The 72,089-nt window shown below is 38.3% G+C and overlaps 4 protein-coding genes across 5 annotated transcripts in view; 2 read left to right on the top strand and 2 right to left on the bottom strand.

Annotated features, from left to right (window-relative positions):
* Positions 1–21,304: 21,304 nt before the first annotated feature.
* Positions 21,305–23,474, bottom strand: LOC121268595 (short-chain dehydrogenase reductase 2a). Of its 2 annotated transcripts, XM_041172919.1 has the most exons (3): positions 23,451–23,474; positions 22,369–22,502; positions 21,305–22,243 (listed from the first exon to the last, which is right to left on the bottom strand). In XM_041172919.1, the coding sequence occupies exons 2-3, from the start codon at positions 22,455–22,457 to the stop codon at positions 21,412–21,414; spliced, it is 921 nt and encodes a 306-aa protein (XP_041028853.1). In that variant the 5' UTR covers positions 22,458–22,502; positions 23,451–23,474; the 3' UTR covers positions 21,305–21,411. The 2 variants fall into 2 exon arrangements, with proteins under 2 accessions (XP_041028853.1, XP_041028852.1); XM_041172918.1 differs by lacking the exon at positions 23,451–23,474 and having other exon boundaries at positions 22,369–22,537.
* Positions 23,475–41,237: 17,763 nt separating this feature from the next.
* On the top strand, positions 41,238–55,883 carry LOC121267637 (protein SCAR2-like). Its single transcript, XM_041171595.1, is given in 10 exon segments — positions 41,238–41,693; positions 42,783–42,946; positions 49,978–50,101; positions 50,234–50,363; positions 51,205–51,266; positions 51,390–53,752; positions 53,755–55,019; positions 55,111–55,197; positions 55,313–55,417; positions 55,505–55,883. Coding segments are annotated over 10 exon segments (4,509 nt in total). The 5' UTR covers positions 41,238–41,538; the 3' UTR covers positions 55,559–55,883.
* Positions 55,884–67,964: 12,081 nt separating this feature from the next.
* On the top strand, positions 67,965–71,227 carry LOC121268052 (probable WRKY transcription factor 33). The gene is made up of 5 exons (XM_041172166.1): positions 67,965–68,337; positions 68,446–68,646; positions 69,507–70,135; positions 70,237–70,398; positions 70,556–71,227. Exons 1-5 carry the CDS (start codon positions 67,978–67,980, stop codon positions 71,007–71,009), a joined length of 1,806 nt encoding a protein of 601 aa, XP_041028100.1. The 5' UTR covers positions 67,965–67,977; the 3' UTR covers positions 71,010–71,227.
* A 335-nt stretch (positions 71,228–71,562) lies between these two features.
* Positions 71,563–72,089, bottom strand: part of LOC121268053 (CASP-like protein 4B1) — a 2,207-nt gene continuing 1,680 nt past the window's right edge. The window contains exon 3 of the mRNA XM_041172167.1: positions 71,563–71,988. Coding sequence (XP_041028101.1) covers positions 71,797–71,988 — 192 coding nt within the window. The 3' untranslated portion in view covers positions 71,563–71,796. The remainder of the gene's footprint in view (positions 71,989–72,089) is intronic.

The raw sequence follows: 72,089 nt of genomic DNA, 5'->3' as shown, positions 1-72,089 counted from the left end.
ACAAATTATTTTGACACACTACAAAAAAGTATCTTTCGTCAATGGAAAGAAGACGAGAAATAATAAATACTACAAAAAAATTACTTATTTATAGTCGGTTATGTTCTGTAAAAATGACTATTTTTTATTAAAATAATACGTCTATTTTTATCGTAAATAGTTATTCTCGTAACAAATAACCCTTCATAAATATTCGTTTTTCTTGTAATAAGAGATTTATAATTAACAGTTATTTAGTGGAAAAAGTGAGAAAGAAGTTCGTCATTTTGCAGAAATACACATCATATGGCTGCGGCTCAAAAGAGGCCAGGGTGGCTACGTTGACCGTTTGAAATGTCTGGTCTTTTTGGAAAGTAACAGATGGCCGGATCGGAGGGTGGGCACCACATCACTTTCAACGTGCGTGTATCTTCGATCGGCGCCTTCGGAATCCCCACTGTATTATATATACCTGTTGCCCCCATCGAACTCGATCGACTACTATATGTGAAAGAGACTAAATTTGAATTTTTCTTTTTAAAAAAATCAAAAAATTCTAATGTTAGCCTTTTTTATTTTCTATGACGACAAAAAAATTCTACATTGATCAAAGATTTTGTCATTTAATCAAACAAATGAATAATTGCAATAATAACGTACATTCATGAATTTATATATAATATGGTAGATGGGCATCAATATCTATAATGATTAATGAATCGGCGTATATATATATATATATATATATATATATATATATATATATTATTGTTATAGACCATATAATTAATATGATTAGTCCAATATTTAATTTCTCTAAACAAATACCAAGTTTGGATGCTTGGAAGTAAACCCGTTAGATGAAAGACGTGTGTCGTGCAATATGACACATAAGCTCTTCGATTCATATTTTAGGTTTCGTTTCATAATTAATTGGTTTTTTCAATCAATTTTTGGGCATGCTACACGTACAATCAGGGCACATCGGGTACGGAATCAAGTAAGATTTAATGAATCATGCGATTCATGACGATTTTGAATTGGACATTTCAATGTTAAAAAAAAATACGATTAAAAATCATTTTTGATGCAATTTAAGCATTTTATATCATGTATAAAAGAGTATAAAATATAAGTTCATTAACTAGTTTCAATAAAAATATGATATGAATCTAAATAATTTCAATAAATATGAAATTCATGTATTTAACCTCATTTGTCAATATTTTTTTGCCTTATATAAGAAAAAGATAAAAACCATTAAGTTATAAACACAACGTAATATTTTATGCACAACCATAAATTTAATATAAAATACTCTTTCATTTCCTTAATTTTTTGTTCAATTAAAAAAAATAAATAACTAAATGTCTTTTCTTTGAATTTTTATGTGATTCTTATTGAATACAATATTGATAGAAAAGTTAATATATGTTTAAATCTATCATATTTTTGTACAAGAAATTAAAGAAAAAAAAAAACTCAGTTATTAGCGACAACTTAAAAATAAACACAGTCTTGGATCGGTTCAAATCGGTCTGAATCAATCGATTGAAGTGATTTAGTGAATCATTCAAAATGTTCATGATTAAAAAGGGTCCTGTTTCTTACTGATTCAATTTGAATACGCCTTAATCGAATTTTGTTTTCAAGCCTTGATATTGAAGGAGCTTCGGTACGCGGTTTCTATATATGCGCATTTAAGAGCTTCTGTACAGTTGGATCCAACCAGGAGTCCCTCGCTCGTGTGTATGGATTTCGGACATTAATACTCGAGACCTGAGTATACATAAAGGCCACACGTACAACAGAATTATTGAGTATACAATGAACTGAAAGCTTATATATATGGATGAGTAGTTGTGGCCATGCGCTTTCATGCATGCATGCTTCTACGGATCATCAGTGCTGGATTTTTTAGTTTTCCTGTCTGGTAGAATGTGTGGAAGATCTCATAAATTATAAGATGTGCTCAGCTTGATTTTCATCCACTAAATCCATTCTATATCATTGAGAGGAATTCTCGGTAGGAGGTGGATCATTTTCAAGCTTAGATTCGCGTGGAAACTTTTTTGACTTCAAGATTCGATCATGAGCATATTACCTCTCACATGATCAGAGTACGTAGGGCATATATTATATATATGGCTGTCATAATTTATCCAAAACTTCTGAAATGAAAAAGAGATTTTAGACACCTGTTAAAATGGCGCACATTATATATAAAATGTAAGTAGTTGTTCATTTTAGACACACCTGTCAATAGTCTTTCTTTCGGCATTGTAGTTGCATGTTATGGTTATTAAGCTTTGACGCCTGGGCGTTGGTTTTTATACTATTTGTATTCCTTAGGTGTCGGGTTATAACTACGGTTTTCTTCTACTATAAGTGAAGATAATTTAATAAAATTTGAGGTACCATCGTATCTTTTTAAAAAAAAATATATATATATATATATATATCCATTTTGACTCACCTCAATTTTGATTTTTCCTAAAGAAATTAAGGATTGCCTGATCTCCTCCATTATTGAGCCGCACGAATTAAGGCTTTGCTGCCATGACCCCACTGTGCTGCCAAAATTGCATGGTGTTTGTGAGAGCGAGCTTCGAGAATTTTAGACTCTTAGGGCTGGGACCTGGGAACCGAAATTGGGGCCTGAGGGTAAGGTTTTTCAAGGACGGACAGCAAGAGCGAGAAAAATCCAAATTGGACTGAATGAATGTGTTTGGACGTTCAGTCTCTTTCTATAGGAAGGATGATCTTATCAATGAGATGGATGGGGTCAGGGAGTGACCCAATCAGTGTGTTAGGTGTTGAATGCATATATGCCAATCTATCTACTCGTACAAAGCCACAAAGGGTTGGGGCCATGGCCATTAGAGATTCTAGCTAGCTGGGACGATCCAAATTAAATACATTTGCGAGGATTCAAAGCCTTTGGTGGTTAGTCAAAGAGGACGAGCTCGTCACGTGCCTGTGTATACTCTTGCTAGCTAGCTACTGTTGTACCGCAAATGGCCGCAAAGACATTGACCATAGTTAAGCTCGCTAGCTCATCGATATTCCCATAGTATTCATCATACGAATAATATTAAACTGCACGCACGCTGGTTGGTGATGATAATGGCATGCATGGGACCGAATGATGAATGCCAAGTTGAATCATTTGCAAGTTTAATCATTAGGTCGCAATAAGGAAATTTGAATATATAGCCAGATATTTCTATCAGATATATTACAATTTTGAATAATTTTGCACAAGCATTTTATAATATTGAATCTTATCGTTTCTTGTGTTTGGATTAGAGTGTCAAATATTTGTATTTTGAAACTATATACCTTGTTAGTGCCTACAAATCGCACAACAGGTCGGAAGAGGAGAAAGAGTCATTTCCAGTCCGTTATGACAATTCGAGTATCAATCGATGTAGTGTGAAGCCTCCACAGTGGTCCAGTACGGTTGTACGGTCTATGTGCCTACATCCATGATAGTGAATAGGAAATAAATACAGAAAAAATAGAAAGACAGAGACACAAATTTACGTGATTCAGCATAATTCTTATGTCCACAGGGGTGTAGGGAGGCGATCAGAATCCACTATAATATGATTGTTTTAAAATTTCTCATGGTCTCTCATCCTCGCTATACAATGGAGATTATAGATCTAGTTTTTGAAGGAGACCCTGTTGTTGGTGCTCTAGTTGCGATGTTGAAGAAACGGAAGGAGAAGTTGAAGGCTTAAGGCCCCCTTAAAGTCATCTAGTCCCTTTCTTTTATCCTCTGCCCATCATTCCTTTATGTCACGTCACCTCTCATTTATGTTTTTACCTCTCTTTTTCTCTTAACACCCTAATACCATTTTATTTCCTCAGTCTATTGTCCCCTCCTTCTTTCTCTCTTTCTTCCCTTCAGATAAGGCTCCCCCACCATGGGTAGGGCTTGGAAATCCACTTTGGGCCTATGATATTTTATACCCTCCAATTTTCACGATTCTTATGGGAAATTTGCTCCAAAAGAAGGTCTTGAGAGTCTTTAAAGATAAAATATGCAACTGACATAGTCTAACTGTAGAGAAATAAATCCTGAGAGTGAGTCTCTGGTTATCCGTTTCACTTGCGTTAAGCGATGAAGATTTTCAAGCCTGAGAGACTAGGCGGGAGATGGGTTCTCAACCGCGATAAGTGCGAGCATTGAGCTCGTCTTGGCAAGATAAGCAGGAGGTTTGCTCGACCGCATTAAGTGCAAGCACGAAGCTTGTCTTTTATGCGCGCTAGAGAGATCAGATAGTTAAGTGACTTGCCCTCCTATTCGGGAGCTTGGGAGGCCAAGTAGTCCCTAACATTTCCCTCCAGACGACTCATTATGAAGGTGATGATAAGTCGGGCGGTCAAAAGGCTGGACCCACACTTTGCTGTGAGGCAGATCGGGGCTGCACTTAAGACTAGGCCCACCTATTGACCTCCAAAGGGAAGCTAAAGTGGTCGGGCAGTCCCTAGCTTTTCCCGACTGTTGACTCTCACAAGTAAGGTAACTAGGCTTTTGAGTTCATTTTGTCAAAAAATATTCATTCTTCCGATGTTTTTGTTTTCAATGGTGTTGGTAGATTTTTCCCTTCCGATGTGAATCGTGTTGATGTTTCCATTTTCTGTTAGTGTTAGAGTTTGTTTGTAGTAACTTACGCCAAGCAATTGTGGAGCTCTAAGGCCTTGTTATCTCACAAGCTCATTCCTGAAGGTAACATGCTGGCAGCGACTATGACATGAGTGTAAACACTCAATGTCTACTAGTGGAGATGTTGTCCCGAGAGTAATGCCGGCCAGTTGAAAGTCTGAACCCACGCTCTACCTTGAGAGGGGTCGCGACTTGTCTTCCTTTGGATGTGGTGCGTAACCATGCTAAGATAAGTTGGGTTAGTTAGCATAGACAATTCGATCTTCAAATGTGAAACGATCAAAACTTGAGCGGTCGGGAAGATAGGTAGTCAAGCGGCCTGAGGGCTGGACTCGTGCTTCGGTGTGGGGGAGATTGGGCATCCAGGAGGGCTGGACCGAGGGAGGTTGGGCAGTCTGAGGCTGGACCTGCCTATTGACTCTCCACGGAAAGGTAAATTCTTTGGGCAGCCAAGGGCTAGACCTATGCTCCTCCGTGAGATAGTTAGAGCAACCTGGAGACTAGACTCGCCCCATTGAGTCTCACTGGAGGTAAGATATCGGGTAGCCGAGAGGCTGGACAAGCTTGTTGACCCTCACGGGAACGGTAAGTAGTCGATGTTTGACCATGCTAGAAAAGACAAATCAGTTAGCATAAATAATCCCCAATCACAAATATGAAATTTACATACATGAATAGTCTCGCTAGAGTGTTCCGAAGGTTTCAGGCATGCCAGCGAGTCCTGTGGGCAGCCATGTTTCGACGATGACGAAGGTCCGGGGTGCCTGCTTGCATGTTAATTTATTTCGATGGAGACATATTAAGGTGTCCAAGAGGAGCTGTGTAGCCTGTGTCTCACGCCACAGGAATCAGTTAGGTTGGTAAAAATAAAATGCACACAAATTTTGAGGGAGACATACCAGGGTGATTTAGCTGTTGTAGCCAATTTTTGCTTGACTGAAACTACCCGTTATTAGTTATTGTTTTCTCTTTTTTTTTTTTTAACTGTTGATTGTTGGCTTGCCATGGAGGGTACCCATGACGAGTCAGGCTTCTTCACTGGGGCCCAAGGACTTGGGGTGGCCAAGCAACTCACTACAATCGAGGAACTTCGTGTTCAGGCGAGCACGTGGGTGAGGAGCTGTGTCCCTGCAATGGCTAAGGTCGAGTAGTTGTCTAAGCCGAGTTGGTGTTGCTGGTGGTGCATGGCATTGGCGAAGATGGTGTAGCTGGTGCTGCATGACATTGGCAGCTCGCTTGCACCTGGCCGAGATAGTGGCTGCCCACGTGGTGACGAGATACTCGCTTGCACATGGCTAAGAAGGTGGCTGCCCACATGCATGTGGCCGAGCAATTGCTGAGGAGTCGAGCAATTGAGTCCGTGAGACTAAACGGGATGGTTGTCCACTGCGTGCATGTGGCCAAGCAGTTGCTTAGGCCAGGATGTTGCCCACGACTGAGTGATGTCTCAGTAGTTTGTGGCCACGTGCATGGCTCTTAAACATGTGGCCTTGGGTGCACTTTACGTGCATGGGATGTGTGGTCGTGGGCCACCGCGTCCCCGTCGAAGTGGTCAGCACCACTTCTGAGCTAGCAGAAGGCTTTGGCGGTCCTTGTGGTGATCGTCGGTTGCCATAGTGGGCTCACAGCTGCTCACCGTAAGCTATTGGGTGTATTTCGCATGCACAGAATGTGTGGTCACGCGCCACCACATGCCCACTATTGTGGTCGGGGACCACACAGGAGGAGATAGATGATGCCAGCAGGCCATATGGTGGCCACCGGTGCTCTCATATGCATGGTGAGGTGCACACATAGTGCCCATGTGCACTGTTCATGGCCACCGCAGATGGGTGCTATCACGGAGGAGCCAAAAACTACCAGCGAGTTAACCTGGCTTGCAGCGGGACGCCGCAAGCCTCTGGGTGCATGGCAACATGCAACTGTGGTGCTCTGTGCGCAACATGCACTATGGGACGTGTTAAGTGCACAATGTTATGCCTGACACGTGCAAGTGCACAATGCCAATGACTCGGGAGGTGCATGTGCATGCGCTAAGTGCATTTAAGTGCCTTGTACTCACCCATTCACTCGCCCTTTTTTTTTTTTTTTGTAATAGTGATGTTCATAAAAAGATGTTCATAAAAATAAAATTGAAAGGTCGGGAATACGTATCTGGAAAAATTTCATCTGCTAGTTCAATGATTCTATAGCGTGCCAATGTAGTGTGGAGCCCCTGCAATGCTCCAGTGCGGCTGTACAGTATATATGCGTACATCCATAGCAATGAAAAAGGAAATAAATGCAAGAAAAATAGAAAGGCAGAGACACAGATTTACGTAGTTCGACATAATTCTTATGTCCACAGGGGTGTGGGGAGGGGATCAGAATCCACTGTGATATGATTGTTTTAAAATCTCTCATGGTCTCTCATCCTCACAGTATAATGGGGATAGATCTATTTTCTGAAGGAGACCCTGTCGTTGGTGCTCTGGTCGTGAGGTTGAAAAAGCTGAAGGACAAGTTGAAGTCTCGAAGCCTTTTAAAGTCATCTAGTCCCTTTCTTTTATCGTTTGCTTCTCTTTCCTTTATGTCACATCACATCTTCTTTATGTCCCCTCCCCTATTTTTCTCTATATATCCTAAAACTTTTTTACTTCCTCAGTCTTTTATCCCCTCCTTTCCTCTCTCTTTCTTCCCTTCAGATAAGGCCAAGCCCCCACCTTTGGTTAGGCTTGGAAAGCCACTTTGGGCCAATAATATTTCATCCATTCCATATATAATAACTATTCAACTTATAATTACATATTCGAGTATATGTCAAGGTAAAATAAAAATAAAATTGTACACGAGAGCACAAATTAAAAAGAGAATAATTAATATGTTGCAATGCCCCGTCGTATCATTCTATTAATGGCACAAAAAATTGTGGGTGAAAATAAAGAAAATATGTTAGAAGATATTTTTAACTGTTTAATTTTAAGATCCAAGTTTTTGAATGATAGGTTCAAAATTTATGCTTTTAACTATATTTCTATATTCAACTGATCTGGGACATTTATTTCAGATAAGCGATCAAAAAATATTATATATATACTATAAGAAAATTGCTTATTTGTTGTGAGTTATTTCTATCAAAATGATTATTTTCTACCAAAATGAGTTCATTCAACTCACGAATAGTTTTGAGTTGAAGGGTCTCCTAATGCTCGCTGAGGAGTTTTTTTCTTTCTTTGGCAAGGTGGGTCTTCTGATGTCTGTCAAGAAGGATTTTTGTTTTGTCGCTGGTTATCACAGTCTCATTTTCATGTAGACAAGTCAGAGGAGATCATAGCACAATGGGGCAATCTTCAAACCAACAGAAGATGAAAAACTCCAGATAAAGGCAGTCAACCATGGTGAAGAAATGGTCATGACACTTGGAAAAAATTTTCTGGTTAGTATGTTGATAGCAAAGAAGGTAGTGAACAAATAAGTGGTCAGATCAACAATGTTGAGTATTTGGAAACTAAAAGGATGGGTGCACTTTCAAGAGGTTGGTGCCAATTTATTTTTATTTGAATTCTAGAATGAGAATGATCTTATATGAGTTAAGAGAGGCAGACCATGGTCTTTTGATCGTAACCTACTCTATTTGAATATGTTTGATGGCTTTTTATCCCCCAGAGATTTACCTTTTAGTAGAGAAACGTTATGGGTTCAACTCCATAATTTGCCATTATGTGGGATGACTACGTGAATTGGTGTTTAGGTTGGTAACAAGATAGGCGTAATGGAGGAAGTTGATGTGGATGAAGATGGGGTTGGTTAGGATCATTTTCTTATAATCAAAGTTGATATTGTTATAACTAGACCTTTTATGAGAGGAACTATACTAAATTTTCAACAAATTCAAGGTGTCTGAAGGCTGCTTCTAATATGTCCTTACATTCGGCCAGTCAAAATCAACATGGTGCTTGGCTTTGAGTATCAACCTCTAAGTTCTCTAGTGTTGGTGCTAGAAAGGATAGTAAAGGGAAGAAGGTGCATAGAGACTCAAACTCTGCTGAATCGAATGGAGAATATGATGACATGGCAGGTGATAGTCTTAAAGTTGGTAAGGCTTCTTCCATTATAGATGAAGAGGTTGATTTATCGGAACCTTCCTGGGGAAAAGCTACAAATCAGGATTCCATGTCTTTTCCTTATAAGGAACATTGGTCTAGTCAAACTTTTGCTAAGAAAACCGCTGCCAAAAACATAGCGCAATCTCAGGATGCTAATGAGGTGAATCTGGGCATGAATCCCCATGGTATTATTCAGTCCCAAGGGGAATCTTATCCCTTAACCAATATTCCCCCCAACTGTCATGTGTTGAATTGTGCTAATCTCAAGACCATTAACTACATTGTTGATATGTGTGAAAGGCCTCAGAAAGCACCATCTGTTGAATCACAGGAAGGAGTGTCTAAGGGTTTGCTTACTAAATCTAATAGATGGAAGAGCAAAGCTAGAGCTAAAGGAGATGCTAACCATGGTACTGACAACAATCGAACCCTATCAAGGAAAAGGATGAACTCAGTATCCCTAAGGGATGACTCAATGATGGATTGAGTTGAAAGCCCCAATCATAAGAAAGGAAAGTCTTCTATTTCCTCAGGAAATGATCTTGAAAGTTTAGTGGCGGAGGCTGGTTCCCAACCTCTCCAAGATCAATGAATCTCCTAAGTTGGAATTACCAAAAGCTTGGAAACCCTCAAACAGTTAGAGTCTAAAGTCTTTTGACTAAGTACAAGTCTCCCAATATTGTTTTCCTTATGAAAACGAAGTGCAATAAAAAGAAAATAGAGCGCATAAAGTTGAAACTAAAGCTTGATTACTGCCTTGCAGTAGAGAGTATTAGTTGTAGTGGTGGTTTGGCTCTCATGTGGAAGGAGACATTGACAGTTAAGATCGTTAGCTACTCTAGATGGCATATCAGTGCAAGGATCTCTAAGGTGAATTATGGAAATTCTTGGATGTTCACTAGGTTCTATGGCCATCTAGATACCTCTAAAAGGGCTTGCAGTTGGGAGTTGCTAAAGCCAAAAAGAGATATCCCTTGGTTATGTGTAGGTGATTTTAATGAAATCAATTGTCAAAGTGAGAAATGTGGTGTTGTTTCGAGATCCTACAAACAAATGGAGGTCTTCAAAGATGCCTTAAAGTTCAGTGATCTGAGTGATATCCAAACTAGGGGTATAAGCTTCATTTGGTCTAATAATAGAACAGATGAAAGGTTTACTAAGAAAAGACTTGACAAGGCTGTTGCAAACCCTAAATGGCACCAACTTTTCAGTAGTTCCATCTGTTCAGTGTTACCAACTATCAAATCAGATCACAACCCACTCCATTTAGTGATTTCTAAATGTTCTGGCTCTCATATTAGTAACAGTAACAATAACAGTAATAGTAGTAGAAGAAACCCATTGTTCAGATGGGAAGTTGCTTGGCAGCTCCATGAAGGATGCTCTCATACTATTAAGGAGGCATGGAGAATGGGATCCAATGGAGACTCTTGTTGCTCAAAAATCATTGCAAAGTTGCTCTGATGCAAACAAGCTTTGAAGAAATGGAAGCTCTCTTCTTTTAGGAATAAGCATGGTTCTATCAAAAGAAAAATGAAGGTTCTTGCTGATTTACATGCCTCAGGAATAGGAGAGAACTATAGGCCTATACAATATATCCAAAAGGAAGGGAAGAATTTTCTTGAAGAGGAAGAACTTTCGTTGAAGCAGAGGGCAAAAGCAGAGTTGGTTGCATCAAGGGGACAAGAACACTAAGTACTATTGATTGGAGCCACCTTCACATGTTATTTTTCTTACCTATTCTCTCATACTAATCCATCTGATTTCTCTAGTCGTGTTTCAAGATTGAAAGCTTGTGTGATAGCAGAAATAAATTCTAAGATCCTTTGTGAGTTTACAGTAATGGAAGTCAAAGATGCAGTCTTTCAAATGACCCCTCTTAGCTCTCCTAGCCCTAATGGCTTCCCTGTCTATTTTTATTAAAAAAATTGGTCGATCATTGGAGATGATATTTGTCATTTTGTGCTGAAATTTCTAAAACATGGTGGGTCTCCACAAGATATAAATGACACATTCATCATTCTGATCCCAAAGATTAAGCAGCCTAAGAGGGTTACTAATTACAGATCCCTCAATCTGTGTAATGTGATATACAAGATTGTATATAAGGTCCTTGCTAATAGACTGAAAAAAATCATTCCAGAGATCATCTCTCCAAATCGAAGTGCACTTGTGCCAGGACGTTTGATTACTGATAATCTTTTAGCAGCATATGAAACTCTTCACTCAATAAATTCTAGAATGCATGGCAAGTCAAGTTTCATGGCTCTTAAGCTCGACATAAGTAAAGCCTATGATCGTGTGGACTGGAATTTTCTTGAAGAAGTCATGCATAGGTTGGGGTTTGACAAAAGATGGATTTCACTTATGATGAGTTGCATTAAATCAGTATCTTATTCTATATTGATCAATGGAGAACCACATGCTACATTCACTCCTACTAGAGGTCTTAGACAAAGGGATCTACTCTCTCCATATCTCTTTATTCTGTGTTTAGAAGTTTTGACTTCACTTTTTAATCATGCAAAAGCTATGGCGAGCATCTCAGGTGTGCCTATTGGGAATAATTATTTATTCCTCAATCACTTATTCTTTGATGATGATAGCCTACTATTATGTAGGGCTAATTCTCTTGAACGGAGTCGTTCCCTTTATTTATTGGAGATTTCTGAAAAGGCCTTTAGGCAAATGCTGAACAAAGATAAAAACCTCCACATTTTTTAGTGGAAATACTCCAAAGGTTCAAAACAACATTTTACAGAATGATGGCATGAAGTCCTCTGGTTCTTTTAAGAAGTATTTGGGTCTTCCTACAGCCATTGGTAGAGCTAAAGCTACTGCTTTTCATTCTCTTTTGGACAGAATTTGGAATCAAACTACCAATTGGAAGACTAAAATGTTGTCAAATGCAGGTAAGGATATTCCCTTAAGGGCTATTCTCCAAGCTATTCCCACTTATACTATGAGAATATTCTTGCTCCCGCATATCATAGCACAGAAGTTGAATAGAATGATGAAGTTTTGGTGGGGTTATAATGATGACCATTCTAAGATTCAATGGGTGAGTTGGGACTAGATGGGTCTTTCTAAAGAATTTGATGGTTTAGGCTTTAAGGACTTTAAAAGTTTCAATTTAGCAATGCTCTCAAAACAATGTTGGTGAATCCTAAATCACCTATATTCACTACCTACAAGAATTTTTAAAGAGAAGTACTTTCCTCAGTGTGATTTCGTGAATGCAAGGTTAAGCCCTAGACCTTCATATGTGTGGAGAAGTATCATGGCAGGTAGAAACTTGTTGGAAGATGGTTTATATTGGAGAATTGGAAATGGAAACATTGTGAGGATTTGAAAAGACAAGTGGCTACCAATTCCTTTCAATCATAGCATTCACTCTTCAATCTCAAAACTTGGAAATGATGCTAAGGTGGCACTTCTAATAGATTTTGACTTAAGATAGTGAGAAGAAAAGTTGTTAATTCAGACCTTCACACCTCAGGAAGTTAATCAGATTCTCAAAGTTCCTATCAGTTCAGGAGGAAGAGATGACAAGCTAGTATGGTTCTATTCCAAGCATGACCAATTTATAGTAATAAGTGCTTACCATCTTCATAGAGAGCTTGCTATTCGACTTAGTGCAGGTACTTCTAAAAGGAGAAGCAAAGTCTATATGGAAATTGAATGTTCCCAACTCTGTTAAAATCTTCATATGGAAAGCATGTAAAGATACCATTCCCACTTTTTCGAATTTGTGTAAAAGAAAGGTTATGGAAGATGACAGATGTCCATTTTGTAAAACTTATTAAAAAATAGTGGGGCATGCTCTATGGAATTGTGTGGCTTCACAGGATGTTTGGAGTATAGGATGTATAAGAATCCAAAAGATGTCTTTTCAAAACCATGGATTTGAAGGGATATGGATTGAGTTAGTCCAAAAGCTAGAAAATGAGGAATTAGAAGCAGCTGCTGTGATCACCAGGTTGATATAAATGAGGAGGAATTCTTTTATTCCTGGTAAACAATTTCATCCTCCTAACTACTTGATCCATAAAGCAAATGAGGACATTCTTATGTTTCAAACTGCTCAAGAGAAGAAATCCTCAACAAGAAGTTCTACTACTTAGAATTTTGTTTGGTTGAAACCTCCTACAGAATGTTTTAAAGTAAATTGGGATGCAACTATTGATAAGCTTAGAGACAGGGTTGGTATAGGAGTAATTGTAATGGATTTCAAGGGCCATGTCATAGGGTCTTGTCGTGATTCTAGAGCCTTTTATGTAGATTCTTGTATGGCTGAATCTATTACCGTGCAGCTGGCAACGAAATCCTATATGCAGATGGGGATCAGAAGATTTATTCTTGAAGGAGATTCTCTTCAAGTGGTAAATTATCTAAAAAAGGATTTGCATGACTAGAGTCCAACTGGCTATCTTCTGGAAGACACCAAATTGTTGCTTAATTCTTTTGCTCAATGGACCATTAATCACACATGGAGAAAAGCCAATGCAACAACCCATTTTCTTGCCAAAGATGATCTTAGTCACCGTGAGGCATTAATAGATGCTGAAGTTGTTCCTAATTGTATCCATTCTATTGTTTAATAGGAATTTTTGTAATTTCTGTTTGAGCTAAAAAACATTTTTCTTTTGAAAAAAAACTCATAAATAGTCTTCTTAATTGTAAATAACTCGTCACAAATACTCTTTTTTTTTTAATGATATATATCTAATAAGGTATTTGTAAGACCACTTTCCCTAATAAAGTCTTTTTAAAAAAAAAAAACTTGGGGAAACGATGTGTCACTAAACTCAACTTAAAATTTTTCTTCATAACAAAGCGCCGAATACGAAAGATTCAATAAATAAATAAGTCAATTTTTATTAAATACTTAAAATCTAAAAGAGAGTCTACAGAAGCACTTATTTAAAGTCAATAAAGTCTCATGTGCTTATCAAAACAACTTATTAAACTTTAAATCATAAAACTGAGCATGACATAAACTGTCTAGGCCTTTGCCTAGCCTCCCTAGATCAAGTCTTGTCTAGCAGTGTCATCCTCTTAAAGATCATAACCTGGGGTGGTTAAATATAAAAATATATAAAAATGAGTTGAATATTCAATAAGTAACACCTCATACAGTAAACATAATAAATATAAGATTTCTTGAAAAATATGCTTACTCCTAAATACATACATAACTAAAAAGAATATGAACCTGATCTGTACATGAAATGCATTAACTTGTCTTTCACTTATCATAGGCCGATATCCATTGTTGACCCTCGTAAGTTAGGGTTAGCGAATCTAAGTAGATTTTGATTCCACGTATGGTCACAGTTTCTGGAATCCATACATAAGGAAGATACACTAAGTGCACTACCAGCATGTGCAACCTGGCAATGCAATATGCCCATAACATATGGTACCATCTTCATATCATAACATAGGCCGTTACGTATCTTATGATTCATACTTCTTCATAATCATACTTGCATACATGTCATATCATAGATTTAAAATGAAATCACATTTTTTCACAAAATGTTATAATACATATTTCCTCACATAAAATCATGATTTTTCACAAATCTTTCTATGCATAACTTCTTTCATAAAATCATGAATTTTCATAAATATTTTAATACATAAATCTTCACTTAAATCATAGATTTTCATAATATATTTTATGCGTGTTTTGCAACTAACACGAAACTTATGCATAAAATCATGATATTTACAAATTAATCATGACTTTGATACGTAAAAAGGGGCTTCCAATAGAGGGTGTACATATATAATACTTTTATGAAAACATGTCTTTTACCGTTCATATGTATAAGAGTATGATCATGCTACTTACCTCGCAACGTTAATCCAATATTCTGGCATGAAATCGATCACGTGAACTAAAATGAGAGAGAAAACATGAGGGATGTTGTGAGACGAATGAGGTAGTCGGCTATTGGCATGGTGAACGTGGGACACGCACGATGCTGGACTGAGTATCTTGGTTTGGTCCCTGCACTTACAGGATTTTATGGTTCTTTCCCAAATAACACAAGGAAGAGAGATATTTATAGAGAGATTTGGGAGAGGATGCCGACGAGTTCAAGTTTGAGTTAGACTCGGTCATGATCATTTAAGAAGAGAGTTTGAATCTAAAAATATGATCTAGTAGTTCATTCAATTCATTCAATGTAGAATTAGCAGTGACTAAGACTGGGTAGGGAACTTCAATTAGTGATAATTTTATATTGAAATAAATTTGTAATGGCCGATCATTAAATTCTAAAATGAGTCTAACTCGTTCAACCTCAATAATTTATTGCCTGCCTGTGAGCTTATCCACTATGGCCCATTAAATATAATTTAGCCCCAATAAAAATTATCAATATTCTGACTTTAGACTTATTGGGCTGAATCGTTACAGTATTTAACTACGTATATTAAATACTAATGATGTGGTTCTCTCCCCCTTTATTGGAGTGATCTGCCCCCACCAACGTAATATTGTGGTCAATAGATGATCTCCCAATGGAGATCGGGGATGTTAAACGTCGTGTTCAAATGAATTAAATTTTTCATAGTTAAGTTAGATTTATTTAATAAAATATTGACTTGAATATTGAGTATCTTTAGTATGTGAAATTTTCTCTAACTTTTAAGAAATCTTGAAAATAAATTTGAAATGTGTTTTATATTTGTTTTATTGAGTGGGTGGGTAGGATGAAAGATCATTTGGATAGAATATTAATGTTAGATGTGCTTTTGTACTATGTTTTCTGAAAGTAACTAGAATATTTGAAAATATGTTTGTATCAAATTTGTTGTGATGTACTGTTTTGGTTTTGAGTTTTCTGTCCGAAACATCAATGCAAATGATAAGATTAAAAACAAAAAATAGAGAAATGACTTTTTTACCCATAAAAATTAAGTATATATCATGTTTGTTCTAAAAGAGGCCATATTACCCAATGAGTCAAATGAGAAAAACATATATTATGTTATCCATTCTATTTTATATTTAAATGCTAATAGCATATCAATATGAAGAAAAAAGTACAAGCTGGGGGTGGGAATGAGTCCCGATTACAAATAATAGTCAAGATTACAACATATATATTGCCGAAATGATCATCCCCACCTAGGGTTTTCTAAACTGAGGCCCAAAGAAAAATAAATTGGAAAGAACATGCACACGATCGATTGATAAGTGTGTGTGCGCGCACATGCACACGATCGATTGAAAAGAGAATGCACCCCACAGACTAATGGTGCTGGAAAAGCTAATTCAACAAAACTAGTTCTTCGCTCAAGCAGGTGTCAAGTGCACATCAAACAAACAACCAATCGAACATTGGCTCGAGCGAACACTAGGGTTAGTGATTCACTCGAGCTCAACATTACACACACATCGAGTGAACAATCTGTCTGATGTTTGCTTGAACCCATTCTCGAGTGCACCTCAAGCAAACTCACGGGTTGAGCTTCGTTCGAGCAACAATCAAGCAAACTTTTTGTCTGTGTCTTTTCTGCTCACAAACCATGCACTACATACAACCCAACTATTTGGCAACGATGCCAATAGAATCAATGCTCTAATCTCATCATCAAACTCAATCTCGACTGACGACAATTGATTTGTGATAGTATTGAATTTGTTCAAGTGTTGGGTAATAGAAGTACCTTATGACATCTTCAAATTGAACAGCTTCTTCATCAGATGCACCTTTTTATTCTCAAACAGCTTTTCATACATACCAGGCAAAACTGCCATGAGATCTGTCATGGTTCTCTCCTTGATAACGTTGTGCGCCACTGATTTGGATAGGGTCAACTAAATAACCCCAAGAAGCTGTCGATCCAATAGATTTCATTTAGCATCATCCATGCTCTCCGAGTTCTATCCCAAGAGAGGAAGGTGGAGCTACTTTCCATAGAGATCATCCTTGATTAGCATCCTCCAATTACCAAAATTTATGTCATCGAACTTCTTGATTCCAACATTCACGTCTACTCTGAATATCATTTAGCCCCAAATCCCAAGAACCTTGGAGTTCTGATACCAGATATTGTGGTAAAGCACTACAGCAATCATATCGAGATAGACAATGAAATAAATGTAAAAACACAGGAATTAAGCACATACACACGACACACCGTATTAAACATGATTCGCCAATGTGCCTACATCCATAAAGCTGCAAGAGATTTTATTTCAGAGAAAATTACAATCACACAGTGAGTTACAAGAGCACCACTCTACTCACACAATCTCAACTCTCTATTTCTCTAAAGCTTTTTCTCTCTCACATACTCAAGAGAACAAAAAATTATATATATATATATTATATATATACAGTGCTGGAAAACCTAATACGAAAAAATTGGGGTTTTCGCTGGAGCGGGTGTAGAGCGCATATCGAGCAAACAGACAATCGAATATTGACTCAAGTGGCCTGTCAAGGGCCACTCTAGCAAATACTAGGGTTAGTGCTTCGCTGGAGCCCAACATCACGCACATATCGAGTGAACAATCTATCAAATGTTTGCTCGAGTCTACTATCGAGCGCACCTCGAGCAAACTCACAAGTTGGGTTTCACTCGAACGACAATCTAGCAAACTTTTTGTCTGTACCCTTTCTGCTCACAAATCAGACTCTACATACACGAGACCGTTAAATTAACTTAACAACACAAATAAACAACTGCACCAATGGTACTACAGCCGGAGAGATCTGCAGGCTCTTAGGAAGGGGAAGCCAATAATTTTTTACAATTTACGTCATCATGATAATAATTATTATTGAACCGATCCGATTACGTTCAACCTCTAAATCTTTCTCGATTGAAACAGAGGTATAAAATGAAAATATGATCTAGCAGTGGTAGGTTGAAATTTAGTATTAATCTAGTGACTACGTACCCAACGAACTTTGCTGGACAGTATCCACGATCGATGATCTTGATACGAGTATCTTCTACATTAGTTTCAAAAGACCCATGCCTAGTTGTTCCAACTAAGTTGCAACAGGCCAGCTCATAATATTTTGCAATAGATAACAGCTTTATTGGTACGTTTTCTGTGCAGGGTTTTCCGTGTACAAGATTCATCAGTATCATTAATATTACATCCAATCATATTATATATATATATATATATATATATATATATCTTCTAGTCAACTTGAAATTATTTATGTACAATCAAGATTTAAATACCCTTAGGTTCGAAACACCCAAAGACATGCATTAATTAATTTGTTTAGGACTACAACATATCTTTAGAGAAATATTGTCGATGAGCCCCTATTCACTAGGTGTGGAAAAAAAGAGGCATGAGATCTTTGGTAATCTGGCATATTGCAATACTATAAAAGATACTTGCATGTCTTGCACGTGGCTACTTGCCCTAATTTCGTGCAACTCGATGCTTGGCCACATGACTGTTCCGACGTGGTGAAGGATTACTATTGGGTATGCCGGTTTGGATCTTTGGTGTCTTCCACTTAATTGGTATGTATGGGAGCCAACTGTACGTTACCATTGGTTCAGTACTTTAATTTATTAATTGGATATATTCAAATTTAATCAACCATGCAGTTGGGCATTGGAAGAAGACAGACAAGAACAACTCATGCATCATGCTACGATAATATTTCAACATTGACAGCTTCCAAATCCAAAAGGGGTACTCGATGTTGTTGAATTCCATACTTTGATATATCGAGCTGTCCATAAGACCTTTCAATATATATATATATATATATATATATGTAATTATATTAAGTCTGTACAGTAGTACCGCACGACAGTAGAGAGACAGATCGAGGGAGTGAGCTAGAGATCTTTTGCTTTTTCTTTTTCTTTTTTTTTTTCTTGTAGATTTCAGCCTTAGAAGATACAAGAACTCTTATATATGAATTCTGATCTATAAACTCTGAGTCACGTGAATTCGGCCAGGCCGCAGGAAGCTAGAGATCATCATCTTCGGAAGGTTGGCCTTTATATATAATAAGTTAGAATATATTATATAGTACTTGATCTGCTATTTTGAATACTACAATAATAATAGCCAATTATGAATTGTAAACATTAAACAAGGACTACTTGTATCTCTCTCGCTAGCTCCAGTTAATTGGGAGAGATTGTTTTATTGTAACAGAAGAAATGCACTCAAATTTATTAATCCTAGTGGGAATAAATATACCGATCAAATGTGTAATTAATTAAAATTTTGCATGGCAGAGTAAAAAATTACAGCAGGGAATAGTAACAGTGTAACACCGAAAATTTCTTCATCTTTAGAGACGGTTTGAATACAGAAATAAGATAAAATTATTTTATCTCATCTTATTTAATTTTAATTAATAATTTTATTATTATTTATAAATAATCTCAAACATATTTTATTTCATTTTACGGTTCAAACGGGCTGTTATTGGAGTACCAACAGTATTACTACCTTACCGCCCTTTTCAAAAGGAGATGGGGACACTAGTTGATTTCATTTGATTTAGCTCTGGAAAGTTTTGAACAAGTCGGCGAGTTTTTTCAAACAAGATCTCGGTAGATGGATCTGAACCAACCAACTTGTCGGGCAAAATGATATTGGTCGAAGAGACGTTAAAGGTTTTCTCAAACTAGGTCTTGGACTTGGAACTATGTACGTCCTATCTATGTCTTTTCAAACCAGAAGATAGCTCGCAGAGGTCTTTGTTCATGTATGCGTTTCCTGACTATCTCAACCAACTTTTTAACCCTGGCTTTAATTGAGTTGCTGAGTACTGTCGATTGGATACGTTTGGATGATAAAATTTATTTTAATTTATCTGAATTTATTATTATAATTTTTTAAAATTATAAAATAATATTATTATTAAAAAATAATATTTTATCATTTTAATTTAATTCAATTCAGTTCAATATTTAAATATAATCATGAATCTCGTTTAGATTTAAAAATGAGTTAAGATGAGTTGTGAATAATAGCGAGATAAGTTATAAATAATAATAAAATTTTTAAATTAAAATTAATGAATAATAATAAATAATAATGAAATGAATTGAGATGAATTATAAATTTAAACTGAAAATTTAGATGCATGGTTCAACGAGGTCAACAATAACTAAAGCCCATTATTTAGAGGTCAAGACATTGTGGGACCATGACAGCTTTCATTTATACACCCTTTCGTAACCAAAGTATTCTCCTTCTTCCTCGGAATAATTCATATTCAAATAGGAAAAATGGTGCTGCTAGTTGTCGCGTCTAAAGCCTAAAGCTTACTGTTTAAGCAATTAATTTAAAGGACGACTATTATGCCGTCTCATATTGACAGTTAAACATACTATTTAGTGTAAAGTTTTTTTTTTATTTTTTTAATATATTTAAATGTTTTTAAAAAATAAAAAAAATACTAATACAGTTAAAATCACTTTTTTAATTATTAAGTAAAAAAAAATTTAACTAAGATCAAATGAAGTGAGCAAAATAAAGAGGCAAACTAGCTTTTTCCATTAATTAAAGACCATCCACTTGAGAAGGTTGGTTACGAATCAATACTTAATAATATTAAAAAATGGTCAAGGTCTTTCAGATCAATTATTAATTTCTCAAGAACAATATTGAATCGAAACTCTTTATCCCATGTATCAAAAAATAAATAAATAAATAAATAATATTCTCACATTTTTATATAAAATATAATAAATAATATAAGAAATGTTTTATCTTATTCTATTTCATCATTATAATTTTTTTAAAATTTTTTAAATAAAACTTAATAAATAATTCAACTTTATCATATCTCAAAACAATAATAATTATATAAAAAAAATAATATTTTATTAAACTTTTATTTCAACTCATCTCATTTTAACTCACTATCTAAACGGTACCTAAATGAGCAATGTTAGATATCTAAAAATTTTAGAGACTGCAAGTCACACGAACTTTCTTTAAAAAAAATAATTTTTTTTATGTGAATCTCAAATTTATCTAATTTTTCTAAAATGAATGCGCAATATTTACAAACTTAAAAAATTACAAATGTCATTTCCCATATTAAATACCAATAACAACGCATTAACTATATTTATTTCGGATTATTGTTCAAATGGTCGGCAATTAATCCCGTCCGAGTCGGATATATATTATATAGGACAATGAAACTTAATTTGAGAATTTAATATCTTTTTTGTTGGTAGGACTTTGTTGGTAAGCCAAAATTGAACTTGGAAATTTGATTTGGACCTCAGCCAACCAGAAAAGGAGAAAGGCTCCCCGGAAACCATAGCTTCACGGATTTAATTTCAACCGTACAAAATAGATAAGCAGCCTTTTTGTCCTTAAGCTGACAATAAAATATCTTTATGAATAGTATGAACAGTACTGATTGCTAATTAAAAGGTTTTAAACTCGTAGAACTTCCACCTATACGTACGCGGCAGATATATAACACAAGAATATTTCGTATGTAATGAAGATTTTTTACACTAGAAATTAAAGCAAGAAAGAAAGAGATCAACTTAATTATAACATTAATCTAGAAACAGTACGCCATTTTGGTGTCTTGATTCTCAATATAAAGCTGGTAGAAATTAATTTACATCCGGCCTCCTAGAAAAATGGATCCAACTTCTGCTTTTTCTTGACAAAATTAAGATTGGTTACAGGTTCACACAATTTCTGGAGGTGGTAATGCCACCATCTACAACAAGGTTATGGCCACTAACATATTTGGATTCATCGCTAGCAAGGTAAAGAGCAGCCTCAGCTATGTCTTTAGCCCTTAGGGTTGGACCTTTCAAGTTGGCAAGTCCTCTTACAAAATCCTCCATTTTTTCAACTTCTTCCTCGCGAGGCTTCCCAAAATCCATAAAATCCTCTTCCTCATCACTACTAGTACTTTTCCATGCATTGATTAGCATGGGTGTGGCCACCCCAAATGGAGAGATACAGTTAATCCTAATCCCGTAGCGCCCCATTTCACACGCTGTGTTCTTCGTAAGCCCAACAATGGCGTGCTTTGAAGCCGTGTAAGCATGCGGTCCCAGCCCTCCCATAACTCCGGCGACACTGGCCGTCGAAATGATGCACCCAACTCGTCTGGGAATCATCACGCGAGCCGCATGCTTGATTCCTAGCGCTACCCCTCTCACATTGACACGCATGACACGATCAAATTCATCGATGTCAAAGTCTACGATGCTCTTATGGGCCTTGGATTGGTTTCCAAGAACGCCGGCATTGTTGAAAAGGATGTCAAGCTGTCCGCAGCGGGAAATGGTCGACTCAATCAAGTTCTGAATGTCTTCTTCCAAGCTAACATCACAGTGAAAATAGGTTACTGAAGGAGCTAAGGAATCGGCGAGCGCATTTCCAAGGGTATCCTCGACGTCGGCGACGACCACCTTGGCACCATGTCTGGCAAAAAGCCTCACCGTTGCTTCCCCAATGCCTCTAGCACCACCAGTGACAATGGCAATCTTTCCCTCCAACCTATACCAACATAACAAAAGAAATACTTTATTAGTTGGTTTCGTATTCGTTGTTTTCACCAACAATTCAGCTTTGTGAGATATATATCACGTATATATAGAATCGAGTTGTGAGAGAGGAAGTACCTTTTATGAGAGAGAGGAGGAGGAGTGTTTTCCCTTCCTAAAGCATGAATCCCCTGAAGGGGTTTGTCAGGCATCACTTGGGCAGTCATACTCAATCACAATAAGAAATTTGAGAGAGAGAGAGAGAGAGAGAGGGTAACGAAGAGTGTGGCTGGTGTGGCGTTGAATGAGATTGGAAGGGCTTTTATAGGCAGTAGTTGGTTTGCTAGTAGCCTGATAAACGAATTAGGTGAGTGGGGTTCCTCGAGTTGACTGTGTTTCGAGGTACCTTCCTCGAAGAGTCCCTCAGTCCTAGCTATTCATGCCTTGTCAGCTTGTATTTGTATAAGTTCACCATTCAGCGGAAATGAAATCTTTTATAAAACTTTTTTGTTTGTATCGTGAAGAAAATTCAAAACCCAGTTAATTCCTACCAATCCCGTATTTCTTATAATTTCATATATATTGCTTAAGATTCCGTCCACAAAATGTTAAGTGAATCTGGATTTCTCCTTAGGACATACTTTTTTATGGAATTCTCTGGTTTGGAGATAATTATATCAAATCAAGAATTTAATTTAATATTATCTTAATTTAATTTTCATAATCATGATTAAGATATTTATTTAATCTTATCTCAATGTAATTTTCTTATAAATAGAATATTATATACCTTTTATTCAATAACAATCGAGAATAAAACAAATATAAATGTCTTTTCTCTCTCTTTCCCTCTTCTATATCTCAATTTTTATTATATTTTTTATTTTCTATCCTCTACATATATAGACATGATTACATAAACAAACGAGTTTTTTTCTGTATAATTGTGGGATTAATAATTCAGTACACAAATTGAGCCGAAAGGAGAGATAAAAAATGGGTGGCTTAATCGCATATCGGGGTTGTATGTATGTGTTTCTATATATATATATATATATATATATATATATATATATATATATAATTGCCATCATCTTGCCTTAGAGTAAACATTCAATGTGACATGCATTAATTCAAGCTAGGCTGCATTCCACCATAGATTATAAAACAAAACGACACCTTCATTATTTCGAGCAATGATTCTTCAGTGCTGCCATCGTAGAGAGCGAGAGAGAGAGAGACAGTTATTATATAAGATTATTTTCGATTTTAATTAAAATAAAATTAACTGTATGGCGTGAAGCACGTGACGAGCTTATTCAGAGAGCCGTTTTAAGTTTTTAACGCATTTCATCTCGTATATATCATTTAGACTGAGTTTAGATGTTGAAATTGAGTTAAGTTGAAAGATAAAAATTGAATAAAATATTATTAAAATATTATTTTTTAATATTATTATTATTTTAAAATTTGAAAAAGTTAAATTATTTATTATATTTTATGTATGAATTTGAAAAAATTGTAATGATGAGATAAAATGAGTTGAGATAAATTTAAAATCCAAACTCACTTTTATCATTATAATTTTTTCAAACTCTTACATAAAATACAATAAACAATTTAATTTTTTCAAATCTTAAAATAAAAATAATTTTTTAATAATTTTTTATTTTCATCTCAACTCCTTATCCCCACCTCCACTTAAATATTCTAATAATCAGGGCTGTAGGTATATATCTGAAATATCTTTGGCCCCAAAATAAAAAATAAAAAAATAAAAAAAACGCCGTACTTAGCTAGCTAGCTACTAGTTTGACTTGATCCTTAGGCATTTGAATTGAATATACGGCTGTCGAGGTGTTCAAATGAAGAAAAGGCATCCGGTTTATGACCAAATCTGTCAGCTTGTTTCTAGGCTGAAGATCCAAATCTTTTACCTTAATTATTATATATATATAATGAACTCAATTCAAAATTGTTAACTCGATCCATTTTGATACTTCATCATCATATATTAATGTTTAATATCGTCAAGTAGTACGTACGTACATTAATGCTCTTCCGTTTTATTTGTGTCCAGCATGTATATAATATAAATTACAAATTTATAAGTCATCATTGTTAATTATTAGGGTGATCATAAGTAACTTGGTTTGTATGATTGGATTCGTTTGATTATACAGATGAGATGAAAATTAAATAAAATATTATTAAAATATAATTTTTTAATTAAATTGAATTATATTTTATATTTTATTTAAGAGTTTGAAAAGGTTGTAAATGTCAATATATAGTTTGAGTTTAGCTTAATTAATTTGTTGATCTTCTCAAAAATACCGTAGATTTATCTTTGACGAGTACTTTAATTTTGGGCCAGAACTTAAGAAAGTTGTTTTGGCTGAAAACTTGACTATATATTTGCAATATATCACGTAATGTTTGGCACAAATAATACTTTCTTTGCGACCTTGAACTTCACAATTAATTAATTACTTGTGATGCAATAACTTTTACCTTTGTGCAACAAGAGATGATCTAAAATAGTAGCAAAACTTTTTTAGTAACCAAAAACTAGACTACTTGCAGTAGCTAACTCGTCGCAAATACTTCAAATGGGTTGTATTGACTTGATTTGTGCTGTCATCTAATTAAGATTAACCAAAAAATACACTATTTACAACGTTGCTTAAAATGATAAAGTTCTTGCAACTAATTATATTGATATGAATTTTGCTACGTACAACCGGCGTGTGCAACCTTTATGTAACCGGCTAATACAGTTGAGTTTCACTTTCTCCCTTTCTTCCTCCCTCTTTCTCTCCCCTTTCATTTTTCTGTTTGTCGATGAAAAACTTAGGAACTTGATTTAGTGCTTCTCTCTTACAAGATGGACTCCAAGTCTTTGCGCTTCATCAACCACCAGTCGTTCTTCTCTACGGAGTGTTCTAGTGACCTCAACTCTCTCAAACAGTTCTTTCAAACAACTCTTTGACCTCGACCTCAGACAAAACCCATTTTGGAAAGAAGACCATCTGAGAAAGAAAACGTTCAAGCCCATTTGCACTGCAGAGTGTCCAATACAATTATATGCAGAAAATTATTTTCTCCTCTACACTTCTGGCTGTTAAGAAAATTTGAGTATCTCAGAAACTAAAACAGGCACCACCAACGCTATCTTCCCAACATCCTCATCAGCTTGCATTATCTATTTTATCCGAGTGGCAAGAAATCGAGTATTGAGCTTCTTCCTCATGTTGTTAGATCTTAGACATAACGCAAAAACTTTCAAACAAGAATCGAGATTTTTAACACAAAATCGTTGCTACTATCATCAGGATCATCATGATGACAGATAAGATCCACGAAAACACATCTCAAATCTGAAAGTTTGTAGATTTTACCCCAAAAATAGAGTTTTTGTTTCAACGGCATCACTTCATACGAGCTCAAATTTGAGCAAACAACACTTAATTAAATGATGGATTGTGAAGTGGCATTCATGGGAATGGGAATAGAGTTTTTTTTTTTTTTTTAAAAGGAAAAGAAGGAAGAGGTGGAGAGGGTATAATCAAATGAAACGGTGAGTTTCTTATCCACATTGGCGTCAATTCCCAAAGGTTCCCCAAGGCAGTTACACATATCATTTTTCTATTGATCATATTCATTAGAAATTTCAATTATAATTTTCACTAATATATCAGCTTTTTCATCGTTACATGTGTACATCTCTCTCCTCTTTCTGAATTACAATTAATATTGCAATCGAACGATCGTATATAGTTTACTCATGAGTCATGGCTAAGTACTCGATGCATGGCTTGAAAATACTATTTATGATATTTACCACATTTTAGGAGAGAGACAATCTAAGGATAGTAATATGTGCACAGATAACATGAAGATTTGTGCAAATTGTAAAGATCAATGTACGCAATTATAAGTCAAATCATTGCTATCAATGCAAGGCTCCTCGATCGATCGATCACTTTCTTTATTAAGCAAATTAATGATGGATTGTGAAATCAATTAAGGGACCAAAAGAAGAAGCATGAAACTGATCGTGATCTGTAAAATAACTGAAAAAAACCAATACGGGAAAATGTTGTAGGCAACAAATAGAACAAGACAGGATGCCTTGGCCCATTTTGTTGTTCTAGTGACAACCCGTTTTAAAGTACAAATTCTCTTTTTATTTAATATTTACATCTTTGAGACCAAAAGGTGGCCGCAGGGGAGAGGAACATAATTTTATTCTGATTTTCTTCAAGAAAATTAAACCATCGATCGAGCATAAGAATTTCCAATCTCTTTTCGGTGCTGATTTTCCAATCTCATTTGTTGTCGAGGAATCGTTTTGCAGAAACAAAGACCCAGAAACGAGCGGATATGGGAAAACTAGGATGCAAATGTAAAATGGGCCCAACAGCCCGAGTGCCTAAAAACACAAGTACTAAGCTGTACATAGCACAAGCTTGCAAAGCAAGGTGGGGGATTTTTAATTTGGAGCGGCTCGATCCCTAAATTCTCCAAGCTCTCTCTGTCTCCTGCCTCGTGTAAATGTGATCCGGACCTAACCCACATGCTATTGGGCCAAGTCCTTATAAGCATTAGGCTCTTTGAAGACCTTGCCTGCTTTTGAGTTTTTGAGTTTTAATGAGGACACCTCAAAAGTCTTGAACAATTCCTTCGCCATGCAGTGCTTTGGCAAATTGAGTCACACTGGGATGAGCAGCCGGCATGCATGCAAGCACAGGCGCAAAGGCCAAAGGAAGAAAGCGTGGCTTTCAGAAAAGAAAATATTCGAAACAAGTACAAAGAGACGGCCAAAGAAGAGGAATTCGAACCGCAGTGAGCGGAAAGTTGCTTCGTACCTCACTTTTCGTAATCATCGATATATAATTGTGCAGAAGCTCTCTTTCGAATATCCGTCCATCGTACGTACTGTTTCGTTACTCTTTTTGCTGATTAGAATCCCCCACCAATAATGAGCTATTTATTGCTAGACAATAGCACGACCACAACGATACGTTTGGACTTTGAGGTGAATTTAAATGATCAATTATAATATTTTGTGAGTTTTATTGAGATAGATTTAATTTTTTTATATTGAGATGAGTTTAAATTTTTAGGTTAGAATATATAGAGTAGATTGAGATGAGTTTAAATTTTTTTTATAAAAAATTAAAAATATAGTGTGTTCCATCAATGATTGATTTGAGATAAATTGAGATGAGTTAATCGTAATGTTGGCCGCTTTGGCTTATTTTAGTTACCTCATCAAATCTCTAAGGTCTTGGTTGTTTTCAACAATCATCTTAATTCATCTATCTTATTTCATCTAATTATTATAAATTTGTTTTTTAAATAAAATATAATAAACAATTCATTTTTTTCAAATTCTTAAACAAAAATAATATTCTAACAATATTTTATTTAACTTTCAACTTTCATTTCAATTCCTCTCATCTCAACTTACTATTCAAACCAATTTTAATAGTTATAAATACCCAATAAAATATGAGGGGAAAAAATCATTAAATATATTGTATATAACCTCTATTTAAAAATCATTAAAATCATTAAATAGAGGTAGGGTACTCTGACTCCGACATTGTCGGTGCTCAGCCCTACTCATTTATACCCAACTCAATTCATTAACTTGACTCAATTAAAGCTTGTCCATACATCGGTAAATGTGTATGTATGTACGTACATATGTATGTATATATATAAGTTAATAATATAAGCAAAGTGACTTTTATAATTAAATATATAGTGCATAACCTAGTCACTTATACCTACATGCTGAATATACTCCATAGTTATATATTATTTACTTAAGTACATAAGTTATTAAATTATAGTAACTAATAATTTGTATGATAGTTAGTTGGTAAGATATAATAGTTTTAAATATTAGTACGTAAAAACCATATAAGAAATGATGAAATATATTATTATTTATAATTTTTTATAATTTTCTAATTTGATAAAGGTTTATTTGCTAGTTGTAAAAATTTTATTTTTTCATTTTTTCTAATTTTTTAATTACTAAATCTTATCCAAAAAATAAACAACTCAAGTTTAGTCGACTCAGCTTTAGTTTATTTTTGGATTGAGCTTGTCAATCCAAAGACTGGCTTGACTTGATTACAAACCTATTAGTAGAGTTATGTTAAGGATATAGAATTTTGTGTACACTTGAACATACTCATAAACAATGAAATCACCGTTTATATTTTAATTGTATACGAAACTTTATGTTTTATCATTTCCTTAATTAGTATCACAAGACACAAACTTTATATTTTTGTTTGGAAACTTTGGCACAATGGTCTTCCCATTAATGATTGTTAACGTCATGTTTCGCACGCTTTTGGGTCGAGTTCCAACAACTCAATTCTTCAGATTTTCACCTGCACATTTAAGAAAACATAAAGAATGGGGGGCCTTGGTGGTGGCCAGGGAGTCTCCGATGTCAAAGTCAGTATCCTTTCCACTATTCATTTGTTAGAATCCTTTAATGCGGCATAACTTCTGGGCGGCGTCATTAATGCGGTGTGGAGTCCAAGCAGTGATGTCATTAATGCAGCGTGGCTTTCTAACTCACTTTATCATGCGGGCATCGTTTCCCGTTAAACCTTTCCATGCCTGCTGTCAGGACGTCGAAGATTCTCTATATTTCCCACCTGCCTGCCTATGCAGGTTCCATAGGGCATAGTGTCACTAGGAATGTGTCAGGGCGGCGAGTTATATCTGCTCCTACCATCCGCTTTCTCTGTGCAAGGATTACTTCGGGAGTGGGTTTTGCTCGTGGGTCGAGTACTCTACAGAGGCCTACTGACTCCTTTAGAGGAGGGTCGTAGGTCTCGATTGAGCTTCGTCAGGCTCTCTAACTTACTTCAACAGTGACCCCTCGTGAGCTTACTTTAAAGGCCGATAGGGGAAAAAAAACTCCCTTACAGTTACCCCGTCAATTCTTATCAGACTAGTTTGATGGGAATTCCTTTTTGCCTTGATCTTCACACTATATACTTCCCTGCTGTTTATGTTGTTGAGATCCTCTTCCCTAGAAATGGGTGGTTATTACTCTCACGGCTCTTCTACTTGTAAGGTTCCTGCTCAAGATTATGCCCGTATGGCTTTTTCGTTATTTCAATGATGTCTAGCGACAATTCTCCTCCCGATTTTATTGGCACATTTTCTAACGGTTGGATTTTGTATTTGATCACGTCCTTCCAATCATCTCAACATTGATGGTGTCAAGAGCTTCCTTCTCTCCACGTCGCATTGCATAGTACATGTTGTGGGATGCATCTACGTCTTGCCAGCTCTGTTAGGCATGTGCATTCCCACGACTTTGGGATGTTAATTCTCGCTACCATTTATTTAAATTTCCCATCTTGTCTTTGGGGCCTTCTTTTACGTTTGTATCCTTCATATCCTAGCAACTTAGACTCCTCAAACTTGTTTCGAGGTGCCATTTAGTTTTCCACGTCGCATCGTGTCACACATTTCACGGAATTCGAACCCCTTCGTATCCCCCATTCTGTCACGTGGGTACAGAAGGGCAACCGTCACTTCCCCTTTATATAAACATGGCTCTACCCTCTTTTTTCCACCTTTTTCACATCCTCGTCTCTTCCTTTTCTAGCATTTTCATTCCCTTTGCTCGACTCATCTTCCTTTTTGTTGCATTTCTCAACTTCAATCTTATGGCTCCCAAGAAGACTGTTCAACCTAAGATTCCAAGGGACTTAGACCAACCCGAGGTTCGCACTGTGGAGCAATTTTACTTTGGACATAATTGGCGTTCAAACGTCACCCCCCGAGTTCTTATCGTCACTAGCTTCCACCTTTCATGTCCTAGATAAGGTGGTTTTTGTGGTCTCTGGGCCTCATAAGGGGGCTGTTGAAGATGAGGGTTATGCTTCGAAGGCTACCCACTTCCCCAACATGTAAAGTTATCCTTCCCTCACCCTGTTCGTGACCTTCTAGATCGTCTCACATTTGCCCCCTCTCAACTCTACCCAAATGCCTAGAGGATCTTAATGTGTTGTTGCATCCTCTGGCGGCGAGCTTTGTCAAAGTCAGATCCGAAGCACGCTGACCTTATTGGTCACGAGTTTCTCTTGACTCATAACCTTATAAAGCATGAAGAGAATATTTACAGTTTTAAAGCGATGCACACCCTTGTTTCTTTGGAACCTCACTATCGCAAAGTTAAGGATTGGACCCCCAAGTTTTTCTTCATGTCTAGCCGTGGGTAGAAATTTCTAGTCGGGTAAGTGAATCGCTACGAGTTCCCCCTTTGGGCCATATGGGGGTGTCCCTGACGACAAAGCGGTATGACCAAAGGCTTCTCCTGAGGAGCTACGTCGTATTACTCTAGTTAGAAAATGGGTACAGAAACACTTGGTCGATGCCCTCTCAAAGGCTCTACTTGGGGAGGAAAACATAAGTGTCTTCTTGCCTCCAGTTGGCAACACCGTTTTCGATGACCGCACCATTCCCATGTAGCTCAAAGCCACTCCGGCTTGGAAGAGTTCTGCAAGGCCTCTTCCTGTAAGCAATGGGAGAAAGTTCACACGGAGGTTACTAGGGCCGACATCAGCCTAGTTTCCCCTCCTCGATTTCCTTTAAGGCAGTCCTCAGAGCTAATTGAAGTACGTCGTCCTCCGCCATTTGTGCCTCCCCCACAGCCAACCCCATATATTCATCAATCGAATCCACCAAAGAGCCAAGGAGGAAAAAGCCTGCCGTCCTGGAGGCACCGGCTGCCCCCCTTCCACAGCCGTCCTAAATGTGCCAGTCGCACCGATGTGCCCACGTAGGTTTTCCCTTGGGGTAAATATGCTATCAACGCATATCTATGGGGCACTTTTGGAACCAGCTCCTCTTCAGTGAAAACTGGTGAAGCCTTCTCCTGAGGTGAACGTGGAGAGGGTCCCTTTTTCTCTATCTATAGCACAGTCTGCCATCGAGGGTCAAATCTTCGAGGGTCCTGCTGAGGATTGTACAGGGGGTTCCGCTCCTGCCAACCCTACCATTGAGATTCCAGTGGGCCCGACCGAGGAGCCTATCAGGAGAACCTCTCGAAAAGAAGGGGTGGATCCAAAGTTGGTCATGGTTCTTAACCTTGTTATGGAGAAGACGATCGCTGCTCTCTCTCCCGTGCTTGTCATAGGGTCGCCAGTTGTGGAAATTGAGGTGGTTGTCAAGGCGAGGAGCGCTGGAGATAGTCCACGGAGCTCCAGTGAGAGAGGGGGCCTCAAAGTCTTGGCGAAGAACTTCCTTCTGCAGCTGAGGGCAACCTTCTCTCCCAACCCTCCATCATCCCTGCCAAAAGGGTCATGGGTGTTGTTGGAGATGTGGGGGCAACTACTCGGCCATCCCTCAAAGAGAGCCCCGTGGAGGTCAATCCTCTCTCAGCCATATCACAAGGGGGAGCTCGAGTAGAGTCTCTCGAAAGGGTGACTGAATCCTTGACGAGCTTCTTCTTTGAGGTCTCTCGCATTGGTTTGTTCTTTTTTATTGTTTTATTACTTAGGATTCCTATGCTGACTATTCCCACTTTTGTTTTTGTTGCCAACAGGGTGCATCTTGGCTGGCCACCTTTGTTGTGGACGGCCAGGAAGCTATTGAAGAAGAGAACCAGGTCCTCAGCTCGCTGTCGCGCCAAGCCCTACAATGTGGTCAGGGGGGAGAGGAAGGAGAAAGAGCAGCTGGAAGTGGAGCTAGTGAAAGCCCAACTTGCTCACAAAAAGAGCTAGGTGCAAGTCAAGTAGCTCCGTCATCGGCGGAAGACATTAAAAGCCAAGCTTGTCAAGGCAGCAGGCCGAGTTGGCTCATAATGAAGTCCTTAATGCGTCGGCGACGAGGAGCTCAACCAAGGGAACAATTGATAAACTGACTGCGAAGGTGGCGGCTCTTGAGGAATCATTGAGCCAGTTGCAATGGGAGAATGCTGACTTGAGGGTTAGTCAAGATTCTGAGGCCCAACGGCTTGAGTAGTTGGACAAAGACTGCTAGTCCCGTTCTGCAGCTTTGGAAGGATGGGAAGACTCATTTGTAGTCGCCCAAGCTGCGCCAGCTAAGAGAAGAGGAGGGCCGAATAAAGGGAGCTCAAAAGAGGCTAGACTCCAAAATGGTGGTCATTGAAGATCTGTGAAAAGACATGTCTCAAGTTCAGGAGGTTGTTCCCCGCTTAGCAGGGCAGTTGAGGTCAATTGTGTTCTTCCACGATAGGCTTGGTCGTATGGATACATTGAAAGCCTCAATAGGATGTGGGACCACATCTTGGAGAACCCTCAGGTAGACTCAGGAGCCCTAGAGGCACACTTAAGAGCCCTTAACCCCCGTGACCTCCCTCCAGACCCAGACATGCTTGAGCATGGCTACACCTTGGGCAGCGTTGTGGTTCCTAACGCCTTCTCTTCTGATTCTAAAGTTCTTGAACCAAATCCTAATGCACCTGCGCTAGTCCCCAATGCTCCCGAGCAAAATCCTGATGCTCATGTATCTTAGTTTTTGTTCATGTTGCTCTATTTGTAAAGTTAGACACATTATTTCCTTTTCTTGTAAAGAAATCTAACCAAGTATCTTTGGATGTCCTTGCGGCTATTTGCTAGTGCTTTGTATGCATTTAACTTATTAATAAAATTTTCTTTCTTTTTCTTTTGCCATTTGCTCTGTTTTTTCCTTAGTATCAATTTTCCTCTGCTTTTTCTTTTGTTCGCTTGGAGGGCTTGATGCGAGGGATAAGTCAAATCCAGGAGGTCGAAATACTTGGCTCCTCTGCCTCCTTCGCTGGCGTTGTAGACCGAGGCAAATCCATGGGAACACAATGCTTGGCTCTCCCGACCTTTTCGTCAGCCTCGTAGACTGACAAATGTACAAAGACATAGTGATGCCTGGAATCACGGCTACCTAGAAGATTTGGATAGAGTAAGGGATCACGTGCTCCTAAAGCTTGGGGCCTCGATAGGGAGGGAGCTTATGCCAAGCTCACTCTCGGATGACCCTGCCAGTGACAACCCTGCCAACTGAACATTCCCCTTCTTATATCGACTCATTTCTTAGGTCGTGAAGAGAGAGGTCGGGATACCTTAGGCTAAGCTCTCCCTCCTCTAGGGCTCCCGGGGGGCATTAGCCGCCACGTAGTTGAAAGGTAGTGTCGCTCTGGCCTCTCATTTGGTGGAGGAGTTCGACGAGGATCCTGAGGCGTTATTTGTCTGACATTCCGTCTTTGGAGATGGCGTTATGTCGGATAGTCGAAGGACCATACCCGCTCTCCACTAGGGGAGGGATTGGGATGCCTTAGGTCAGGCCCACCCCTTTTGTCCCTCCGAGGAGGTAGTTTGCTAGATGGCTAAGAAGATGGTACCTCTGGACAAAATAAATAAGTTAGTATAATTCATCCTCGATCTATGAGTGCAAAATTTGTAAACCTAGGTTATTTTGTCGTTGACGTGAGGCATTAGTTGCTCGGCGTTCCATTTGGTGGAGAAGTCCAAGGTGTCGCTCGCTTGGTGTTCCATTGTTGGAGATGGCATTGTGTCGGGTAGTAGCCCGCTCTTCGTCGAGGGAGGGGTCGGGATGCCTTAGGTCAAGCCCGCCCCCTTTGGTCTCCCAAGGAGGTAATTTTTTGGACGGTTGAGAAGTTAGTCTGCTCTTCGCTGTGTGGGGGTGAGGTAAGTTGTCGGGCAGTTTGTGAATGGACCCGCTCCCACCCGTTGATATCACAGGGAAGATAAGTGTTGGGTCAGGTCGGCATTGATCCCACTGTCCATCGTGGTGGAGGACTGGATAAATTATTGGTCAGTCGAGGGGCTAGACCCGCTCTCTGTCACAAGAGAGACGAGATGGCCTTAAAGTGTATCTCGCCCTCTACCTACCCATCCTTTAGCCCTCATGGGGAGGCAAGTAGTGGACAGTTTGGGACTGCACCCGTTTCCGCTTGTTGACACTCCAAGAAAGGTAAGTGTTAGATCAGGTTGGTGTTAATCCCATTCTTCGTCATAGCGAAGGTCGGGATAAGTTGTCGGGCAGCCAACGAGCTAGACCCGCTCTCTGTTGCAAGAGGCATGAGATGGCCTTAAGGCACATCTCGGCCTCTACCTCCTGCGGGAAGGTAAGTTACCAGGCAATTTGGGACTGGACCCGCTCTCACCTGTTGAGAGCATGAGGAAGGTAAATGTCAGGCAGCTAAGGGCTAGCCTGCTCTCCCCCGTGAAAAGGATAAAGCAGCCTTTGGGGTGACTCATTCCCTTGGTGCCTCGCGGGGAGGTAAGTGTCGAACGACTAAGTAGTCAATTCGCTCTTCACCGTGATGGGGGTAAGGTAAGTTGTTCGGGGAGCTTGTAGCCAGACCCATTCTTCCCGCGAGGGAGGTTAGGCTGCCTGCCCATCCTTTAGCCCTTATGGAGAGGTAACGAGTTGAGCAGTTTGGGACTAAACCTGCTCCCGCCCATTAACACCATAGGGAATGTAAGTGTTGGATCAAGCTGGTGCTGATCTCACTCTTCGTCGTAGCGAAGGTTGGGATAAGTTATCGGGCAGCCGAGGGGCTAGACCCACTCTCCATCGCAGAAGGGACGAGATGGCCTGAAGGCGCATCTCGCCCTCTACCTCCTGTAGGGAGGTAAGTTACCAGACAGTTTGGGACTAGACCCGCTCCCGCCTATTGACACTCACGAGGACGGTAAATGTCTGGCTGCCCAGGGTTGGCTTGCTCTTCACCGCGAGAAGGATAAAGTAGCCTTAAGCGAACTCATCCCTTCGGTACCTCACGGGGAGGTAAGTGTCGTCGATGAAGATTCTGTTGATGGAAATACGTCGATGGAGATTACGTTGATGGAGTAAGGAGTCAAGATAGGCGAGACACATTTTATCCCTGAAAAAACCATATTCTCATTAATGGAATTTACTCTATCGACATGGAAATATAATTATAAGTCATTAGGCTCTATCACAGTAAAACTCCTGCAGACGCTCAGCACCCTGTGGGCATGGACCATGTGCACCCCATTGCCCCTCAGTTTCAATTCTTGCGCATAACACTCCTGCACTAGGACCTGTTCTCCTCGGATTTCTCCCACCCCTTAAGAGGTTGGTAACTTCATCCTTAAGTGATAAGATGATGTTACCACCCTTAGGTTGTTGAGGGTGGGTCTGCTGATTATGGCGTCGTATGATGAAGGAGCCTTCACGGCCAAGAAGTAGACCATGACAAAGGCCGTCGAGGGAAGCTGCCTGCCAAGACGTACAATGTGATGGTTCCAACCGACTGAACCATGTCTCTGGAAAAACCTTTCAGTGGCATGGGGGCAGGTTGGAGGCGGGAGGCATCTATCCCCATCTGTGTAAAGGCTTCCTAAAACAGGATGTGTGATGAGCTGCCGTTGTCGATAAGGATCCTCCTAGTGGTGAAGTTGGTGACTAGCATAGTCATAACTAGGGCATCACCATGTGGGTAGAGAGCCCCCTCTTCCTTGTCTTCTCCAAAGGAAATGATGGGGGCTAGGTCATTTCTTCTGTACTTGGTGGGGCGGCACTTTGCTGAATACACTTCTTGGTATCTCGCTCGCCTGGCGTGCACCTTTCGCCTAGATGAGGTTGCACCCCTGTCGGTGCGATTTTGCTGGGGTCCCTGTGCAACCACCCTTTTGTCTCGAGCTCCCTTCTGTCATTGGCCTTCTGACTCTCTCTGCACTTCTTTCCCACGATCTCTACCTCTACTCCCACTCTGGCCTCCAGGTGGGAGGGTACCACAGCCTCGACCGCCCAGCCTGTTCCCTTCCTTTTTTCAAGGAAAGGCAATCTTCGGTGTTATAACTAGGAGACTGGTGGTAGGTGCAATAAAGGTGGCTGATGCCCTTGTAATCGTCTTCTTGGGCAAGTTGGTGATCATCTTTCTAAATGGCAAGCGTCGATCGGTCAAATCGAAGCCCTAGGCCCTTTGTAGGGGCTTCTTCTCTCCTATTGTCACACGACCCTTTATCCAGCTTCTCGCAGGCATTGCCCTTGGTTGGCACCTTCCATTTCTTCTCTGTCTGTTCCAGTTCTTTCCTCTTCGGCTCAATCAAGGACTGAAGTGTGTCCTCAGCATTGATATAGTTGTTAGCTTGATCCATGAATTCTTGTAGCATGGTGGGAGTTCTCCTCACCAATTATGCCATGAATTGGGATTGGGGCCACACTCCTCTCAAGAGTGCTGCCAAAGTTATCTTCTCGTCCTGGTCGTCTATAGTCATTCGTTCTTTGTTGAACCTGGATAGGTATGCCTTCAGGCTCTCTTCTTCTCCCTACTTGATGGTGAGGAGGTACGCCATGGGGCATTCCCTTCTCTGGCTCGCCATAAATTGTGCAAGGAACAAGTGGGCCAGCCCCTTAAAGCCTTCTATGGACCCAGGTGCCAAAGACCCAAACTATACTCTCGTCGACCCCCTCAAGGTCAGCAGGAAAGCCTTGCAGACCATTTCTCCCGAAAAATCATACAAAGTCATGTGGGCTCTTAAGGTTTCTAGGTGTTCGAGGGGATTTCTAGTCCCATCGTACATATCCATGAGACGTACTCGGAACTTTGATAGTAGGGACACGGCCATCACCTCCTCGTTGTAGGGTAGGCCTGTACTAGTGAGCAATTGGTCTACTGATGACGATGTGCCCATCTTTCTCGCCATCTCTTTGTACTTCCCTTTGAGGTTACGCAGCTCGTCCTGCATGTTTTTTTTTCTTCCTTTGCGTCACCTCCTTCTCCTACATTCCTAGATCCCACGTGCTAGCTATTGCTGGGTTTTGCTTCATTTTTTGGATCGTTGGTGGCTACTTTGAGCGTCTTGTTCTCATTTTGAAGGGTCTCTACCTCGGTAGTTAGTTTTCCCACCAGTTGTTTCATTGCGTCAAGCCTTGCTTCCATGTTTGTCGACGTCACTTCTTCTTGTCCCCGTGTTTTCTGAGAACGGGTTGTCGCAGGTATAAGAAGGACACGTGAAGTCTATAGAGATCTCACAAACGGCGCCATTGTTAACATTTTGTCTCACACGCCTTTGGGCCGGGTTTCAGCAACTCAGGTTTTCAGGTTTTCACCTGCACACTTAAGTAAACACGAAGAATAGGGGGCCTTGGTAGTGGCCGGGGAGTCTCCGATGCCAAAGTCAGTATCCTTTCTACTAATAATTTGTTAGAATCCTTTAATGCAGCGTGGCTTCTAGGACGGCATCATTAATGCGACATGGAATCCAGACAGTGATGCCATTAATACGGCATGGCTTCCTGACTCACTTTATCCTGTGAGTGTTCTCCGTTAAGCCTCTTCATGCCTGCTATCAAGAGATCGAGAATTCTCCATATTTCCCGCCTACCTGTCTGTGCAGGTTCTAGAGAGTAGAGTACCACCGGGATGGTGTCAGGGCGGCAAGTCTCATCTACCCCTACCGTCTGCTTTCTCTGTGCATGAATTACTTCGGGGGTGGGTTTTGCTCGTGGACTAAATACTCTGTAGAGACTTAGTGACTCCTTTGGAGGAAGGTCGTAAGTCTCAATTGGGCTTGGCCAGACTCTCTGACTTATTTCCCCAGTAACCCCTCGTGGGCTTGCTTTAAGGGTCGATAGGAGGAAAACCCTTACAATGACAATATTCGGAATTGTGGTATCTCTATTGCTTCTAAATGCAACTGTTGTGCCGTTAGTTTTTTCGAAAGCTGTTTCTCATTTATTTTCTGACTACTCTCATAGTGAGATTGTTTGGTGCTACTTTTATAATATTTTTTGCTACATTCCCACTTCTTTTACTAACTGAAAAAGTATAGTCACAGGTGATATATGGGAGATTTGGTTTGCTAGGAATAAAGTATTCGGAAGGAGATGAGTAAAATAATAAAAATAAATAAATAATGAACCATAGGTTCCTTGACTCAGTCAAGAAAGAAATTACCGAATGCGATTTGTTTTTATTCAACAAGTAGATCGATTGGTTATCAACCAAGAAAAAGAATGTCAATTACATGTTTTGGTTTAGAAAGAGTGTGGGTAATCTTTATCATGGCACTCAATGCAGTTGGTGTATGGGGGGCACACACCAACAGAACGAGCTAGCCGGCTCCATAACTACATCAATCACCAACAAAATTACCAAAGATACATTGACTTTGCTTAGCCGTAAGAGAAGGTACATTATAGTGTAAGATGGTGCTTAAATCTCAATGTCCACTATGCAGAGTGATGCGTATAATGTAATGCACTTCTTGCATTAGCTGCTCATACGCTCTCCACATGGTTGTTGTTGTTGGCCTTGATGTTAACTTTGGGAAGTGAAGAACTATTTCGATTGTTGAAATAATTAAGTACCCCCACCAACCAATCAACCAAAGCTTTAAAGCTAAGTAAGTTTACATCATTATATCCAACGCTCTTATAGTCGTAGCTAGGCTTATATGTGTGTGTCATCAACCCCATGGTTACTTCTTTTTAAGATTAAATTTTAAAATAGTATATACAATTTTTTTTTAAAGAATAATACTACTAGGCCATCTGAAGTTTACCACTCAAGCCCACTTGATGTAGCACTATCACGTAGTTTATTATAAAAAGTAAAAGAATGTAAATACAAAAGGAGCAGAGGAAACCTAGAGTTTCAGCTTTTTCTCTTTTTATATTTTTGAACGCTCTTTTGGTTTAAATATATTTGCTTTATTTTTTTTAATAAACCACTTGACATTACATAGTGGTGCCACGTAAAAAAAAATTCATATCAACTATAAGTTTCATATGGTCTAGTAACACTATTCTTGCTCGTTTGGATAATGAGTTGATCTTAACTTATATCATCTCATTTCATATAATCATTATAATTTTTTTAAATTTTCAAACAAAATATAATAAATAATTTAATTTTTTCAAATTCTAAAATAAAAATAATATTAAAAAACTATATTTCAACAATATTTTATTCAAGAAAAATTCTACTCATCATTCTCACACACCATACTTTTTTCTTCTCTTATTAATAAGCAAAAAAATTTAATTACTTTAATAAGAATAAAATTTAAAAAAATTTAAAAATTAAAAATAAGTGTGATATGTGGTGTCACTAGTGTGTGTAAATGATGAGTAGCAAAACTCTTTATTCTATTTTCAATTCTCGTATCAATTCAACTGAACTCAACTGTTTAATTTGAGTTATCTCTATATTTTGATTTTGAAATTTTCAGTTTTCTTATGCTTTAGTTTTAATAATTTACTTCTTTTGTTAGTACACTATTAAAGATTCGTTTAGATTTCATGATACGTAAGTATCAATAAAGCAAAAGAATCACGTGAAATCGCAAATTTAGAAAAAAAAAACTGTAATAATGAATATTAGTACATGTCAATGAAATGTAGAATTTTATATTATAGCATACAGAATTTAAAATCTGTAATCCGTGACATGCATGTGAACAAATCATGTCTTGATTTGAAATTTGGACATGATTTTCATTTTTTTTTTCAGTTTATAATAGTTCCAACAGTTGACTTGCCTAACAGGGTGGTCTCAACAGGAACAAATCCCTCCAATTGAATAGAGACAAGTATTAGTGCACGAACTATTATTTATTTATATTTCATAAAAGTATTATCAGCCTATGTCACGGGATACAATTTTTAAGACAGGTTTCAAACACACACAAAAATATTAATCATATAATAATTAAAAGCACGAGTTTATAAATTTGGACCGTCAGTTCTGTTTAGATATAGAAATAATTTTATTTTATTTTATTTTATTATTATAATTTTTTTTAAATTTTTATAAAAAAATATAATAAATAATTTAATTTTTTTAAATATTAAAATAATAATAATATTTTATTTAAAATTATTACACCCCACTAACTATTCAAATGAAATCTTAGAGACGTTCCATCATTAAAACCTCCTGTGATTGTTTGTCAATGATATTGACAAGCATCCTCGGAAAGCAGCCAACATATTCCTTGGAAAATCAAGGAGCAGTTAAACAAAAGGCATTTACCAGAAAGCAAGACAGGACAACTAAAAGGAAAGAACTTCTCCTCTACTTCACTAACTACCACTCTACCAAACCATGTTTTTCCTCTCATTAAAATCTAAATGTTTTGCAAGAACCGATTAAAGGTAAGAACCTTTGGATGTTCCTACTCTAGTAGCAAGAAAGAACACAAAAAATCAGGTATATCGTAATTGAAATAAGTCAGCTAATTAATGTGATTTCATATGATTCATTAAATTTATTTTTTTATTAAATAATTTATATTCTGACGTATTATATCAAATTATATCAATTTATAAATTTATTTATATAAAATATTTTTTATAATTAAAGCATTTTTCACCAAATATCAAGTTCTTTTTCTTAAAATTGGTCATCTTCGTTCTTGTGTTTAAATTATAAGGTTGATTTTGTAGAAAGAAAGATATCGTCGTAGATTTTATAATTGTTAATACAGTTATTAAAAAATCTCTTTCAGAATCTATTACAATCTCTTTCATTAAAAAATATTTTTTTAATCACGAAATAAAAATAAATAAAAAATATTAGTCTTCTCATTGGAGCTCCCGATGGGAATTTTTTTTTATTTTATAATTAAAAAATTATTTTTTAATAATGTTATGAATTTTTTTTATTTTTTAAAAATATTTAAAAATGTTAAAAAATCTATATAAAACATAAAAAATAAAAAAAAAAAAAAAAAAAAAAACACATAAAAGAGCCTAGCGGGAGATAGTGGATCTACTAGAAATGGTGATGTCTTGGCAGCAATAGATATAGACCGCGTTTAAATAGTAAAATAAGATAACGTGATTTTAAATAATAAAATATTATTGTAATATTAATTTTTAATATTATTATTATTTTAAAATTTAAAAAAATTAAATTATTTATTATATTTTATATAAAAATTTTAAAAATTTATAACAATAAGGTGATAAATACCTCTTCTACCTCCAAAACGTACTCCCGTTACCGAAAATGGAGTCGAACATAAAGATGGGTATGATGACGAGCACTAGAAAAGGACATTTTCCGGATGAACAGTAGTTTCCATTTTAAAAAAACCTGTTAAATTCATTCAGTAATATTAAAGACTCTATATCTCTCTCTCTCTCTCTCTCTACATTCTGATCACCGTATATTCTTCATTCGTTAGTTGTTCATTCACTCATTATTCCCAAAACCAAAAGAAAATCTGCTCCTGTTCTAAGCAGCTCTCGAGCTGGGAAATGCGTTTAACTTAAGAATTAGGGTTTTGAATTTGCGGACTTGGGATAAGAAGAAGACGAGTAATGCCGTTGTTGAAGTACCAGATAAGGGACAAGTATAGCTTGGCGGATCCGGAGCTCTACAAAGCTGCCAATAGAGATGATCCCGAGGCTCTCTTGGAAGGCGTGGCCATGGCTGGACTCGTCGGTGTCTTGCGCCAGCTCGGCGACCTTGCAGAGTCAGTCCCCTATCTCCTTTTTAGTTATTTTGCTTCTTCTTTTTCTGTTGTGTGTAGTTTTCTATTTGGGTGGTTTGGGCAGTGAATTGCGGTGGTGATAAGAAATGCTGAGCCACTGGGGTTTGAACTTGGGGTTTCTCAACGTTTTCCTGTGTTGATGATTCGACTACGGGTCGAATTGCGGCGGGTTTTATATGGAACCTGTCTTTTTATTAGATTATATGACCGGATTGACCCCATGGAAATGGAGTGGGCTTTGAAGATTGCTTTTTGTGCTGAATTTGGGAAGCTTGTTTGGAACTTGACTCTGAGACTTGGTGACCTTTGATTTTTAATTTAATTTACGTTGATATTGGCATCGCTTTGTGATTTTTTTTTTCTTTATTTTTATAGTTTGTTATTCTTTATTAGGATTGAGTTCAAAATTTTGGAGTTAACCAGAATGGCAAATGACCCGGCTGAGGCTGAGATCGATATTCTTAAGATAGCTTTTGAGTTATTAATCAGGCATTTGAGTTAGATGACGAATTGGGAAACTTAATTGCAAGAAAAGCTCAATCGAGACTGAAACCTATGGACCATGAAGATGGACGGATTACTTTTGAATGCTTCTAGATTTTTCTGTTAAAAATATTATTTCTTATTTTATAAAAGAGAAATTGAGCTTATAGTCTGTCGTTTATGGTCTAGTGGTGGTTTTGGGACTTCGGGCATAATTTTTAGGATAGTGTGTCGAAGAATTGATGTCTTGTTTGATCTTCATTCTTTTTGTTTTTTAGTTTTTTTTTTTCCGACTTTTGTTGAAATTTTGTCATTGGCATGAGCTGACTCTGGGTTATTTAGCTTGTTGAGTGAAGAAGTTCTAATATTGGGCTTGAGGTGAGCGCACAATTAGAGCCCTGCATATGCTCCAAGCTTGGCATACAAGGTCATTAATGCTGCTAGGGTGACAAAAAGATTACTATCATTTGTCCTGTGTACTCACCGCTCGATCTCACTTGACTGTATTTTGATTTGCTTCCACATATCATTTGAAGTTCTCACATAATAGCTGCATATAATAATATACTTTTCTGTCATTTTTAAAAGGTTTGCTGCTGAGATTTTCCATGACTTGCATGAAGAAGTAATGACAACTGCTGCAAGAGGTCATGATCTTATGGTTCGTGTTCAACAGCTTGAGGCAGAAGTTCCTTCAATTGAGAAGGCATTTCTGTCCCAAACAAGTGATTCATTCTTCTTTTCAAATGCAGGTTAGATTACTTGCCAAGTACGTTTGTTGCCCTGTTAAACTTGAATGAAATTTGAGTGTACTTTGATAGGTTAGTAAGCATATGAAATTTAGTTAAACCTTATTTCTTGCCCTTACTGTGATGTTGTAACTGTTACCGTATTGCAGCAAACTAATGGTAAAAACTTTTTTTGCATTTTAAAATTTTCTTTTGAAGCCAATTATTAAGTTCTGGAATTTCTTTTGCTGTGATTTCCCCACTATACAAATAAAAAAATAGCATGGCATGTATAAATGAATTAAATTTTAAAAAAAATGTAATCTAGTTCTAAGAGTTTTTTTTTTAAAAAAAAAGAACATTTTTTTTCTAAATGTATCGAAAGAAAAAATAATGGGCCATCAAAAGAATTCCATTTCTATTTTTTTCTAAATGTATCAATAGAAAAAAAATTGGGCATAAAAAACGTTCTATTTCTGGAAAAATAAAAGAACTCTAAAAAAAGAAACCAAATTTTATCTTTTGGATTGAAAAAAATAGAAATATGTGAATTGAGTGAAACTAACGAAGAAGAAAAAAAGTCAATAATCCATAATCAACTTAACAATCGAATATATTTGGTACTTAAAACATGCTTCTTATAGGAATAATGTACCAGTTATATTCACCTCTGTTTCTTAAATATAAAAAATGGTAGTTTTAATGTTCTGTACTATGCTTTACGGGATTTTGAATAAGCGGCACTGTAATGGTTTTTGAAATGCATTGCTTCAGTCCTAGAATTTCGGTGTCTGCTTCTGGTCCCTTGGGTTGCTGAACTGCAGTTATTTCTGTTCTGCCTCCTGAATTCTCTTCTACATGGCCAATTTTCTTCCTGAGATACCCTCACTAGTTAGCAAAGAGAAGACTTTTATAATTATCTTTTTGCCGGAGAATATTAATTTGGTTTCTTATGTATGGGGTTAAGCATGCAGGAGATTGTCCCCATGATGAATCAGGGGATCTTAGTAAGTTTGATTGAGTGATGGCATTGACTCTGGCAAGTGAAGATGCTAGAAGATTTTAGTTTGATCCTTATGCATGCATGCAGAGGCATCATGATTTCACATTATTAACATGTGAAATTATTTAGTGATAGAAAAGGGATATTATCCTGGTACACAAAATATATGGATCCGCTCAACAAACAAAAGGGAAAAGAGGTAAAAAGTTCTGGAAATTAGAATTAGAAAATGGAACACGATAATGAGCCTTTGTCCAATTATACAAGGTGTTAAGAACAAAAAAAGAGTTTAATTCATTCCCACTCCACAAAGCTCCACTGGTTTCTTTTCTTCCATAGACACCATAATATGCCCAAAGGGACCTTCTTACACAAAAGAAATAAAATAATGTGGCTAAGTTACCTTTCCAACATGTCAAGAGTCCCACCACCCGAGAAGGCATCACCTAATTGATCCCCAAGAGATCGAAGATCGTGCTCCATGGGATGCTTGCAATCTTGCAATGTAAAAGAAGATGATCCATTGTTTCCTCACATGTCATGCACATGCTATCAAAGTGTATGAATTGGCCGAATTATCTGGCCTTGAGATTTCTGTTTTATTATATAAACTATACAAAGAATTCTATACATGAAAGGAAATAAGTATATGCTAATTCTATCCCTATACTATCTGTCAAATATTATGCTAATTGTATAGAAGAGTAAATCAAGGAAATAAATATGGACAGCTAAGGAAAGAAATATGGACAGCAAACCTGTCCATTGACAGCCCCCCTCAAATTGATGCGGGTTGATCAACAAGCATCAATTTGCTACTTAGGAAGCAATGTCAGTGGCAAGTGAGAGCCTTGGTGAAGATATCAGCAATTTGTAGGTCAGTGGAAATATGTGGAAGCGTGATAACACGAGCTTCAAAGTCTTCACGGATAGAGTGACAGTCGACTTCAATATGCTTTGTGCGCTCATGATAGACAGGATTGACCATGATTTGAATAGCACTTGTATTATCAGCGTGTAAAGGTGTAGGATCGATCTCAAAGAAGTCTAACTCAGCAAGCAAACCTCGAAGCCAAATAATTTCAGAACAAGCAAGAAACATTGTCCGGTACTCAGATTCTATAGATGACTTAGAAACTCTATCTTGCTTCTTACTCTTCCAGGAGATCAACGCATCGCCTAAGGAAAACCAGCCCAACTAGTTATGGAGTGACGTGTATCAGCACAACCAGCCCAATTAGCATCGCTATACAGTAAGGCAAGGAGAATTTCCTGCAGGAAAGAATAAGCCATGGGCAGAAGTGCCCTGAACATAGCGTATGATCCTACGAACAACAGCCAAATGAAGATGACGAGGAGTCTGAAAAAACTGGCTGACTTGTTGTACAACAAAAGAAATGTCCGATCTAGTAATGGTGAGATAGACAAGGCTACCCACCAACTTCCGATATAAACTGGGATCAGCAAGTAAGTCACCCTTCTTTTTGCGAAACTTGACATTTAATTCCATGGGAGTATCAACAAAGGTAGCCACCTGTAGGCCACTTGTAACCACCAAGTCACTAGCATACTTATGTTGATTGAGTGAAATACCAGAGGGACTATGATGCACCTCAAGACCAAGAAAATATGTTAAGAGACCCAAGATCTTTCATATGAAATGACTCTGAGAGATGAGTCTTGAGCTGGACAAGAAAAGCAAAATCGGAACCAATAATCACAATATCATCAACATAAACCAAAAGATCAACAATACCCATGTCTGATTTCTGAAGAAACAATGAAGTGTCATACTTGCTTTGCTTGAATGAAAATTGTAATAAAGTGATCTAAATTTATCAAACCAGCCCTCGGAGCCTGTTCGAGACCATAAAGAGAACGACGAAGTTTACACATATGTGAAGTCGGAGAGGGAAACAATCCCAGGGGTGGCTTCATATAAATACACTCTTTAAGATCTCCGTGAAGAAAAACATTCTTGGCATCCATATGATGTAGTGGCCAATCATTGAAAGCTGTAAGAGCTAGAATTGTACGAACAGTAGTCATCTTAGCCATAAGAACAAAGGTCTCTTCATAATTGACACCATATTCCTGATTATTCCCAAGTGCAACAAGCCAAGCTTTGTAACGATCCAAACTTCCATCAGATCAAACTTTGACCGAGTAAACCCATTTGCAACCCAGAGGAACAATGGTGGGAGGACAAGGCTCAATGTCTCAAGTGTGATTGGCCTCTAGAGCGGCAATTTCTTCTTGCATAGCTTGTCGTCAACAGTCATGCTTGGCAGCTTGTAAGTAGGATGTGGGAATATCAAAACTGGACAATGCAGCAGTAAAAGCTGAAATAGAATTGCCAGAACTGGAAGAAGGAAGCCCATACCTATCCGGGGGTATTGACACTCGAGGAGAGCGACGTACCAAAGGCGCTGGAGGTATTGTAACTAACTAAATCTGGAGCGTGGTAGAATCAGATATCGGGGGAGCTACCGGAAGAGGCTATGGGCGAGGATTTCTTGTATACACCATACCTAGTTTAAAGCGAAAGCTGACAGAAGGAGAATCCGAGAACTGCTGCTCAAAGGAGGGGAGGACCATAGTAGAAGAGGAGGACAAAAAAGAGACAACAAAAAAATGTTGATTTTCAAAGAAAATAACATTCCGAGAAATACATGTATGATGTAACGTAGGATCATAGCAAACAAAGCCCTTTTGACACACATTATATCCCAAAAACGCACGTCAAACAGCTTGAGCAAATAATTTACGTCGCTCATGAGGAGGTAAGTGAACAAAGCATATACAACCAAAGGTACGGAGATTATCGTAACCAGGCTGCTTAGCAAACAAGTGAAAATAGGGAGACTTCATGTGTAGAACTTGGGAAGGTAAAAGATTAATCAAGTGAGTAGCAGTTTTCGTAGCCTCGACCCAGAACATGAATGGAACAGAGGATTCTAACAAGAGAATACGTACCACATCCAGAAGATAGCGATTTTTGCATTCGGCTACTTCATTTTGTTGTGGAGTAGTTGGACATGAACATTGATGAATAATACCTTTAAAAACCAAGAAGTTCTAAAACTCATTAGACAAATATTCACCATTGGAATCGGTGTTTAATGTTTTGATAGAAGTATAAAATTGATTTTCAATATGTGCTAAAAACACAGTAAAAGTACGAAAAACCTCAGATTTAGAGCGATGGAAATACACCCAAGTAAATCTTCTATGATCGTCAATGAAAGTTACATAATATTTAAATTTTTCATGTAAACTAACTGGGGAAGGTCCACAAACATCACTATGGATAAGATCAAAACAGTGAGAAGCTCGACTAGCATGCAAAGGAAAGAGGAGAGTTTTCCTTTTACAAAGCTTGCAAGAAGCACACTCAAGAGAGGAAGAACAACGTTCTTTATTACCAAGTAAACCAGAGTTCAATACATGAGATAAGATCTGAGTATGGGGATGGCCTAAACGATGATGCTACACCATACTAAGATTTGGAACATTATTACAAGCAAAGGAAAAACTAGGAGGAACTGAAGAAAATACTGGAACAGGAAAAAATAGTGGAAACAAGTGCCTCAATTTAGGTCCCTTCGGGATCGGCTTCCCCGTTACCTGATCCTGCACAACACAACCATCACCAAAAAAATTAATAGCACAATTGTTATCAACTAACTGACCAACAGATTTAAGATTCGTAGAAAGCTGATGAGCAAGAAACACATCAGTAAACTTAGAAGAGACATCACCGACAACAGCAATCAGCAAGGAACTGCCATTGGCAGTTTGAATAGTAGATTTTCCAACATAGGGCCGAACATGACACAGAGCTGTGAGATTATTTGTCATGTGATTAGAGGCCCCTGAGTCCTCGTACCAAAGTGTAGTAGAATTATTACCTTGGAACCCCATTGCAGATAATGCCGAAATTAACATCTATTGTACCATTTCGGGTGTGCAGTAATTCGCTACAAGAGGTGCAAGAACAGAGGAATCACCTGGAGAAGAGCCATTGGCCACAGAAGGTGCTGTTGGAGGTGCAATAACAGAAGTCTGAAATGCTTGAGCCTTACGATTCTGGGGGCGGATACGACATTCTTTGATAATGTGACCCCCCTTCTTACAATAAAAGCAGTACTTCTTGGGACAATTGGCAGCAATATGCCCAAATTCTTTGCAGCAAAAGCACTACAAATTTTTAGAATGCATAGGCGGTCCTCGTCCTTGGGCAGCATAAGCCACAGTTCCTAAACTACCATGAGATTGCTCCAGAGTAGCTTGAGTACTAAGACGTTGTTCTTCATGAAGTAACTCACCAAAACAAACATTAAGAGAAGGAACATGAGATCTATTCAGCAGAGATGAGCGAACAGATTCATATTCCAGGCGGAGTTTCATAAGAAACTGATCACGCCGACTAGTCTCGTGGAGATGTTGAATAGTTGAAAGAGCAGCAACAGGAACATCCGCTGGAACAAGATTTAGTATATTCATTCCAAAGATTCAAAAAGGCCAAGTAATAGTCTTGGATGGAAAGACTGCCATGTTGAAAAATAGCAATCACATGCTCTAACTGAAAGCGACGAGCATTGTCTTGATGATAAACCTTTTTCAGATAAGTCCACATGGATTGAGCAGAGCGATGAGGATGCAAGTTGGTGGCAATATGTGACTCCATCGAACCAAGAAGCCAAGACATGATCTGAGCATCAAGCACACCCCAAGAAGGAGAAGACCTGACATTCTTGGATTTGTTAGTGTTGGATGTTTTTGCAACATACATGATTATACTAGATTGGTGATGTTTGTGTAGGAAAAATGGTGAAAATGTGGATCATTTACTGTTGCATTGTGAGTTGGTTGGAACGTTATGGAATGAGGTGTTTAATATAATGGAGTTAGTTTGGGTTATGCCTGCCACAGTGACAAAGCTCATGGCCAGCTGGATAAATCTACGAGGTCTCCTACAAATCTCAATGGTGTGGAAAATGGTCCCAATTTGTATCATGTGGTGTCTATGGAAGGAGCGAAATGACCGGACATTTGAATACAAGGAGCGCTCACTAGAAGAACTTAGATTATTTTTTGTTAGCTCTCTTTTTCTTTGGGCCACAATCGTAGATTGTCATGGCCTCAATTTTCATGATTTTCTTGTTTCTATTACTTCTCTCTAAATAGGTGTGACTTTTTGTATACCATCTTGTGTACTTGGACTATGCCTATTCATAGCAATATAATCGTTTACTTATTAAAAAAAAAAAGCCTCTCCTGGATGGGATCCAAACCATTTTATCATCACCATCCTGTCCAACCCTACAAGAGTATAACCTGACAAACTTGACAAAGAAAGATTAAAAGAGATCCTCCTCCAAGTCATTTGCTTCCCTGGTGAAGGTGACAACTCGAATCATGCCGAGGAAGATGGCGATCCATCACATAAGCTTCCTTCATTTTTTTTAATAAGTAAAAGGAAATTCTATTAAACCAAGTAATTAGGCATAGCCCAAGTACACAGGAAATATATAAGAGAAAACACCTAATTACAAGCTAGGAACTAGAAAGAGCAACAACAAAATCACGAAAATAAACTTTATCAAGAACAATAGCTGAAGTCCAAAGAAATAAAGTATGAAAGAAAGAGCCTCTAACCTCTTCCATTGAACATTCTCTATCTTGAAAGCAACAGCCGTTTCTTTCAAGCCAAATGCACCACATTAGGTATAGTGAAATCATCTTCCACACGGCAGCAGTAATGTTGTTACCCTGGTACCTCTCCAACAAGCCAACAGGTCCACCACTCTTGTAGGCATCACCCAAGCAACACCAGTCCTATAAAAAATCTCATCACTTAAGGCCTTTGCCATCTCACAAAGGAGTAAGAGATGATCCACCAATTCTCCATTCCTTTTGCACATAAGCTTCCTTCATTGTAGAAATTTGTATAAAACTTGGAATCTCAAGAATTCTCATGTTTTAAAGTCTTAGCTCCTAGAATGAATGCCAAAGTTAAGTGCTAAGTAAATACACAATTCTATTACAGGTGTTGATTGGCATCCTAATTTGCGTACGGAACAGAATCTGATAACTCAGGGTGACTTACCTCGCTTTGTGATGGACTCTTATGAAGAATGCAGGGGCCCTCCACAGTTATTTCTGCTAGACAAGTATGGTTGTCTTATTTACTTGGGCTTTCCTTCCCCCATTTTTTGATCGTTGGCTTAATTGGTTGTAACAGGAAGTTAAATGTGTTTTTTTAGTATATAAGTTTGAAATTTAGGATGTTTGGATGGTAACAGGTTTGATGTTGCGGGCGCTGGGGCTTGCTTAATGCGTTATACTGATCCATCATTCTTTAAAGTGGAATCAGCATCCTCTGGAGCAGCAACAGCAGAAGTTCCAAGGGAAAAAAGAATCCGCAAAATGAAGGTATTGCATTGAAAAGCTGATCATCATATTATGAACTTCTCTTGTGGCAACTGTTTTAACTATAGAAATTTGTCAATTATTTCTTTTCTTCTTTACCTTTGCTTTTTTAGTTTTGAAGGCCAACCTGTTTGCTGCCAATCTATCCATATGTGTTCACTTTGGCCTGGGGGAACCTACTTGGGACCCATATCAAGGAAGTTGTCATAGAGTTTTCTGCTATTTTTCCCTTTTTAAAGCATAAATAGAGATATGGAATCCATAACCTCATTTTCTCTCAGTTATTATGAAATTCACTGCTTTGACAGTAAGCCTTCGTAGCCTTCAATGTGATGAATTACATTTCCTCTGAGATCAAAAGTTTCAAAACATGACCCCTTAGTATGTTTCACAATATTTAGCAGGCTCACATTGGTTTTAAGGCATATATGAATATTGGTTTTGGGTAATGGGCTTTCTTAGATCTCAAAAATGCTGTAAGATGCGACCAGATGTAGGTGATATGGATCGACGGATCATGTGATTATTCTCCAGTGAATCACACTCTTGAAAAAATTGTGAAGGTGCTGGAACCAGCTGATGGAGAAGCTTAGTTACCGGTTATTGGTAGGCATATATGTTTCAAAACCGGTGAATATGAGGCTTACATATACTTCTCCATGCTCATTGTATCAAGAGCATATCAGTTATTTTTGGGCGTTTTTCTTTTTGATGATGAAGACACCATGGCTAGGAATTCTGCAGATCAGCATATTGGCTTCTTATCTTGTTTACAGCAACTCATCGCCATACAGTATTAACTTGTGTAGTTACAAAGTTTAAGATGTAATTTCATCTTCTGCAGAAAAAAGGATCGTGCTGGAGGAATGGAGAAACACCTGAAGTACTACCCCCATCACATGCCAAGTGAGGACTCTAATCCCATATTGGTTTATTTTGTTAATCTGGCTGTCTTGTGGTTGTTTGAGTCTTATATTATTTTGTATAGATGATTTATTGGCAACCATAATTTACTTTCAAATAGTGCAGATTGCATCAGTTGTTTCTGAAGGAATGCGTTGAGAATGGTTATAGTAACCCTGCACGACTTGTGAAACTGAAGAGAAGGCAATTGAATGGATCTATATTTGACTCAAGCGCTGGGAAAAGTTACCTAGATAAAGTTCTGGAGTCTCCCACTCCAAAGCAGGTTCATGAAATTTCTGTCACTTCACCCATGAAATTGAAAGGGGATAGTTATAGTGAATCAGGGCTTGAAGTTCTTGAAATCACTGCTGTGAATCCTGCAAAGAAGTCATCACAAGGAAAAGAAAGTTCATGTTCCTCCCCTAACGCACAGGAGGTAGTTTTAAAACCATGTATAGAGAAGTTTAATCAGGACGTCATTGGTGGAAAAACTGTGAAGGTGCCTGAACCAGCCGATGATGATACAGATAATATTTCTTCTTCCACCCTCCATAGGGTAGCGGCTGAAGAGGAACTAGCCATTGATGGAGAAGTCAAAACAGAAGGCTGTGTAGACGGGTACCATTCTGAAGATTTGACCAGTGATATGGACAATTATATGGATGCACTCACCACGATGGAGTCTGAAATAGAAACAGAAAATGAATATACATCTAAAATGGGTATAGACCAAAGTCAGAAATGGAAACAGAAAATGAGTATACATCTAAGAAATTCTTGCGGTGGTGAAGTAAATCTGGGGTTCCAAGCTCGATCTTCTGATTCTCATTCATTTGGAAACTCCTCTGCATCGGATAATGGGAATGGCTTATTCAAGTGTAACAGATCCAGTTTCTCCGACTCTGATACATTAAGCAGTTTGACTGAGAATGCAGCATTTGGTGGTGATGGATCGGCTAAAGTATCCCCATCGACTGAAATTTGTGCAGCTGAGGCTGTGGATATGCCATCCTGCCAGGTAATGGATGAGTCTCAGGGAGCCAAATTGGATGAGCTTGCAGTGTTGTATGATACAGGCATTGAGCAAGACAAGGTCCTCAAACTTGGAGAAGCATCATGTAGTTCATGTCTTACAGATTCCAAACCTACCCTACTACCTTCAGGTCACGGAGTACACTCATCACTAGTTACATTGGTAGGTCCTGAAGTAGAGGGAGCAACCTCTGACGAAATTAAGCTTGGTTCCAAATTATCAGAAATAGATGAAAATGGGACAAATCTAGCTGAAGATAGAGTTGTCAGCTATGATGTTCCGTCCCAGATTCTGAATGATATTCACCTTATAGGTTCTGCCGAAAGCCATTCGCCTAGTGAAGATCCCAATGTTTCTGATGCTTTGCTGCATCTGTCAGATGTTTCAGAGGTGACTCCTGAAAATAAAGGAAGTGAAAATTCTCGTAATGAAGTGCTTCAAACAAAATCTGCAGGTGAAGATTATTCTGAAAATTTGGTCGATGCAAAGATTGGTTCAACAGATTTAAGTATTTCTCCTACAGAAAAGCAGCAACTTTGCTCAGTCTTGCCGGAAGTAAAAGCGAGTTCAAATGTTATACATGCTACTTGTTCAGACATTGTAGGGACAGATGAAATATTTTCCAAAGCCAATAATGCTCTTATGGCAAATGGAATCAACTTGGAATACTTGACTCCTGTGGTGGAAACTCAAAAGACATGCAACATAGAGGAGCAGAAATTCTCAGTTCTAACCTATATTGCTCCAGAACTTGAACTTGCTTCTGCAGAATTGGGTGTCCCATGCTCTGACGAGAAATCCGATTGTGATGAGATTCCAACGGCAACAGATAAAATAGGTACATCCACCTGCAATGTGGATGCTGTGGGAGGTGATGCTGCTCCTCTTGAACCTCCGTACAGTTGTCAAAATCACACAAGCCATGAGGATTATATTAACATGGAGGCTGTAGTAATTGAACCAATTATACCAGACGTGGTTTTATCTGCTGCTGTTACTAGTGCAAATGATGTTTCCAGTGATTTTATTGATCCATCTTTAGATCGAGCTTGCTTTTCATCCAGGAATCATATAAATTTGCAAGATGCTTCTTCTGAATTTGCCGAACCCCATCCAAAAGAGATGGAGTTTAACGATGCAGTTTCTCTAGAATATCTTAAAGAAACCAAGGCACAAAATATAGTGAATCGACTGGAAGTTGCTCGTGCAGATACCCCATGCAAATCAGTCTCTTCTAATCATTCCGATTTTAAAACAGTTGCTGGCGATGATGATGAATCATCTACAGCCAATAATACCCAATATGGTTTATCTGCCAACGATGCCAGCACAGCCCCAAGATGTGTACCAAGCAATCAACATTTGGAATCAAAAACTCCCAACCAGAGTCATCTTTCAGAGAATGGTGAAGCTGAGGTGTGTTCACCTATTGGCTGCCCCCAGAGCCAGGGGCTCCTTTAAAGAGTGTGATGCAATTTGAAGCTTATGTGGAAAGTTTGCAAGAAGATGAAGCAACTTATAACTTTTCAAGACTTGAATCTGAACAGATACGATCTCTGAACCACACAGATCAGGAAAGATGTGAACAGATACAATCTTCAAATCACTTACGGGAAAGATGCTTTGATTCTCCTGAATCTGACCTGCTGTCAGCTGGCTGGGAACTTGATGGTTCTAAGCAAGCAACGGGTCCACTGGAGTCTGCTCTTCCTAGCTTTGGCATGCTCCCTCAGGCAGCTCATGTTAATCTGGAGGAGTTACCACCTCTGCCACCTCTACCTCCTATGCAATGGAGGATGGGAAAGGCTCCAAATGCTTCCCTAGCTTCCCCAAGAGATTTGGTGGAATCTAGTCAGCATGCATTCCCACCGTTGCATCTTTTTGGTGATGAGAAAGCTCAGTTTAGTTTTCCAGCATCCCAGACAGGGATTTTGCAGCTTCAGAACCCATTTTTGCCCATCACGGCCATAGAAGATGAGAAATCCCAACAAGTTTCAGAACGATTGATGACTAATTTGTCACAACTGATCCCATTCTCTTTGCAATTGCAAACCATGGTTAGTGATTCAAATAGTCAATCCAGTTGCCACTCTTTTGAGGGAACTAAAACCATCAATCCATTCTTAGTATCACCACCAACTGAAAGACCAGAATCTGGTTTCCCTGCCTTGGACGGAGAAAAGGCCCACTCTAGTTCAGTCCCAACCATGGTTAGTGATTCAAATAGTCAATCCAGTTGCCACTCTTTTGAGGGAATTAAAACCTTGAATCCATTCTTAGTATCACCTTGGATACCATCTGAAAGACCAGAATTTGGTTTCCCTGCCTTGGACGGAGAAAAGGCCCACTCTAGTTCAGTCCCATTCACACCAATACCAACCATCGAATACACGACTTCTAGACATGATCTTGAAGTTTCCCAAGAGAAACTAATCGAGCCTTTCTATCAACCAGAACCAGAAACAGGATCAGTGGATCAAAAACTTCAACCCACACCACACTATAATTCTGAAGGGGAGTCACGAAATTCTTGCAACACATCCATGCCATCACCAACTGTGGAAGGAGAACAGCCTCAGCGTGATTTATTGAGTCTAGATGGAGAAACCCCTCAAATACCAGACGTAGATGTAGGAAAGCCAAATGGAAATCCTGCAACTAAGCTTTCTCGTCCCCCAAAACCTCTCATTGATGCTGTTGCTGCTCATGACAAAAGCAGGGTAACGATCGTTTTCTGGTATCCTTTCTTCACAATTTTCTCCTCCATTGCTATGAAAGTAATTGCTTGATGAAATATTGAACCTTTTGCAGTTGAGAAAGGTAGCTGAACGGGTTCGGCCTGAGATTGGGCAAAAGGTAGATGAAAGAGACTCGTTGCTAGAACAGATACGAAGGAAGGTTAGATTCAACAGATGTTTTATTTTTCTGTTATGTTACATCGCACTCCTCCCTCTTCATTTTATGTTCTTTTACAATTCCATGAACCAATGGCTGAGCTTGTTTGTTTTTTCAGTCCTTCAACTTAAAGCCAGCAGCGGTGACGAGACCCAGCATTCATGGCCCTCAAACCAACCTGAAGGTTGCTGCTATCTTGGAGAAAGCAAAAACAGTTCGCCAGGTCTCTCTCTCTCTCTCTCTCTCTCTCTCTCTGTGTTTGAACTTTGAATGTTTATCCACCACATTAAAATGATGGCTCTTGAAATAGGCATTCGCTGGAAGTGATGAAGATAATGATTCAGATAGTTGGAGTGATGCTTGAAAAACTAAGTCGACGGTACTACAGCATTTCACTACTTTAATTACCAGCTTGAAATGGTTTTGAGAGATTTTCTTTTTCTCTCTGCTATAGTTAATAGCAAATATATGTGATCTGGTGTGTTCTTTCTTTCTGTTCCACGCTCGTGTATAGTAGTCCCCTCACTAGCACTCCCCCTTCCCCTTCTTCCCCAATTTCTCTTGGGTCAATTGTTTTGTAAAGAATAACAGCTGAGGTTCAGTGTGCAATTGCTGTACCAATCAAATTAGAAGTAGCCACTGTTGCAAAATAAAAATAAAAATAAAAAAGAAAAGGCTATTTTAGGCAACCCCAATGTGAATGTTCTACATGCTCTCCTAGTGTTATATTGCCCAACTTGGAGCATTGGAATGGTTATATTTCTTCATATCTACTTCCATTTCAATCTTTGTAATGGTTTATTCATAGAAACTCTAATGGGTGGAACCAATTTGACTGTTTTACAAAAAGTACAATCTCTATTTAATCTTATATTTTCTTTTCTTGTAGTTTTCGAATGATCAGCTCAAAAAACTTTCATCGAGTCACAAACTTCAAGGATTTGCCATTGAGTCTCCCTCATTTAAAACAACACTAACAACAAAGAAGCACAATTTTAAAATTACAATCAAAAGCGACCATATCTTTTTAATAAAAAGGTATTTACTAGAATAATGCTATTCATAATCTTTTTAATTACAATTTTCTCATTATCTTCTTATATGTCATCAAATGATTGAAAATCTATTTGCTATTTTTCGATTTATATACCAGATATTTGATATCGGTCTTTTGCCGAGTTCAAACCCGACATTGAGATGGGCCTCTTTTCTCTAGCTTCATGTTGGGCCGTTGGTATTCTACTAGGGCTTCAATTAATCAAGAAGATACATCATTGTACACAGTGACCCATGGAGAAACGAACGCCCTTAAAGCAAGATGTGTTAATCGTCAGATATTAGTACCTGCTCGAACAGCTATTTTGGTAAAGGAAAAAATAAAAACTAGAAAATGATACAAACTGAAGATGTTTCGTTGTCAGAAATGAATCATTTACGAACCGACTCATCTTCATAACAAGATCGATCGATCGGTCCACCCATGCATGTAATGTTTCATAATTATAATTCATAGTTGATAATATCTGACAACTGAAACAGATTGTGCATCAACTTTTACTATTTAAATTGATGTATATAATATGAAAAATTATTATCATCAGTCACTATTTACTACCCCACACCCTATGAAAAACATCCTTACATCTTATAAAAAAATACCTTTGTCAAGGATAAAGATTATGCACTACACTTATCTGCTATACAAAAAAGAAAATGCCATCAACAAAGCAGGATGCAGCGGCAAGGATGAAGACCTGCATTGCATCCGTCTGTCACACAAAAAGGAAAATGCAGCAGCACCACTACAAGTGTCAGGCACAAACCGAAACATGGTACAGCAGCACCACTACACGTATCAGACCACTCCAGATTAATTGAAAAGCAAGAAAGGACTGGACACGTGTTATGTGATCCAAAATTCATGTTTTAATTCTTTGTAAAATTCTGTCTATAAATACTAATAGCAGATGCGTTGTAAAGGCAAGATGAAAAACATATATACAATACAAAAGAGAGTTTCTCTTTCAGGTCTTATGTCGAGCATATGATGTGCATGATTTTCATAGTTTCAATATGGTAATCAGAGCCACATAAGACTCACGTCAATTTTTTTTTTCCCATCGTCAGTATTTTTTTTTCTTTCCAACTGCCATCATGATCAACCCATTCTCCTATGATATTTCCTCACCTCCTCCCTCTCTCACCACTGTTAATCCAAATTTACGCAACTCAGCAACCCATTTCATAACTATAAGATTAAGTATAGACAATTACCTATTGTGGAAGGCTCAAATGGTGCCTTTTCTCAAAGGACATCAACTCTTTCATCATGCGGATGGTTCAAGTCACATACCTTCTCCCATGATTGATGGAGCCAAAAACCCAGAATATGCAAAATGGGTGCTGGTCGACCAGCTGATTCTCTCTGCTTTAAATTTATCACTTTCTGAGCAAGTCCTTGCCCAAGTGCTGGACTGCTCCACATCACGTGCCGTTTGGTCTCTCCTTGAAAGCTTGTTTGCTGCACAATCTAGTGCCCATATAATGCAAACACAATATCAACTGGCCACTCTAAAACAAGGCTCTGAATCCATTACGGATTATTTTCACAAAGCCAAAGCATTGCCTGCTTCTATGGGAGCTGCTGGACAACCCCTCTCAGACTCTGAGTTTTCTGTATTTTTACTTGCCGGTCTTGGCACAAATTATGACTCCCTTGTGACTTCTCTTACAACTAGAGCTGACCCTCTCTCCCCTCATCAAATATACAGCTTTCTCCTCAACCATGAGTCTCGTCTAGCACACCAAACTCATACTCTCCTAAATGCCAATCCGCTCACTGCCCAGCTCACTACCACTAAGCATTCAACTCCTTTTTCAGCATCTTACCAACAAAACAATAGGGGCCGAGGCAATAGAATTTTAGGGGCCGACGTGGTTCAGGAAGAGGAGCTTCTCACTCTTTCTCCAACAGGTCCGACAACCATCCCTTGTGCCAAGTCTGCAATAAACCTGGACACTCGGCTCTAGTTTGTCATCATAGATTCAATCAAAGCTACCAATCCTCTCCCCCGTCTTCATTCTCAGCAAATATGACCACCACTGCCCCATCTCCCACTTGTATTAACTCATGGTTTCCTGATACAGCAGCAACATCTCATTTTACACCCGACCTCAACAATCTCAACTTGGATTCTATATCTTATTAGGGTTCCGATCAAGTTAGTATTGGAGATGGCTCCACCATGCCAATTCAACACACTGGATCCGTTAATCTTCACACTTCTTCTGGCAACTTCTTACTCTCTCAACTTTTACATGTTCCTTCTCTTACTAAAAATTTACTTGTTGTGCGTCAGTTTTGTGAAGATAACAGTGTTTACTTTGAGTTTCATTCTACTTCTTTCTTTGTGAAGGATTCTCACAAAGCGGCACTTCTTCGGGGCATCGTTAAAGACGGATTGTATGTTCTTGCTGCTGAGTCCACACCATCATCCGCCCCCTTTCAAGCTAACATTGGTGAGCGCACTTCCATTGATCACTAGCACTATCGACTTGGTCACCCCTCACCACGCATCACCAATCTCATACTTAGGCGTTTTCAACTTCTTGTGCTTTCCAACAAAAATGTCCAACCATGTTCCGCATGTTTTCAGTCCAAAGCTCATTCACTTTCGCATCCCGCTTCACCATCCAAGTCTAAGCAAGCATTTGATTTAATATTTCTAGATGTATGGGGTCCGGCCCCTACGTTATCTTCAAATGGTTGTAAATTTTATTTTTCTATAATAGATGACAATACCAAATATATTTGGCTTTTTCCCATGCAATCCAAATCTTATGTGTCTTCAATTTCTCTTGCCTTTATGCGCTTTGTTTCAAATTATTTTTCCACTAACATTAAATCCATCCAATCAGATTGTGGGGGTGAATTTAGACCACTTCAAAAAATTCTTCATGACTAAGGAATTATACATCGCCTTACTTGCCCCTACTCTCATGCTTAAAGTGGGACAATTGAGCGACGTCATAGACACATAGTTGAAACGAGTCTTTCACTTCTTGCTCATTCTTCTATGCCTTTTAAATATTGGTCAGAGGCTTTTCAAACTTCGATTTATTTAATAAATCGAATGCCCACTCCTGTTTTGCAAAACATATCACCTTTTCAAGCCTTATTTAAAAAAAATCCTGATTATAAATTTTTTCGAGTTTTTGGGTCGGCCTGTTATCCCAATTTGCGTCCTTTTAATAGACATAAAATGGATTTTCGATCCAAAATTTGTGTCTTTATGGGCTATAGTCCTCACCATAAGGGGTATGTTTGTCATCATCTATCATCGGGCAGGACGTATCTTTCTAGAGACGTTTTATTTAATGAAAATCAGTTCCCTTTTTCAACCCAGGCCAACTCAAACTCTAACCCAGCCCAACATGTATCCCCTCGTCAATCAATGAGCGTCCCATCCATTTCTTTATTTTCTACTTCTCCCGAAGTGCACCTTAACAACTTCAGCCCATCACCAACTCACTCCTCTCACACGGACTTCACAGTCAACTCTAATCAACATTCACACAACGCTGGCCCATTCTCATTCAGCCCAGAAAATAGTCCAGCTCCTTCACAAGTTCACTTATCCGAACCTCAGTCCCCTCCAGTACACTCCACGTCGCCTTCTAGGGCTCCTGATCCTTCCACAATTTCACTTCAACAAAATTCCCCTGCACCTACGTCTTCTCGTGCACCGCTCGAGTCTCTCACAAATGAAGGTCCCCCAACCACATCCATCCATCCTATGATCACTCAAAGTAAGGTAAACATCCAGAAACCTCTTCTACGTATGGATGGTACCATTCCCTGGCCACCACAAAATCACTCCACGTCACTCACCAACCGTGCACCCACACCGGTTCCTGAAGAACCCACCTCATACATAGAAGTTGTAAAATTTCCTGAGTGGAGCGAGGCTATGCAATCTGAATTTCATACTTTATTACACAACCATACGTGGGATCTTGTACCTCCATCTACTTCCTTTAATGTTTTAGGACCAAAATGGATACTCAAAACAAAAAGGAAGGTTGATAGAACAATAGAACGGCACAAGGTACGTCTGGTTGCTAAAGGTTTTCATCAGCAACCAGGGGTAGACTATGCCGAAACATTTTCTCCAGTGGTTAAACCCACCACAATTCGCATTATCCTATCATTAGCTGTTTCCTTAAACTGGTCTCTGCAGCAATTGGTGTTAGAAATGTAAATAAAAGAACAGTGTATGTAAATCACCAAGAGCAAAACAATGGAGGAGGTTTGGAAAGGATTGGATTTCTATATTTCATTGTATTTCTGTCTGTACAGAGTGTGGCTATTTATAGCATTACATGAATATCACTAGCATACAAAAAGAGCACTGCTGTGCGCACTACTAACCAACTTTGTTTTTATAGAAATGAAAAAGCAGCAGATGACAGACAATGGACAGAGCTGTGCATATAAAACAAAACTTCATGCTTCAGAATTTTCTTTCTGCTGAGTTGCCATCCAGTGCTGATGTGGGTGAGAGTGACTGTGTTCTTGCATTTCCAACTCAACAGCTCCATTGCTCTTCAACATCCCCCCGCAAGATGGAGAGTAGATATCTGCTACTCCCATCTTGAGCATGCAAGAATAGAAGCTTTGGGAGTCCAAAGCTTTGGTAAGTATGTCTGCCATTTGTGATTTACTAGATACATGTTTTGTAACAATGCTTCCTTCTTGTATCTTGTCTCGAATTAGGTAGCAATCAAGCTCTATATGCTTGGTTCTTTCATGGAAGACAGGGTTGGTGGCTATGTATAAAGCTGACTTGTTATCACAGTAAAGGAACGCAGCTTGGAAATGTTCAACTTGTAAGTCATCGAACAAATATTTGAGCCATGTCAATTCACAACATAGATTAGCCATAGCCCTATACTCTGCCTCTGAGGATGATCTGGAAACAACATGTTGTTTCTTGGACTTCCAAGACACTAGTGATTCACCAATTAATACATAATACCCTGTCACATACCTCTTGCTATCGGGACAAGCTCCCCAATCTGAATCACTGTACCCATGTAGCTGTAGCTTTGAATTTCTTGGATAAAATAACCCTTGGCCTGGTGCCCTTTTGATGTATCTTAGGATTTTGTGTGCTGTATGTAGATGTGGGACCCGAGGGCTATCCATGAATTGACTTAATACCTGGACTGCATATGAAATATCAGGCCTAGTTATTGTCAAGTATAGCAATTGACCAACTAGCCTTCTGTAAATTGTTGGTTCTGGGAGCAGCTCTCCTTCCTCCTTGCTCAACTTCATGTTTTGATCCATAGGGATTTTAGCAGGTGTAGACCCAATGGTGCCTGAATCACTTAGAATGTCTAGAGCATACTTCCTCTGGCATATATGAATCCCATCTTCAGACCTGGCCACCTCAATTCCAAGGAAAAATTTCAGCTTGCCTAAGTCTTTGATTCTGAATTTTTCGTGAAGGGTGGTTTTGAGATAGTTAATGCTTTCAATGCAATCACCAGCCACTATAATATCATCCACATATACCAAAATGGCTGTGAATGAACTTTTAGTGCTCTTGGTAAACAAGTTGTAATCAGCTTTAGACTGTGTGAATCCTTGTTCAACGATAAAATTGGAAAGCTTAGAATACAATTGCCGTGATGCTTGTTTCAATCCATATAAACTCTTATTTAATTTGCACACTTTTTTACCATCATCATTGGAATAACCAGGAGGAAGTTCCATATACACTTCCTCATCTAACTCACCATGCAAAAATGCATTGTTTACATCAAATTGGAAAAGGCCCCATCCCCTTATTGCTGCTACAGCCAAGAGGGTTCTGACAATGACAAGTTTAGCCACAGGTGAGAAGGTCTCATGGTAGTCTAGTCCTTCTTGTTGGATATATCCCTTTGCTACTAGTCTTGCTTTAAGCCTCTCTACAGTCCCATTAGCTTTAAACTTAACCTTATAAACCCATTTACATCCAATTGCTTCCTTATCCAGTGGTAAATCAACTAAGGCCCAAGTGTTATTAAGTTCAAGAGCTTCTATTTCAGCTCTCATGGCTGTGCACCATTCAGGTGAATTTTTGGCTTCTTGATAAGTTCTAGGTTCGGGTTGGGATGTAATAGAGGCAACAAAAGCTCTATGCAAATTGGACAACTTTTCATATGAAACACTATCACTGAGTGGATAAGCCTTACCTAAGGGATTCTTGCATTTCTGTTTGTCCAACATTTGAGATGGGTGAAGAGAGGTCACCTGCTGACATATGAAATCCTGCAAGTGAGAAGGTGCTCTTCGAACCCTTGTTGACCTCCTAGGCAAGTGACTGATAGGTGTGGTATTTGATGCATAGTCATGAGTAGCAAAATATTGAGGGCTGGTTTCTGACTCAGTTTGAGTGAAAGTATCAAGAACTTCCTGTTCAGAGATGATATTCTGAGAATTTGCTTCAGTTTCTTGAGGAATGTTTGAGGTAGTGGTGACAGATTCTGTAAAAATGGTAGGGATTTGAGTAAAACTGATATTGCTTTGGTCTGATTCCACATGAGTGTCAGTGAGGATTTTATTTTTGTAAGGGAAAACATTTTCATAAAAAACCACATTTCTAGAAACAAATATTCTCTTGGTTTCAAGGTCCAGCAAAGTATATCCTTTAATCCCAAAGGGGTATCCCATAAACACACACCTCTTTGCTCTAGGGTCAAATTTATGCCTTCCATTAACAATGGTTGTAGCAAAAGCTAGACAGCCAAAAACTTTAAGGTGTGTGTAACTGGGTTTCTTTTTTAACAGAATCTGATAAGGGCTTTTATTGCTCAACATAGGTGAAGGTGTCCTGTTTATGATATGCACAGCAGTTAAAATACAATGATTCCAATATTTTAAGGGAATGCTACTTTGAAATCTTAATGCCCGGGCTGTATTTAAAATATGTTGGTGTTTTCTTTCCACCACAGCATTTTGTTGTGGTGTTTCAACATAACTTCTTTGATGTATGATGTCCTTTTTGAGATAAAAATCCTTCATGTTAAATTCCCCTCCATTGTCACTTCGAATGATTTTTATTTTGGTCTCAAATTGAGTCTTTATCATAGTACAAAAGCTTTGAAGGGTGGTGGTGGCATCAAATTTTAGTTTCAACATATAAGTCCAAGTGCATCTACTAAAATCATCTACAATAGTTAAGAAGTATTTTGAACCATCACTGCCAGTTTCATTGCAAGGACCCCAAATGTCACAATGTAATAATTCAAAACACTTTTCTGTTTTGTGCGTGCTTATAGGAAAGGGTAGTTTGTGCAGCTTGGCTAAAGGACATATGGAGCAAAGTTTTTCACTAGGAGTTTTTGAAAAATGAACATCACCATCTATGTTAGAAACTGAGTAAGAAGAATGTCCTAGTCTATAATGCCAAACATCAAAATTTTGGTCATTGTTGGTGACTGAAGCAGAAATTGGGAGTGAAGATAGTGGACTCATTTTGCCCAAGGCATCTGACAAGGCTGAGGGAGAGACTTCCCTTTGCAGCATATGGTACAGCCCTTGCCTCACTTCACCCATGCCAATCGTCCTCCAAACTGAAAGGTCCTGTATGTAGCAAAAATGAGGAAAGAAAATCAAACAACAATGAAGTGTTTGAGTTAGTTTTCTAGCAGAAATCAAGTTGAAAGTGAAGCTAGGAACACAAAGAGCATTCTGAAGGGTTAGAGAGTTTGTAATTCTTACTATTCCTATGTGAGTAACAGCAGCTATATTACCATTAGGTAGAGCAACAGAATGAGAAGCTTGTGATTGAATTGAAGAGAACAGTGAGGGAGAACAGATCATGTGATCTGTTGCTCCTGTGTCAATGATCCAAGGCACATTCAATTTATTTGAAGGCTTGGAATTAAAAACAGACATACATAAAGACATACCAGAAATTTGATGAACATTTCCATCAGAAGATGAGGAAGCAAAAATGCTTTGAACATTGTTGGCAGAGGGATTTAAGTGTAAGGGACTTGTGGCTGGTTTGAGCAAAGCCAGGAGCTGTGAGTATTGTTCTTGGCTTAAGGACACTTGAGACTTGTCATTTACCAAATCCTGTGCAGAAGTTGGAGATGCAGTGGCTTGGTTTGCTGAAGATCTGTTCCTCCCATCAAACTTGTGAGTTGATGGGTATCCATGAAGCTTAAAACACTTGTCTGTAGTATGACCTGGAATTTGACAGTGAGAACAAACTGGTTTGTTTGGGTTAGCCTTAAAGCATCTTTCTAGAGAGTGTCCTGATATTTTGCAAAAAGAAAAATAATATCGATCCCTCTTTTGTGTAGAAATGTTTGGTTTACCACCCTCCTTGTAGTTTCCTCGAGTAAACATTGCCATGGAGTCATGCACAGGTCCCTCAGTAGATATTTCCCTTCTTTTCTCTTCTTGTTGTATTATGGAATAAACCTCATTAAGACTAGGGAAGGGTTTGATTAAGAGGATTTGAGCTTTGATTCCCTTATAAGAATCATTCAAGCCCATTAAAAATTTCATAACCCAATCCCTTTGTTGATTTTGTACAACTGTTTTTAGGCCTCCACAACTGCAACTAGGAATGGCCTCATAGTTCAAAAGTTCATCCAGCAAAGTTTTGAGTTTGGAAAAATAAATACTTACAGCATCTTGGTTCTGCATTAGCATGGTTATAGCATGCTTAATCTCAAAAATCCGAGGAGCATTTTGTTGAGCAAAACGTTGTTCTAACTCAAGCCAAAGTTGGTGTGCTGTTTCTGCATACACTGTGCTGCACTTGATGTCAACAGCCATGGTATTTTGCATCCAAGTAATCACAATGTCATTACAATGCAGCCAATGTTCCATGAGGGGGTCATTTGGATCAGTGGGTTCACATAGACTTCCATCAATGAAGCTGAGCTTATTTTTTATTCTTAATGCTCTCTTCATTGATCGAGCCCATGAGTAATAGTTACTGGCATCCAAGCTATGAGTAACAAGCATGGAGCCAGTACCATCGTTGGTGCCAATGTAGTATGGACTGCTTGGGTGAGTAGGGTCTTTGTTGGGATTGGGGTTTTGGTTTTGGTTTTGGGTTTCTAAGTTGCTATCTTGGTTTTGGGTTTCTGAGTTGCTATCTTGGTTTTGGCTTTCTGAGTCGCTATCTTGGGTTTCTGAGTTGATATCTTCCATAACCTTGCTCTGGTACCATGTTAGAAATGTAAATAAAAGAACAGTGTATGTAAATCACCAAGCAAAACAATGGAGGAGGTTTGGAAAGGATTGGATTTCTATATTTCATTGTATTTCTGTCTGTACAAAGTGTGGCTATTTATAGCATTACATGAATATCACTAGCATACAAAAAGAGCACTGCTATGCGCACTACTAACCAACTTTGTTTTTACAGAAATGAAAAAGCAGCAGATGACAGACAATGGACAGAGCTGTGCATATAAAACAAAACTTCATGCTTCAGAATTTTCTTTCTGCTGAGTTGCCATCCAGTGCTGATGTGGGTGAGAGTGACTATGTTCTTGCATTTCCAACTCAGCAGCTCCATTGCTCTTCAACAATTGGACGTACAAAACACATTTTTACACGTTGACCTTGAAGAGGCTGTTTATATGCAACAAACCACTGGGTTTGTGCATCCTGAGTATCCTTCATATGTGTGTAAGTTAAGAAAGGCCATCTATGGTCTCAAACAGGCTCCACAAGCCTTGTTTTCAAAACTCAATAACAAATTGTTTTCCTTGGACTTTCAAGAGTGCCAAAATGATACTTCACTGTTTATTTACAGAACTGCTTCTCATGTTATTTTTGTTCTTATTTATGTGGATGACTTCATTGTTACGAGGTCTGATTCTAATCTAATTTCTGAGTTCATATCTGCTCTTGGTGCCTCTTTTCCTGTCAAACATCTAGGTCAGTTACATTACTTCCTAGGTGTTCAAATTTTTAGAAATAACGAGGGGTTGTTCCTTAGTCAATCTAAATACATTTTGGATTTGTTACAAAGAACAAACATGTACCAAGCGAAACCTGTGTCAACTCCTATGTCAGTCACCACTAAACTTTCAACCTTTGACAGTCCTACCTTTGAAGACCCTCTTACATATAGGAGTGTGGTAGGCAGCCTTCAGTATTTAGCCTTTACTCGTCCTAATATATCTTTTGATGTCAACAAAGTTTGTCAATATATGCACAATCCCAAAATTTCACACTGGCAAGCAGTCAAGCGAATCCTTAGGTATCTTAGATTCACTTCCCACTTTGGTCTTTTTTCTCTAAATCATCTCCATGTACAAATTCTACCTTCTCTGATGCTAACTGGGCTGGTTGCCCTGATGATAGAAAATCCACTGGAGGTTTTTATATCTTCTTTGGCTCTCACTTGGTCTCTTGGGGCTCCAAAAAGCAGCCCACCATTGCTAGATCTTCAACGAAGGCTGAATATAAAGTCATTGCCAACACCACTTGTGAGGTGCTATGGATTCGATCACTATTGAAAGAGTTGGGAATTTGTTTACAAGATCCACCAAAATTGTGGCGTGACAATTTGGGGGCAACATACTTGACTGTAAATCCAATTTTACATGCTCGTACAAAGCATGTAGAGTTAGATTATCACTTTGTAAGGGATAGGGTAGCAGCCAAAACACTTACTGTCTCATTTCTGTCCAGCAAAGACCAATTAGCAGACATTTTGACCAAACCTTTGTCCACTGCAAGATTTGCTACTCTTCGTTCAAGCCTCACCATTAATCCGGTGCCGCTTGAATCGCAGGGGGCTGTTAAGGACAAAGATTATGCACTACACTTATCTGCTATACAAAAAAGAAAATGCCATCAACAAAGCAGGATGCAGCAGCAAGAATGAAGATATGCATTGCATCCGTCTATCACACAAAAAAGAAAATGCAGCAGCACCACTACAAGTGTCAGGCACAAACCGAAACATGGTACAGCAGTACATTACACGTATCAAACCACTCCAGATTAATTGAAAAGCAAGAAAGGACTGGACACGTGTCATGTGATCCAAAATTCATGTTTTAATTCTTTGTAAAATTCTATCTATAAATACTGATAGCATATGCGTTGTAAAGGCAAGATGAAAAACATATATACAATACAAAAGAGAGTTTCTCTTTCAGGTCTTTTGTCGAGCATATGATGTGCATGATTTTCATAGTTTCAATAACCTCCGCACTTTATAAAAAAACTTTAAGTGTTGGTGTGAAAAGTGAATAGTGACTGATGCATAGCATTCGTCATATAATATATATAACAAGGGCTTGAACTTCTTAATCCATCGGATTTCGTTTGGAACATAAACTCATCTCAACTCATTATTACAATTATTTCAAATCTCAACACAAAATATAATAAATAATTTAATTTTTTTAAATTTTAAAATAATAATAATATTAAAAATTAATATTCTAACAATATTTTATTATCTCAATTCAGTTCTACACAGTATTAAATTATAATAGTGCGGCCCAAAGCATTTTGGGCTCGTATGATTTTAACAAAGCAAAATGGCAAAATACGAATACGTGGCCAATTAAGACCCAGTCAAGTCAAAGCCACAAGTTTTGACCAGGGCTTGTTTTCAACGGTCAAACTTCTTTACCTTCTTCGAAGGAGCATGGTGACCCTCGGTTCAAGAAAAAGCTCTCACCAACAAGCATTTTTCCCCTTCACTTTAATTTAATACTCCCCCTCTCTCAAGACATATATGGATGCCTCAGCACACAGTTAAGACTCCTATAAATTCTCGGTCCAAACTTCTATTTTTCTTCAAAACCCAATTCATGAACTCCTTTACTGACCTCCTTGCAAACAACAACTGCAGCAAAAACAAAATCATCATGGACAGTCACAGTATTAGCCAAAATACTAACAGTAGTAATACAGCACTCAGCTGGGGATATTCTGATCAACGAATTGGTAATGAAATCCCAAAGTTCAAGTCATTCCCACCTTCTTCATTGCCCCTTTCTCCTTCTCCACTTTCTCCTTCTTCTTCTCTGTCTTTCCTACCAGCTGCTTTCAGCCCAACTGATTTCTTGAACTCACCTTTGTTTGCTTCCAATTATACTGTAAGTTTTTTTTTTAGCTCAATATCATGTTTGGTCATGGCTTCTTTTTGCCAAAAAGTTATTAATGGGTCTAATTTTTTCGTTTCTGTTCATGTTCAGTTATTGCAGAATCTGCCATCTCCAACCACTGGTGCTTTTTCAGGTCAAGCAATATTCCAAAACATGACCGATTCTGGTTACAACCAGCTAGCTGCAGGGATGAAGGAGGAAGAGAAATTTAGTTCTGATTTCTCTTTTCAACCGCAAACAAATTGGCCTGCTACCACAACATCATCATCATCATCCTTCTTTCAACCTTCTTCAACAGAGGTATATATGTCTCAATTTTTCTTCATTTATTTCTTACATATAGGGAGTTTCGGGGTTTGTTTAGGAATTTAAGAGCACCCATTTCTTCTGGTTTCTTTCGATTTTCTGTTCTCCATGATCGTTTTTCTCCTCAAAAACCTCGAGTTTCCACCGTTCATTAATTGATTTAGACGGTAAGAGATTGGACGTAGTTTTCGTGTGCCAAAACACTGGTAATGAAAATGAAACGTGTGAAATAGGAGGGTGGACAGTTGGCAAATTCCAAAGTGGGATCTCTGCTTAATCTATAAGCGGATTGACGTTCTCCTAATTAATATGGATTTTTTCTTTTTCTTTTTTTGGTCGCGAGAATCATCAAGGTATTGACGCGACCATCGTCGTAATAGACGTGACTCGTACTCTAGCAAAAAAAGAAAATAAAAGTTGCGTCGTAATTCAATAATATTTTCGAGCCCATAGTTTTGTGCATGATTGACCATTTCAGATGACTTTTTGTGGGAAAATTATAACTTTTCAAAATCTAGGAATTACAGTGATTTCTAAGCTCAAAGCTCGTGACAAGCTGTGATTTCACCCTTTTAAGTATTAAGGTAGAAAATATGTCAAAGCAATTAAACATATAGAGTTAAATATGTTATTCCCCTACTGATAAGGACAGAACAATCTTGGAGGTGTCAAACGTGACATTTGTAATTAACCAAATGTTTCAAGTTTTCCCATCTTCGACGAAATATATCTTGGTTTCTTGTTTTTTGCTTTTAGATGTGTGTGTGTATATATTATATATATATATACATATATATATATATATATATATATATGGTTCTATTTTTTGGCTCTAAGCTGAACTACTTGAACAGGAGGAATCCTTGAAAAGACAAGAAGCATCATGGAGCTTCATTAAACCGAGCAATCAAACAGTATTTCCATCGGAGAAGGTGGAAGCTGTAGATTCAGAATTTGCCCCTGTTAAGAGCTTTACTTCAGAAATGGCTACAAACCAAGAAACAATGCATAGTATTAATGCTTCATCTGATCACAATCAGTACACTCAACAACCTCAATATATCAGAGAGCAGAGAAAAACAGATGATGGATATAACTGGAGAAAATATGGTCAAAAAAATGTGAAAGGCAGTGAAAACCCGCGTAGTTATTACAAGTGCTCGTATCGAAACTGCCCCATGAAGAAAAAAGTTGAGACATCCTTGGATGGACAGGTTACTGAGATAATATACAAAGGAAATCATAATCATCCCAAGCCTCAGTCCAATAGAAGATCATCTTCTCAGTCAATTCAGCCTTCATCATGCACTAATTCAGGGATTTCTGATCAGTCAGTTGTAACTCTTGGCAATACAAAAATGGAGTCTGTCACAACGCAGGAGGAATCTTCAGTCTCAGTTGGAGAGGATGAGTTTGATCAAGGGTCACCGACGAGTAATTTGGTTCGTGATGACAATGAGAATGAGCCTGAGGCCAAAAGATGGTAAGTCAGAAAGTACTATTCTGGGGGCCTTGCTTGCCTTCGTTGTTTAAGATAAAGTTTTGAAATTGGCTCTACTGATACTAATGATATCTCTTTTGCAGGAAGGGAGAAAATGAAAACGAGAGTTTTTCAACTTCTGGGAGTAAGACTGTGAGGGAACCGAGAGTTGTAGTTCAAACAAGAAGTGAAATTGATATTCTTGATGATGGGTATAGATGGAGGAAATATGGACAGAAAGTAGTCAAGGGAAATCCAAATCCAAGGTATTGAACTCCTTTGACCTTCCAGCACATTCTTTATAGAGTATGTTGCATTAAATGCTAGTCTAATCATATGTCACTAAAGAATTTGGCTATTTCTGACTCTCTAAAACGAGCTTTTTGAACTTTGATGCTAACTCTGCATCTCTCTTATTTGTAGGAGCTACTACAAATGTACAACTATAGGTTGTCCGGTGAGGAAACATGTTGAAAGAGCCTCCCAAGACACGAGGGCTGTGATCACCACTTATGAAGGGAAACACAACCATGATGTTCCTGCAGCTCGGGGTGGTGGCAATTATGCTATTGCAAGACCTCCATCTAATAACAATACCAGCAACGCATCCATGCTAATTAGGCCCTCAGCCATGGCCACCCATCTTAACCAGACTACTTACTTAGATTCTTTACAGAATGCAAGGTCAAGAGCAGGGAGTCAATCCTCATATACCCCACAAATGTCGCAGCTCCCGGGAGACATTGGATTGTCCGGATACCCAAACCAAAATCATGCCTACATGGATCAAACACAACTCTCAGAGGGTGTGTTCTCTAGGTCCAAGGAAGGACGAAACACATTCCTCGAGTCCTTATATGAGGATTACAAACTATGAATAGATAGGAATCAGATTTTTTTTTTTTCTTTTTTTGTCTATAGTCTTGAAGGCAAGCTGTGTAATATTAGGGATTGGAATAAGTAGAGTAAGTTGCATTTCCATCTTTTTTAGTGATTTGAGCCTTGAGGCCTTTCTAAACTTAGAAAATACCTCGTTTTGATTGATTTTTGTAAAAGAACAGTGAAAACAATGTGAAATATGACTGATTCTTTTAAGTTTAAATTTGTACAACAACTACCTGCTCTTAAAGAATTCTTCGTTACTTTCTTTATAGTTCAATTTTCCTTTTTTCTTTTTATCTTCCTCTCCTGTTTTTAGCAATCTATCAGATTTCTGTATTTTCAGGTAACTGGCCTCAACCATCTTCGCCAGTAATACAGAAATGAAACATTCTGCCCTGCTAGACAACATTCTAGCAGAAGCCATGTTACAGTTACCATGGTTTCATTCTCCCTTTGGAGCATAATATCTTCAAGATTTAGCATGCAGGTTGGGTTTTTGGTAAACTTCAAAATCCACCAAGAAAAAAAAAAAAAAAAAACTCTTATTAGAATATAAAGCATGACCAAATGTAATTCATATACAGAGTTTAAATACATCTCACGTATGAACATATACAACTAATGGCTTATGCCACTCAACAACCAGTGAAGGCCTGTGATGCCCAACCCCTTTCAAGACATAAATGTACACACAGTATAGTGATCAGCAAACAACAATTTGAATCATACGACATAAAGAATGATTGGCGGACAAAAACAAAGAAAAAAGAAAAGCCTCCACCTCAAATATAAGATTGAGTTGATAGTTTGTATCCTGAAATCATTGCAGACAACGCCAGCGCGAAGAAGGCAAAGAAAGACATGCTGATGGCTGCTGCTGAAGTGTCTGTAAAAATGTTGTCTGCTCCCTTTCTCATATTATTTGTCAAGGGAACTGCCGCAGATGCTGATGATATCAAAAGATACGCCATAATCTGCAAGGAACAGTTTATCAATCTCAACTTTCAATTATAATTAGTGATATGAAATCATAGTTGAGATAAAAGTTAAAAGTTAAATAAAATATTATTAAAAT

This window comes from Juglans microcarpa x Juglans regia, chromosome 5S (assembly GCF_004785595.1).
Source record: "Juglans microcarpa x Juglans regia isolate MS1-56 chromosome 5S, Jm3101_v1.0, whole genome shotgun sequence".
NCBI lineage: Eukaryota > Viridiplantae > Streptophyta > Magnoliopsida > Fagales > Juglandaceae > Juglans > Juglans microcarpa x Juglans regia.
This window is presented reverse-complemented; position numbering and strand designations above follow the sequence as displayed.

Bases quoted from the DNA above. Each gene is read 5' to 3' on its own strand.
- LOC121268595 (XM_041172919.1), bottom strand. From the start codon at position 22,457: ATGACTGCCCAAGTGATGCCTGACAAACCCCTTCAGGGGATTCATGCT. The intron at 22,244-22,368 runs GTACTTCCTCTC...ATGTTGGTATAG, and splicing joins CCTCCTCTCTCTCATAAAAG to GTTGGAGGGAAAGATTGCCA.
- LOC121268052 (XM_041172166.1), top strand. From the start codon at position 67,978: ATGCCTCAGCACACAGTTAAGACTCCTATAAATTCTCGGTCCAAACTT. The intron at 68,338-68,445 runs GTAAGTTTTTTT...CAGTTATTGCAG, and splicing joins TGTTTGCTTCCAATTATACT to AATCTGCCATCTCCAACCAC. The intron at 68,647-69,506 runs GTATATATGTCT...CTACTTGAACAG, and splicing joins TTCAACCTTCTTCAACAGAG to GAGGAATCCTTGAAAAGACA.